Below are 72,089 nucleotides of genomic sequence, written 5' to 3'. Positions count from 1 at the left end.
CAAGTAAGTCCTACACTTCTCAGGGAATTTTAGATCTTGTACACACTGATCTTTGTGGTCCTATGAAAGTTCAAAGTTATTATGGTGATAAGTATTTCATATTATTTGTGGATGATTATTCAAGGATGATGTCAGCAATGTTTTTAAAAGAAAAATCAGAAGCTTTTCAAATGTTTAAGTGGTACAAGGCTAGAGTTGAAAATGAAACAGGAAGACAACTGAAATGTCTTAGATCAGATAGAGGAGGAGAGTTCACATCTGATGAGTTCAACCTATTTTGCAATGATCATGGTATTAAAAGACAAGTCTCTGCATTGAGGACTCCACAGCAGAATGGAATAGCTGAAAGAAGAAACAGATCTATTGTGGATTGTGCTAGAACACTGATGATTGAGAAGAAGGTTCCACAAACATTTTGGAGAGAAGCAATAAGCACAGTTGTTTACACCTTGAACCGAGTTCAATATTAGAAAGGTACTTTGAAGACACCTTATGAAATCTAGTATGGCAAGAAACCTAACGTAAGTTATTTTAAGATCTTTGGAAGCAAATGCTAAGTTCATAAAGATGATAGAAATGGCAAGTTTGATCAGAAAAGTGAAGAAGGAACATTTCTAGGATATTCTTCTAGAAGCAAAGCATTTAAACGTCTGATCAAATCATCTAACAAAATAGTAGAAAGTGCAAATGTGAAAATTGATGAATTTGCAGAAAGAACTGATGGCAGGAATTCCAAAGAACCAGAAGACTATGATGAATTTGTCAATGTGCAACCGAAAAGTCCTACCGAGATAACTGTTGAAGGAAATGAGGAAGATATCCAGTTACCAAGTGATGAAGAGGATCATATAGAGCCTACCGAGCCTGTATTAGCCAAATATGTCAGAAGACATCATGCACCAAGTCAGATTATAGGAGATAAGGATGATCCAGTGATGACAAGGAACAAACTGAGACAGAACACATGTTTGATATCTGAATTTGAACCAAGAATAGTAAAAGACGCATTCAACGGTGAAGATTGGATAAATGCTATGACTGAAGAGATTGATTAAATCAAGAAGAATGACACATGGACACTAATCCCAAGACCTAAGGACAAAAATGTAATCAATACAAAGTGGATCTTCAGAAACAAGCTAAATGAGAAAGGAGAGGTCATTCAGAACAAAGAAAGATTGGTTTGCAAAGGTTATACCCAAGAAGAAGGAATTGATTATGGTGAGACTTTTGCACCTGTTGCCAGACTTGAAGGAGTTAGAACATTGCTGGCATATGCTGCTTTCAAAAACTTCAAGGTATATCAAATGGATGTCAAATCTGCATTTCTAAATGGAATATTAGAAGAAGAAGTTTTCATTGAACAACCTGAAGGATTTGTTGAAGACAATAATAAAGATCAAGTATGTAAATTGAACAAAGCTTTATATGGTCTGAAACAAGCACCTAGAGCATGGTATGAAAGATTGCACTCTTATTTGATTAAGATTGGTTTTATAAGGACAAGTGAAAACAACAACATGTACATGAAGAATGATGAAAATGGAATACTAATCTCAGCCATAGTTGTTGATGATATTATATTTTGTGGAAATGACTCTTTATGCAAGAACTTTGGTAATGAAATGAGCAAAGAATTTGAGATGCCATTAATCGGTGAGATAAAGTATTTTATAGGCTTACAGATACTACAAATAAAAAATGAAATTTTCATTACTCAATCCAAATACATAAAGGAAATCTTGAAGAAATATGGAATGGAGGATTCAAAGCTAGTAAGTACTCCTATGACTACAAACTACAAACTATCAAAGAATGATGAATCTGCATCTGTTGATGAGACACTCTACCGATCCATGATTGGAAAACTACAATATGTTGTTCATAGCAGGCCTAATATAGCACATGCAGTAGGTATTGTTGCAAGATTCTCTGCAGATCCTAAGGAAATACACATGACAACAATCAAAAGAATTTTCAAATACTTGAAAGGCACTGAAGATTATGGCTTAGTATATCAGAAAGTAAATGATTTTGATTTGAAAGTCTATACTGATGCTGATTGGGCAGGCAACATTGATGACAAGAAAAGCACAAGTGGAGGAGCTTTCTTCTTAGGAGAAAGACTAGTGAGTTGGCTTAGCAAGAAACAAGGATGTGTTTCTCAGTCAATAGTCGAAGCTGAATATGTTGTTGTAGTATTGAATTGTACCAACTTTGCATGGATCAAACAATTGCTGGAAGGTATAAATGAGAAAGTTACCGAGCCAGTAACTATATTCTGTGACAGTACTAGTGCCATTAATATTTCAAAGAACCCTGTTATGCACTCTAAGACAAAGCACATATCTATCAAATATCATTATCTTAGAGAAGAAGCTCATGAAAAGAATGTGGCGTTGGAATATGTTAACACAAAGGAACAAATAGCTGATATCTTCACCAAGCCACTACCAAAGGACACTTTTGAATATCTCAGAAGTAAGTGAGGGGTCCTACCCCTATCTTTTACTCACTGACCGAGTTCGGTGAAAGCATCACTTCGATGAATCTATTGAATATCTTTTAGGGAGCTGATGCTGGAGTGATACACTTTAAGAATGTTTTTCTGAAAGTGTACTAGAACAATATTGGGATAATACAGAAAATGATACAAGGAACAGGAATTGTAAACAAATGCTCTGACCGAGACTCAATTGATACACATCAGTAGGAAATAACTTCTTATAGAAACAACTTATGTTTTAGTTCTTTTCTTTTTGACATTGTTGTCAAAGGGGGAGAAGACTACCAAGGGGAGAAGACCTACCCAAGCGGGAGAAGACTAAAGGAGGAGAAGACCTGAGAAGACTGAGAGAAAACTAGAAGAGAAGTCTGATGTATGGGGGAGAGCATTTCAGCATTTTAGAATCACAACAATCCAAATTCCTAATGGTCAAATCAATTGGTTTTGCCATCAATGCCAAAGGGGGAGATTGTTGGCAATATAACAAGGATATTGAGAAGGTTGTTGATGATTATGGACATAACTGATTAAAGATGTTTTACTGTCTTGATATTATTATTTTATCATTGATGTAAAGAAATTGATTTTCTAATTTAGTATGATGTTGCCATATCTTAAGAAATATGATATGAAGATTATAAAGAAGTCAGTAAAGACACAAGAAAGAATATGATGAATAAAGGGATAAGTTATTTAATGGGAAACTCTACCGAGTCAGACAATGATGAGATCTTGATGTTTTAGATTGTTTTAACATCATACATATGTTGTAAAATGTAAAGGTTAATACTACACTATGTTATCAAGCAAAGAACCTAGTCGGTAAACCCTAAGGAACCTAGTCGATAAACCCTAAGGTTATCGCAGTCGATTAATGAAGATAGAATGTCTACCGAGTAAAGTTTAGTATTCACCGAGTTGTAACCGAGCTATAACAGAATGCATTAAATGTTTACATGTGATATTTAATGAAAGAAGCTGATGAGTTTGAGTGGATCAATGATTGGCAAGCCGTGGAAGAATTTTGTTAACAAATCTAAGGCAATGGAAAGTTGGCAAGAAGATATATAGCTCATATTGAACCACATTACCCTAACACAAGTTCCAAGATGATTGTGCAAGTTCTGAGGCAGGGTAAAATGTTTTTCAGATCGTAAGATACAATGAACCTGGACAAGATTGAAGATTTGATGGCTATGATTGATCATGGGAAATGTGATCAAGGAGATTAAGCTGTTAGATGATTGTTTATAAATAAGGAACTGTTGATAAACAGTGAATGCGGGCAAGTGTATGCACAGGGATGCTACATAGTGATCACCGAGCACAGAAGCTTGAAGACCTGTTGGAATAACAGAGTATTGATGCCCAACAGATAGACAAGAATAGTTCTATGTCTAGATTGTGTTGAACAAATAAGAATCTGCTTTAGCATTTTAGATGTGAAGTTGCAGATAGATTGTATTACTGTTAGCTTGTGAAAGTAATAGGAAATCTCTTAACCGAGTGGACTTAATAGTCTTATAAGTAAATCTTCTAACAAGGTGACATTCTAAATAAGTGTTTGAAATCCTTTGACAGGGTCACTTCTAACAAAGTGAAGATCCTAACAGATCTGAGGGAAATTCCTTAACCGGGTCACATCTAGCAATGTGTTTTGTAATCTTTAACAGGATTGGCTTTTAACTGAGCATACTCTAGAAGAGTATATTTCTTAGTGGGTCCGAAATCCCATAGTGGTTTTTCCCTATTTGGGTTTCCATGTTAAATTTGGTGTTATGAGGTTTATATTGTTGATATGCTTTTGAGTTTGCATGTTTGACAGTTTTTATTCGATGACTGATATATGTTACCAAGGTTGAATCTGATGTTTTCATTGATGATTAAGTTTGTATGATTCACCCCCCCCCCCTCTCATCTTGTTGGCTATTGGATCTATACTTATATTAAGTATCAGAACTATCACCTATTTGCAGAAGCAACTGCTATTGAACCTGAAGTCCATTAAATAGGATAATGCTTTAAGGTTCAGGTTCGGACAACTCTTGGTTGACCTATTTTTCTACTTTCAAAGCTATTTTCCAGGAGTAGGAGATATTCAATGGTCTACTGACCAACCGATCTCTAAGGAAATTAGGGAAAGTCTCCATGCAGTGGGAACCAGTTATCCTGAGGTTCTGAATAAATATTTTGATGAATTTAGGTGGAAAATGAGCCAAAGCATAAGGATTTCTAGAGATATTGTAAAGAAATATGAAGATGACATTTGCTTTAGCATAAAGGTAGATGAATGCATAATGGAAGCGGTAGAGCCAAGAAAGGAAGTAGTAGAACCTATGGGGTATGAAGTAATGTATGACATGTTGGATGGGTATGCCTCTACCCTGATTGCCTCACCCCTAGATGCAAATAAAAAGCAAACCGGCACCTACTTAGAGAGGGTAACATTGGTTGAAGATCCTTCAATGAAAAAGGGAAAGGTAGTGCCATTGGTATCAGCACGGGTTACCTCAGCAAGCCCAAAAGTGACCAAGTGGTCACTTGCCAAGAAGAAACCAGAAGACTAAAAACAACTCACCGAAGTCAGAGGATACCAAACCGAAAGTGCAGCCTAAGAAAACCAGGCAATCAAGCAAGAAGGCTAAGTCCATCGGTAATGCACCTGCATCATCAACACTGGTAAATATAGACATCTTTTCTTATAAGCCTCTGACACATTGTCAAAGGACTTTAAAGAATATTAAGAGAAAGGTGCTTGATGACTTAAAAAAATATTTTGATTATTTTTTTGATAATGAGAAGGAAGAAGTAGAGCAGGAAATGATAAAATATATGTGTGTTAATGACTAGTCACCATTTGAAATTAGATCGGTGACACCTAATTCTCTATACAATTTTTTGGACAATAAATGGCGCATTGCCATTGAGAAAAAACATGAAATAAGGGAGAAAATCTTTTCTCGGTACTTTCCTGATGCCTCCAACTCTGAATTGTTTGAGATAATGGACAAGAATGAAGGTCTCTTCTTCATGAGAAGAAGAAGACTTGGGTTGCTAGATGGAAGAACATTTGAAGTGGAAAAGGACACTCATCTACATGCCAAATCTGTTGTCTGGTTACATCAAGTGTCTGAGGCAAACAAGAAGGCCGAACAAGAACCTAACCTATCCTCAGCCAAACCAGATGAGGTATTTGATGGTCAAAGAGAAAGAGCTACAGAACAGGTTGACACTATTGATGATGATGCATTAGATGTTGAAGATGTCACTCCAGATGCAGAGAAGGAAAAGGTTGATAAGGAAAAAGAAGAGGAGAAACTAGACAAGGAAAAGGTTGATAAGGAGAAAGTGGAGAATGAGGAAGAGAAAAAGAAAGAGGAAGAGAAAGAGAAAGAGGAGGAGAAAAAGAAAGTGGAAGACAAGAGGAAACAAGAAGAAGAGAAGAGAAAAGGAGAGGAGAAGAGAAAAGAAGAGGAGAAGAGGAAAGAAGAGGAGAAGAAGAAAGAAGAGGAGAAAAAGGAGGAAGAAGATAAAAAGAAGGAAGAACTGAAGAAGAAGAAGCAAGAAGAGGAACAAAAGAAGAAAGAAGAAGAAAAGAAAAGAGAAACAGAGGAGAAGGAAGTAGAACAAGCCAAACAAGCGGAGACTCCCAAGGCTACCGGTGGTCAAGCCAAACTGGTTGACATCACCAGTCCTATTGATCTCCAATCTGTAGATGAATCAGAGCTGCTCCAAAGCATAAAGCTTTAAGGAGGAAGAAGGAGCAAGATGTTATTCAAACTGCAGTTGACACTCTTACCAGTTTGATTCCTGGTACTAACCTCCCTAGTACTGATTCCTCTCTGTCAAAGCTCAAGCTTCTATGTGTCATTGTAGAGGACCAGGTCTAATGCCTGGAAGAAGTTGTTGAAGCAAATGAAAAAAGAAGCATGAAAAGGCACTCAACACTACCTTAGTCAAGAAATTGAATGAGCTCCAGTCTCAACTTTAGAAACAATAGAAGGATATAAGTGTTGCTATGGATGAGGGCAAACTCCTATTGAGCAAAATCAGCCAACCCCATCTATTTTGTGATGATGTGCTAACACAAAAAGATAAACTCCAATCAGATTTGCAAGCATACATAAGAAACTTCAAGATGCCATATGATTCCTTCACTACATATGGGCAAACAGTTCATCGTTATCAGCTTCATTCTGCCAAGATAGACTTGGAGATCAACAACCAGTCAAGAGATTTGCAGGAGCTTCAATTGGTCTTATTACCCAAACTACTAATTCTTCAGAAGTGCTTTCTCAATCTGGAAGCCCTAACGGTAACTCGAGAGATGAGTACCATTGATGCCATGGAAGAACAGGTATCTCAGATGCAGACTGAGAGTGAGGTTGCTACCTCATTACTTGAGTCATGGTCATTAGACATGACTTTTTTGCAGGATTTTAAATCTTTTTTTGACAAGTTTCATTCTTTATTGTCATAAAAATTTACTCAATTTTCATGATAATAAAATACAGGGGTTCTTTTGCAGTACTTTGTCATTGTTGGAAAAGGGGGAGTAGTATTTAAAATTTTGGTGAATGTTATGTATACTTTCATGTTACCACTTTAAGGGAGTAGTATACATTGTAATTTTTGCAAAAGGGATAGTGTATATGCTTAGGGGGAGTAATTTTGATTATGACATATTGTTGTTGTAAAAACACTTAGATGTAAAAATTTTCCTAAGTGTTGTCGTCAATGCCAAAGGGGGAGATTGTTGGCATTTTGATGATGTTGTGATTGTCATTGATGGACACACACTTGCTTTGTGTACCGGTATTATGTATTATAGTCCTTAGACTATCGGTGTTTTGCAGAAGATGTTTACCGGTCACAAATTGACTGAAGATCTCAAGTGGTATGAAGACCTCAAGTGGTTCGAGGATCTCAAGCGGTACTAAGGAACAAAGCGGTAGTTAACACTTTTCCAGTCTTCATTTTTGACAACCGGTAATCGGTAAATTGTATGAACCAATATTACTCCGTGATGAGTTACCAACCGGCATTTCTGTGATGAGTTATCATCCACTGACACTTTGGTGGTGATTTTGTGTCATGTTACCAAATGTGCCTAGATGCATTGAACCTAGGAACTTGTAATTTAATCCTATTGGACCGACATGAAATCAAACTTCTTTATAAGGACATCATGTCTAGGGTTTTAAAATGATGATGAGGGTTTTGTATGTGCGATCATAGAAGAGAAGATTAGGTCTATGTAAATATTATGAGTGTGGAGATATTGAAGACTGAAGTAATGTTGAAATGCATTAACAATGAGCTATCAAGGATCCAACCAAGCATATTGTGCTAGTATCTAGATCACTCACTTGTTGATTACTGACATCTTCGACAAGTCTGAAACCCTTAATCAGGTAGGCCCAGCAAAGCCTTTGTAAATCCTCTAACAAGGTGGTTCACAACTGTGAATCTGAAATTCTCTCACAAGGTAGTCTTTAACAGGACTTATCTCTTAACAGAGATCTAGATTCCTAACAGGATCTATTCTGGTGAAGAACATTGTATGACCTTAACCAGTCTGGTTTCTATTATGCAGATAGTTACTTGTGAGTTTCTTCTCACCATGGATTTTCCCATTTGGGTTTCCACATCAAAACATCTTGTGTTATGGTGATTGTGCTCCTGTGGGTGAATGCTTTGTTTTCTATTTGGTTTACATTTATCTTAACCGGTTTATTAGTGAATCTGTTATACCGGTTATCTGCTAAACTATTTAGAAGTTTGAGTTTAGTGTTTTTCTGTATACTAATTCACCCCCCCCCTCTTAGTATTCATCAGTTATGTGATGTCGTTCCCATGGATGCATGTCATCTTCTATTAGGAAGACCATGGCAATTTGATAGACAAGCTATCCATGATGGAGCCAAGAATGCATACTCATTCAAGAAAGATGGAGTCACATTCAAGATTCAGTCTACCCTTGAGGAGGGTGAAAAGAGGGCAGTGGGTCCTAATGTTCTTTTGGTAAGTGAAAAGAAATTCTTGAAGACACTTGAGGAAGTTGAAGGTATAAGGTTTGCACCAGTAATGAAGCCCAAAGAGGAAGACAAGAAAGAGCAGCCAGATTTGCCAATAGAGGTGCAAGATTTGCTGAAGAAATTCAAAGCATAGTAAGTGATGGACAACCAGTAACCTTACCTCCTAAAAGAACCATAAGCCATCAAATAGACTTCATTCCCGGAGCATCCTTGCCTAACAAGGCAACTTATAAAATGACTCCCCAACAAAACGTAGAGATTGCCAAGCAAATCTAAGAGCTCTTAGACCAAGGCCTAATTATGAAAAGCATTAGTCCTTGTGTTGTCCCAACCATGTTAACCTCAAAGAAAGGTGGTACTTGGAGATATAGGTTCCCAATTTCTAGAATAGAAGACCTAGTGGATTGTTTGGGAGAAGCCAAGTAATTTACCAAGATTGACCTTAAAAGTAGATACCACCAAATTAGGATTAAGGAGGGTGATGAATGGAAAACTGCATTTAAGACAACAAGGGGTCTTTATGAGTAGCTTGTAATGCCATTTGGCTTATCCAATTCTCCAAGCACCTTCATGAGACTCATGAATGAGGTGATGAAGGACTTCATAGGTAAATTTGTGGTGGTATATCTAGATGATATTCTCATTTTCAGTAAGGATAGAGAAGATCATATTAATCACTTGCAAGATGTATTACAAAGATTGTATGATGAAAAGCTAACCATGAACTTGGATAAGTGTGAGTTTGTTAAGCAAGAGTCGGTTTACCTTGGGTTTGTTTTGTCTGAAGGAAACCTCAAGATGGATCCCATCAAGGTTGAAGCCATTATAAATTGGCCTACTCCTAAGTCAGCAACAGAGGTGAGAAGCTTCCATGGACTAGCTTAGTACTATAGGACGTTCATTAGGCAATTAAGTGCTATATGTGCACAAATGTTAGACACCATTAGAGGTGGAATGAAGGCAAAGTTTCAGTGGGGTGAAGAAGAAAACAAAGGTTCTAAAACCTTGAAGGAGAGGATAGCTACTCAATCGGTGCTAGTGTTGCCTACTTTTGAGAAACTTTTCATAGTGGAATGTGATGCAAGCAATGTTGCAGTAGGTGTTGTCCTAAGACAAGAAGAATGGCTAGTAGCCTTCCATAGTGAGAAGCTAAGCGATGCCAAGAGGAAATACTCCTCCTATGATCTTGAGTTATATACTTTAGTGCAGGCTTTGAGGAAGTGGAGACATTATCTCCGTCCTAAGGAATTTGTAGTTTATATGGACAACCAAGCATTGATTTTCCTAAACTCACAAGACAAACTCAGTCATAAACATATGAAATGGGTGGAGTACATGCAGTCCTATACATTCACCATTAAGCACAAGAAAGGGCAATTAAACTGGGTAGCTGATGCATTAAGTAGGAGACTTTTGACAATCCATAAAATCCAATTGAGAAGCATAGGAGTTGACAATTTTAAAGGCTTGTACTTGGAGGATGAAGACTTCTCAAATGCCTACAAGGTGTGTAAGGAGTATCAAAATCACTTCCATAGTGAGTATTCTGATTTTACATTGCAAAATGGGCTATTGTTTAAAGGTGGGCAACTTTGTGTGCTTAGAGGCTCAATGAGAGAAAACCTCATACAAGAAAAGCATAATGGCAGCCTTAGTGAACATTTTCAAGTCAATAAGACTCAAGATTTGGTTCAAAGGTATTACTATTGGCCAAGGATGAATCAAGATGTAAAGAAGTATGTGGAGACTTGCATAGTTTGCCAAAAGGCAAAAGGTACTTCTACAAATGTCGGTTTATACCAACCTCTTCCCATACCAAATAGACCTTAGGAATGCATTAGTATGGACTTTGTAGTAGGTTTACCAAGGACAAAGCAAGGATATGACATCATTTATATCATTGTGGACAGATTTAGCAAAATGGCTCACTTTGTGCCTTGCAAGACTACTCATGATGCATGCCAAATACCTCAATTATTCTTCAAAGAGGTAGTGAGGATACATGGTTTACCCATGAGCATTGTTTCAGATAGGGACTCAAAGTTCATGAGTAATTTTTGGAAGACACTTTGGCAAAAGCTTGGCACCAACCTCTCTTTTGGATCAGCTTACCATTCTCAAACAGATGGGCAAACCGAAGTGGTGAATAGAAGCTTGGGAAACTTATTAAGGTGCCTTACTAAGGAATATGGTCAGACATGGGATCAAGTACTCTCACAAGATGAATATGCATATAATGACAACATGAATAGGACTACCGGCAAGAGCCCTTTGGAAGTGGTCTATGGTGTGCACCCAAGAGGTATTTTGGAGTTGAGAGACTTAGGAAGTACAATAGAAAGAAGTGGATATGCAAAAGATTTTTCTCAATCAATGAAGGAGGTATATGAATCAGTCAAGCAAGCATTGATGGAGAATACAAGCAAACTCAAACAAAAAGTTGATGAAAGAAGGAAGAACCTACAATTTCAAGTAGGAGATCTTGTCATGGTTCACCTAAACAAAGAAAGGCTACAGCAAGGAGTGCCTAATAATTTGCAAATGAGAAGGATAGGTCCATGTGCCATTCTAGCCAAGTATGGAGAAAATGCATACAAGGTGGATCTACCTAGTCACATAGGATTGTCACCAGTTTTCAACATAGCAGACTTAGTTGCCTACAAGGGACCAATTCAAGTTTCAGATTGCAGTCACTCAGAGGTATCAGATGATGTGAACAACCTTTAGTTACCAGCCAAACCAAATCCAAAGGCGGAGAAGGTGTTGATTTCAAGGATCGCCAAGAAGACAAGGCATCAAGCCTATTGGGAGCACTTAATCAAATGGCAGGGTATGGATGATGTTAAAGCTATGTGGGTGCTTGAGATAGAGTTTAAGAAGCTTGGAATTGATCAAAATCTGATTCCCAAGGTGGTGACATGATTTTCTTTTGTTTGGGAGAATGGTGTAGAAGCACCTAGGACTTAGACTATTTAGTTTTCTCAATTTTGGATTGTACTGACCCTAGCCAAGTCAGTAGTGAATAAGGACTCTAGGAGGGTCCAAGAGTTAGTGTTTTGAGTCAATGTAGGCCAAGGTTGAGTTCATTCTTCTTAGGTTTGCATTTTTGTGTAAATAGTGGGATTGAGTAGGTAGTTGACCTTCTTGATGGTCAAAAGTGTCAAAAATTGGTATAGGCATTAAGGAGGGTTACATTAGTCTTACAAATGTTTTAAAATTCATGTGTGATGACTTAGAATAGGTCTCATAGGTTGGGAAGACCAAAAAGTGAAAAAGTGCAAAATTGCAAAAAGTTGTCATGACAACTTTTGTCCTGAAATGGTTAGCAATGGAGTTAGGGATTGTCCAATGCCCTAGGATGACTCCAAATGTGGTAAAATATATAAGTACCCTCTCTTTTATGGTTACCAATATTGGATGTTTTGTAAGTTCAACAATCTGAAACTACTCATTTTTCAGACTAGTTGGTAGCATTTTGGCTTGATTTTACTCATTTTGTAATTGAAAATGGATTGAATCCATTGATCCAGAAATGGATTGAGTTTCTCTAGTGTGTTACATTATTTTTGGCTCCATTTCAATCTTTGTAGCTAGTTTACTTTGGTGTTTTCTTGCTTTGGTTTGTAAACAACCAGTTTTGGCTTGTATATAGCAGTTTATGTAAAAATGGTTGCCCCATGAATTTCACACATGTTGCCATCACGGCTTGTTGGTACATGAAGGGAAACCACCTATATAGTGTACATATGTAGGGACAATTTTTGGAGATGAGTTTCAATGTGACTGTCACCTTATTCTAAGCGAGTCTAAGAGCAACCCGGCTAGAGGAAATAAGGTGAAATTGAAGTGCTAAGTGTAGGGGTGAATTCCAAACCACCATCTAAGATTTTGGAGGGGTCCATGAAGTTGGGACAGAGTTTCCAATGTAAGGATAATCCTTGACAAAGTCATTTGATGCCCAAACCCCAACTTGACCAGTCACTGTCGGCTAGAAGGCCTAGAAACCCTTCAAAACCCTCATTTTTGGGGTTAGCATATTGTACGGTGAAACAAGAAAGCAAAACCACAAAAAATATCTTGAGGTTAGGTGAATAATTGAATAAAAACCAAACTTTCTAGGGGGTCTTTTGGACTATTTTTCTTCAAGCCCTAGAAAACCAGTTTTAGGAGGCCTAATAGGGCTAATTCCTTGTAGCCTTTTTCTAGGCAAAATATTGAAATCGGTAAGAAAGCTAATGGTTGCAAACCTCAAATGGACCCTAAATGCATTAAAAACATGTTAGAAGACACCTGCACTCCTCTGCATCAATTCATGATAGTAGGAGGTCAATTTGACTAGTTGAAGCCAAGAAGCCACAATTGAGCACATGGAAGCACTAAGAATTGGTAGGGTTCCTAAACTAAGAAGGAATTGGAGGTTTAGAAAGACACTAGGACTAGTGAGTTGGTGGAACTGAGCAACACCAACTAGGTGAAGTGTTAAGAAACCCCCAACATTATATCAGGTCTTGTTTGTGTCAAATACAATAAACCTCCAATCATAGATTTGTATCTTGTTGGATTAACAGGGGATGAATCATCTTTCAATGATAGTTTATCAGTTGTAGTCATAGGAGTACTTACCGGTTTAGAGTTTTCCATCCCAAATTTCTTCAGTAATTCCTTCAAATATTTTGATTGACATAGGAATATATCTTTATCAGTCTGAGAAATCTGCAATCCTAAAAAGAATTTTATCTCCCCAATCATAGACATTTCAAATTCTTCCTACATCTTGTTAGAAAAATCTTTACACAATCCATCTTCTCCTCCAAAAATGATGTCATCAACAAAAACTTCGATAGCCAAAATGTCTTCATTAATCACTTTAAAATATAAGTTGTTGTCAGCATTACCTTTAGTGTAACCAAGTTTCATATGATATTTGTCCAATCTAGCATACCAAACTCTAGGAGCTTGCTTCAATCCATATAAAGCTTTCCTTAACTGCAAACCATATCCTTATCATTTGTCAATGAAAATCCATCAGGTTGTTCAATGTAAACTTCCTCTTCAAGATCACCATTCAGAAATGCACATTTAACATCCATTTGATATACTTTATAGTTTTTGTGTGCTGCAAATGCAAGAATTAATCTGATTGCCTCAATTCTATCACCGGTTCAAAGGTTTCATTTTAATCAATTCCCTCTTTCTGTGAATATCCCTTACACACTAGTCTTGCTTTGTTTCTGATTACCTTACCATCTTCATTAAGTTTATTTCTCAATACCCATTTAGTTCCAATTACATTTTTATTTTTAGGTTGAAGAACCAATGTCCATGTATTGTTCTTTTCAATTTGCTCCAATTCATCTTCCATAGCTTTAATCCAATGTTTATCTTCACATGCCTCAATGACAGATGCTGGTTCAATTTGAGAAATTAAACATACCTCTTCATTTTCCAGTCTTCCTCTTGTCATAACTCCTTGATACTTATTCCCAATTATCTGACTTTCAGAGTGATTCAATCTTACTTACTTGGGTGTGTTCACTTGTTGTTGTTCTTCAGTCACTATGGAATTCTCTAATGATGCCGGTATGACTGGATCAACATTCTGATGAATACTAAGGGGGGGGCAGGTGAATTAGTATACCAAAAAATACTATAATCAATCTTTTAAATAGTTTAGCGAATAACCGATGCAATAGATTCACTAATAAATGGTTAAGATAAGTGCAAACCAAATAGCAAACAAAGCAATCACCATAACAAAAGATATTTGATGTGGAAACCCAAATAGTAAAAACCACGGTGAGCAGAAACACACAAGTAACTATCTGCAGAATAGTAACCAGACCGGTTAAGGTCATACAATGTTCTTCACCAGAACAGATCCTATTAGGAATCTAGATCTTTGTTAGGAGATAAGTCCTGTTAAAGACTACCTTGTTAAAGGATTTCAGATCCACAGTTGTGAACTACCTTGTTAGAGGATTTACAAAGGCTTTGCTAGGCCTACCCGGTTAAGGGTTTCAGACTTGTCGAAGATGTGAGTAGTCAACAAGTGAATGATCTAGATGCTAGCACAACATGCTTAATTAGATCCTTGACAGCTCATTGTTAATGCATTTCAGCATTACTTCAGTCTTCAATAACTCCACACTCTATCTCTTCACACAGACTTAATCTTCTCTTTAAATATCACACATAACCTTTTCTATTATGTCTCTCATACATGCAAACCCTAGACATGATGTCCTTATAAAAGAATATGATTTCATGTCGGTCCAATAGAATTAGACTACAAGTTCCTAGGTACTGTGCATCTAGACACATTTTGTAACATGACACAAACACACCGCCAAAGTGTTGGTGGATGATAACTCATCACACATTATAGTAATACCAGTTGGTAACTCATCACAGATACATATCGGTTAATACAATATATCAATTACCGATTGTCAAAAATGAGGACTGGAAGATCGTAGAGTTTCGATCAAAATTTATTACCACTTGGGTCCTTCATACTGCTTGAGATCTTCGAACCACTTCGGGTCTTCATACCGATTGGGATCTTCAGTTAATATGTGACTGGTAAACCATCTTCTGCAAAATACCGATAGTCTAAAGACTATACATTCAATAATACACAATACCGGTTGGAACAATTGCCGGTTAAGCATAACTCATACATCAAGAAAGTGTGTGTCCATCAATGACAATCAAAACATCATCAAAATGCCAACATATTCTATATCGGTGCACTTGGTATATGTTCATTTGTGATTATCTCAACTATCGGTTCAAAATCCATAGACCTTGAATTTCTTCTAAAATGTTCATCAATCTTCACATTTGCACTCTCAATGATTTTCTGCAATCTCTTATTAAAACATCTATATGCTTTGCTTTTAGATGAATACCCAAGAAATATTCCTTCATCACTTCTAGGATCAAATTTACCAATATACTCATCTCTCCTAATGTAACATTTGCTTCCAAATATTCTGAAGTACTTAAGAGTAGGAATATTACCAAACCATAGTTCATAGGGTGTCTTACCAGTTTCACCTTTGATGTGAACTTTGTTGAAACTGTAAACTGATGTATTCATTGCTTCTCTCCAATACACATGAGGTATATTTGCTTCTGATATCATGCTTCTAGTTGCATCCAAAATAGTTCTATTCTTCCTTTCCACAACTCCATTTTGTTAAGGTGTTTGAGGTGTTGATAGTTGTCTTCTTATTCCATTCACTTCACAAAATGTATTGAACTCCTTAGATGTAAATTCACCTCCTTGATCTGATCTTAAACATTTGATTTTCTTGTCAGTTTCATTCTCTACAAATGCCTTGAATAATTTGAATTTCCCAAAAGCTTTTGATTTCTCTCTGAGAAAAGTAACCCAACACATTCTAGAATAATCATCAATGATTAGCATAAAGTATCTATCTCCCTATAGACTTCTTGTTCTTACCGGACCACATAAGTCAGTATGAATTAAATCAAGAACATCATTGGTTTTCTTAGAAATAATCTTAAAAGTTGTTCTAACTTTCTTTCCCATTTGACATTCCTTACATACCAGATTATGAGGTTTAACAATCTTAGGTAAATCCCTTACAGCCTTAGATGAACTAATCTTGACAATGTAATCAAAATTTACATGACAGAGTCTTTTGTGCCATAACCAACTTTCATCAACGTGTGCAATCAAGCATGTCTTTTCAATGTTGTTCAAATGAAAGATATTACCTCTAGTCTGATTACTGGTTGCAATTTCCAAACCAGTTCTATTCATGATTTTGCATTTACCATTTTTGAATTGTAACTGAAATCCTTTTTCAATTAATTGATCAACACTCAAAAGATTGTGCTTCAAACCTTCAACATAATAAACATTGTCAGTATTGTGCTTACCATCAAAGGATATAGTGCCTTTTCCTATGATCAAACAAGCTTTGTCATCTCCAAATCTTACTAGACCTCCATTGTATTCCTAAAAAGATAAGAATTTACTTTTATCACCAATCATATGATGTGAACATCCGGAATCTATAATCCATTCATCCTTTTCTTCTATTTTAGCTGTCAGGTTTTGCTCTATAGGTGGAACAATAGGTGTCAGTTGATCTTCTTTTATTGCAAAAAAATCCCATCCATTGTCTCTCAATTCTTCATCAGAATCAGTAACTCCTTCATCAGCATAGTAACAAGATTTGTCTCTATTTTTCTTGAATCTGTATCTTTGATATTTAGGGTTAGGCTTGTATGTTCTTTTAGCTTCTTCTCTTAATCTTGCATGTCTATCTAGACATCTAGATGCCATATGACCAATTTTATTAAAGTTAAAACATTTAAAAGGTGCTTTACCTTCATACTTACTTCCAATATGACATTTAGGCATTTTCCTTGCAAATAGAGCTTCAAGCTCTTCAAGTTCTCTTGCATAAAGTGCTTTCCAATCAGATTTATCAGCTGATGATGAAGATGTTGTAGATGATGATGCTTTGAAAGCTAAATATGTATTAATTGTAGCAACAGGACCAAATTCCTCAAGCTCAAATACTGAAAGTTTTCCAACCAAGGAATCTCTAGACACTAATGTATTAGGCATAGTTCTTAACTCATTAATAGCAATTACTTTCATTTTGTATGTTGATGGCAATGCTCTTAAAACTTTAGAAACAATTTCATCTTCACTTAAGGAACCTTCGCAACATTGTATTCCCAAAACAATTTCATTAACTCTTTCCATAAAAGCAAAAATTCTTTCATCTTCTTCCATTTTCAAATTTTCATACCTGACCCGGAAGCATTCCAGTTTTGCAATTTTGATAGTGGTATCTCCTTCATTCAATGTTTCCAATTTGTCCCAAATAGCTTTAGCAGTAGATCAGTTTGATAATCCCATGATTTGTTGATCTGACAAGGCACTCAAAAGTGCTTCTCTTGCTTTGCAATCATTCTCTTGATCCTTACCCAATGTAGGTGGATTAGGTTGATTCGGTGTAGGACCAACATAACCATTCTATGTAACATCCCATATGTCCATTCCAATGCAATTCAGACAAGTCTCCATTCTGATCTTCCATATACCATAGTTAGTTCCATCAAGTTTCAGATTGTCCTTCCTGAAATAGTTAGTTGTCATAGAATCTCCTCAAGTTGTTAAACCTTTGCAAAAAGAGGACTAGGCCCTGATACCAATTGTTAGGACTCAGAGGAAACTAAGAGGGGGGGTGAATCAGTTGTCTATTAATTTCAACCCAAACATACTTTAACCAAACTTGATACTTAATACCGGTAAACCAAACTTAATGTTGTAAATAGATTAACAGTTAATAATAGTACCGGTGAAACTTAATGCATGAAACAAAAAGAGAAACAATGTCCACAACAAATAACATAGAGATTTGTACGTGGAAACCTTGTAAGAGGAAAAACTACGGTGGGAAACCCTACCCACAATCAAATGATACTACTGCAAATAGTATGTGTATACAAATGGGGTCTGCACATGCAGATAGGCCAGATGCCTAGAGCTCACTGCTCAATCACAAAATGAGAGTCACACTGACTACAATTGAATGATTAAATCCAATGATAATGTATTGCTCAAAGTAGCATCTGCAATGTTGGATTCAGTACCGATTAAGCTTTGATTGTCTCCTTCAAACCTTCCTTGAATCTTCAAATGATGTCTATGTGAGTAGCTCTACTTATATCGTATATACTGAATATCACAACCTTATAATACCTTATTTCATCTCCTATATTAATCTCACAATTAAGATCTTACACATATACCAATACCTAAGACCAAATGTGTAGGTTGGCTTACTAAGAATAATATAATAAAATCTATTACAAGTAAGTCAAGATGTGATGCATCATGTCAACTCAACAACAATATTAATTGATTAAACCATCTCCATAACGTGTCGTACTGATCTGGAATAGATAATGCTTGCTGGTCCATAACCTAGACCAATTTGTTGGTAACAACAAATATGTCAACCCGATTAGACCAATAACCAAATCTCCAAAACCAAGTGTCCAAACCATGTCTTCGACATAACCAAGTGATCTCCAGATGATAACAACTCATCCTCAGTTCCGGTGAACAATATAACCTATCAGTGAACCAGATATCGGTGACTATGCATAAGTCACTGAACTTGACGACGAACATAACCAAAGATCTCTAGAAGGATAAGTGTTGATAAGTGTTGACATCAATGACAAAACCAATGCAACATATCCATAATACCAATAGTATTCCCTTGAACTTATTTAAACTTCTAATTAATTAATCACATAACATAATTCAATGCAATAAACAAAATGGAGACATAACACATAACACCAAATTTTGTGCATGGAAAACCAGATATGGGAAAACCCACATAGAGATGATTCTTATAGGAATAGTGTAATATGTAATCGGTTACACAATATAAAGGGTGGCTCGATGTCAGTTTGGCTCACTGCTAGTTTGGACTCACTATTCGATATATAAAAGAGGGCTTACAATCGGATTACAAAGTATACAAAATTGAACTGTTGTAGTTTCATCTCACATATGCATGAAATACAGTTCCCTTGAAGTACATAAGTTGTCTCATAAATTTTCTATACTTGATTTGCATATAATACACAACCACAGTCTTTTCACATATAGTACACAAAACAGTTATTTTTCAATAGCCATGCCATCAACATATAATATTCTTGGCAATATATATCCACATCATATTGACTGAAAAATTTTCTCAACCAGAAGGGATGAGACCGGACTTATCCACATGGTACAACAACCTAGGTGTTTTTATGCAGTGTCAGCTTCTAGCAACAAGTAGACTGGTGGATCATGCTTTTCAGCATATCCAGATAGGACCGGATCTTAACACATCCTAAGACATGTGATACCATCATATCTGGATAAGACCAAACCCAAAAACATCTTCCAGTAGCGCTAAATGTTGGACCTCTGCATACATAATAAGACAATATTGCATATATGAAGCAAACTTTCTGGATTGGATCACATACATACATACTGGATAACATACGATATTGATGACAACAATGACAAATAGGCCAACAATCTCCCCTTTTGTCATTGATGACAATATAAGTTATACAGAGTAAGTTTGCTAAAATAATAATAGATATGTCAACAATCTTTTTGCATAAAAAGAGAATAATTAACTACTATGCCAACTACTTCTACTATTACTACTCCCCCTTTGACAATAATGACAAAGGGTATGGAGAGTAAAAAAATGGAAACTCCCCCTAATGGGAACAATTACTGCTTTTTGGAGGACTTCTTAAGATTCTAGGCATGAGCAGTCCAAGAGTCCTTTTGCAAGTCCCAGTGAGAAATAGCTTCTGTCAGAAACTCGATCTGCACCAACAGTGATGTGTGCAACTACTCTGCCTCATGAATGGAACTGGGATCAGTGTATGACAATTGGAAGCCACGAGAGAGAGCTATGTTCATAAATGAAATACTTTCATTGCTCAAATCTCTTAGCTTGCCTAAGGGAATGATGATATTATCTCTTTATTTCTGCAGCTCATATTACCTATCTTGAAGTTCCTTAATCTTCAACCTTTCAAAGCCAGATAAATCCTTAGATAGCTTGAAATTTGCTTGAGCCTGTCAAATCTTGTCTTCAATGATATTCATCTCATCTTTGATACTTTGAGTGGCATCTGCCCATTGAAGACTAAAAGAAAACAATTATATCAATATTTTCTAAATAAGACTGGCATTTAGAGATAAGCTGGGAAAGGTGGAGATGTGCTGATTCACATTTAGTCTTGAATTTCTGTCATCAATTAAATCCTTTTCATATTTCTCTCTTATTTTCTCAGCATGACTTCCCAAAGAACGTCTTATCAAGGTTTTGCATTTTTCTACACTGGGAGTGCCCGGATCTAATTGACACTCAAGAACAATGATGTGCAGTGCTGCCAAAATATCTTCAACAATCTTGTCATTCTTCCGAATATCTTGCCTAGAAGAGGAAATGAACGCTTCTCCAATCTCAAGTTTTTGCATCAGGTCAACATTAGAGAAGTCAAATGATTGCATAGAAGATGTAATTGGTGGGAGAATTAAAGGAGAAAATAATATTTTCTTCCAGACATCTTTAGATGAACCGAGATCGGTACCAATTATGGATACTTGCACGTTGGACTCTTTTGTTAGGATATTTGCCTTCACTTCTGATGGGGTATTTATTTTAGGATTGGGTGTGTTCCTTTCATCTTTTTTAGATACCTAGTTACCAGTAGAACCTTCAATTTCTTTTCCCTTGTCAGACCCAGAGTTGACTGAAGGGACTTCAGAAGTTCTAGGAATATCCATACTACCACTCATAACATTGTCCATAGAACTCTATAGTAGACACATCATTCAAACTTACTGTATCATTAACATGACTATTAGAGGGATAGTCTCTATCTTCGGGAACGGTAATATGCACATCCTCATATATGTTGGTTGTGATGCTAGAATAAGAGGGGAAAAGACAATGATTTCTTGCAATTGTCATAATTGTATCCATGATCTCTTTTTGAAGTTTTTCTTTGGCATTGGGCACGCCAAGCATGAGATCATCTAAATTTTTCTTGGTTTTTAACTCAAGTTTTGCATACTTCCATTAAGGTGGCCTTATTATCTAGAGAGAGGGTTGAACCGACAACCAATAACACATGATCTTTAATGTCTTGTTCCTCTTCTCTAGAAATTTGTCTAACTCTTATTAAATCCTCATATAATTCATTTGGAACGGTGTTCCTATATTCTAGTATTTTGATCTTCAATATTAGCCTCAGTAAAAAGATTACCTACCTGTCTTAGACTTGTTCCTTGAGCAAGGGATTCACACAAACTTTCAACATTGAGTGGCTTCTTGACCTTCTTCCTTTTGGATCTTCAGACATGTATCTGGTACTGCTCAGCTTCTTCCTCTTCCTCAGATTCCAAGACAATGGTTTTCCTTTTGATTTCAATCTTCTTCTTCAAAGAGCTTGATGAGGTAAGCTTTGTCTGAGAAACCTTGGTTGTTCTGGATACTCCAAGGCTTTTGAATCACCTAACTTTAGATATCTCTTCTTCAAATCAGATTATCTTTATCCAAGGATTCTTTAATAGCCTTTTTCACTCTCTTTTCTTGGTCTTTCTTGGCGAGCTCCATACAAAACTGCAAAATACATTTATTTGCAGTCCCAAAATGTTCTTGAGTCTCAACCACTGGACTATCTAGAGGAACTTTGGTTGCACCTTCAAGCATGTCAGAACGTACTTCATACCCAAATGGAAGAACCCACACTTTTCTGGGCACCACAACTTCCATGTAGCATTTATTAGTCGTAGTCACAAATGTAATGTCATTTTTTATACTTGGCTACAATTTCCTTTGGGATTTTATCTCTGTTCTACATATTCATTCGAAAGATGGTAAAGAAAGCCGCAAAATATTCTTCTCTTGTCTTTTCATTGATAAACCCTCAAAGCTTGATTGCGATCTAATGGGATATCACTGTGTCTATTGACCATAAAACCCTACCGCGATCGGGTAAATATTGCATGAAATAGAACAGGATGCACAAGGCTAGGGTTCTAAACTTGAATGAGTGTTTCTTCTCTCTGCATTGAACAAAAAATTCCAAGAACTGTTGACGCAAGATTTCAAAGAGGTCTAAATCCTTATTTAGTTTCATAATCTCATATGCCATGTGTACTATAGTAGCTGAAATGGAATTTTCTCTGTTTGTGGAATGGATTTTGTTTTTGACCATCATGGATAGGTACTTAACCATTGGATTCTTGACATTGTCAATTGCCAGGGAACTCTTATTGAATGTCACACCAATCAAGTCCATAACTATCTTATTCTTGGCATATTTTGGTCCAGGAATTTCACTAGAGTCACTCAGACCTATGATGGCCTTCATCACATCCTTGGTTATCATGTGAGTTTGGTCTAACCAAAGAAACCCATCATGAAACCTTCTCATTTCTAACTTGACCCACTTGTCATCATAACAAAAATTAGGAAAATTATTCCATGTATTCAATTTTTTCTAAACTAGGTTAACAAATTCTAGTTTTACTTGGTCGCGCTCAAAATTTACCTACTTGTGCTCATCAGCCAGTTGCTCAGTCCAAAGATCTAGCATCCTTCCATGATGAACAAATTCTTCCAGCTTGACATGGATGTAAGACCTAGCATCTTCTGCTAGAACAACCCCAATCAGTATATTTGAAAATGCTCCACTGGGATCAGTCTAAATTGCTATGTATGGTGTCTTCGTGAATATGGGTCGGGGCTTGGAAGCAACATCAATAACCATGGAACATCCATGATTACCAATTTTGTAGACTGCTAACCCTAATCAAAACTTTCCAGAGAAACCCTAAGTTCACTTGGTCGCCTTAATCACCTTCACAAATCTTAAGTGATTTTAATTCAAATTAAAGAACAATTAAGCGTGGCATTATCGTTATATTCTTCCATAAAGAGATTTGCATTAAATGCACATGAGCTATCTTTCATATTCTCAACTTTTGCAACAACTTGTCAGATCTTGTGATGAGTTATGACATTGACTACCAGATCTCTTCTTTTGTCGTTATTATGGCCTCACACAACTTTGGTTGGGGATAAGAATATGCTTTTTGGATTACTCCCCCTTGGCCAAAGCCACAAACTATCTAATTTTCGGATGAAATGCTTGCACCGGAGCTGGATGCTGGTGTTTTTGCGGTTTCCTTCTTTCTCTAAATTTTCTTCATTTCAGCTTTGACATCTTCCACATTGACTTTCTTAACTAGTTTGGTTTGTTCAGCTTTATTGCTTCTACACTGTCTTGCCATATGTCTAGGTTTATTGCAATTGTAACACTTGATGTTCACCAGAACTTGTCTTGACCTGCATTGGTTAGCTTTATGTCCAAAAATATTGCATGTGTAGCATCTTCCTATAAAGTTATTATGTCTATTTTGATTTACAACTAGATTCCTACATTGATTAGCTTTATGACCATACTTATTGCATGTGTAACATCTACCAAGGAATGGATTAAGGGTTTAATTTAGACTACTTGTACATTCTACTACCTTATGTCCTATTCCATTACATTTCTAGAAAAAGCCATTAAATGAGGTGGTTTTCATACTTACCCGTTGTTTGACCGAAGACTTACCTTTTTCCTCCTTGGCAATAGCTTCTTTTACTAGAGATGATTCTTCTCCACCAGATTTTGCTTCCTTCTTGATTTCCGAAGCTTCCTTAGTATTTGTTGTTGTGTCAGGTTTACTGGATTGAGTATTGCTATTTTGGTTCTTTGTTTTCTCGAGATCTACTTTGATAAATGTTACTTCTTTCTTTAGTCTCTCTCATTCTTATGTTTTGCCCATTTCGTTAAGGTATTCTTTATTTTTCTTATTGCCTTCATCTTTGATCCTCAAATCTACAATAGTGTTGTTTACTTGCTCGAGCTCCTCATTGACTTCTTTGTGTTTCATCTTGAATTTTTGGATTTGCTCTCTTAGCTTCTTAATGCATTCATTAGCTAGCTAAGCATTCTCCTTCAGACCTTTGTTTTCAAATTCTATTGCCTCAAGTTCATCAAGAGATTTTCTTAACTCATTGTTCAAATCCATAAGTTCAATTTTATGGATCTCTTTTGAGTGGTTAGACTCTTCTAAAGGACTTGGCTCTTATACCAATTGTTGAATAATGATAATACAAAGAGGGGAGGGGTGAATCAGTATTCCCTTGAACTTATTTAAACTTATAATTAACCAATCACATAACATAATTCAAATGCAATAAATAAAATGGAGCCATAACACATAACATCAAATTTTGTACGTGGAAAACCCAATATGGGAAAAACCATGAAGAGATGGTTCTCTCAGGAATAATGCAATATGTAATCAGTTACACAGTACAGAGGGTGGCTCACTGTCAGTTTAGCTCACTGTCGATTTGGACTCATTGTTTGATATATAAAAGAGGGTTTACAAATGGATTACAAAGTATACAAAATTGAACTGTTGTAGTTTCATCTCACATATGCGTGAAATATAGTTCCCTTGAAGTATATAAGTTGTCTTATAAATTTTATATACCTAATTTGTATATAATACATAACCACAGTCTTTTCACATATAGTACACAAAACAGTTATTTTTCAACAACCATGCTATCAACATGTAATATTCTTGGCAATATATATCTGTATCATATTGACTAACAAGTCAGCTCAATCAGAAGGGATGATAGCGAACTTATCCACACGCTACAACAACATGGGTGTCTTTATGTGGTATCAGCTTCCAACAACAAGTAGACTGACCTAGATCATGCTTTTCAACACATCTAGATAGGACCGAATCTTAATGCATCTCATGACATGTGTTACCTTTATATCTAGATAAGACCGAACCCAAAAACAACTTTTGATAGCGTTGAATGTTAGACCTATGTATACATAATAAGACAATATTACATATATGAAGCAAACTTATAGATCACATGCATACATGCTAGATAACATACGATATTCATGACATCAATGACAACAATGACAAATAGGCCAACAAAAGTGTCATGAAATGATCTAGTGGGATCATTTACAAAAGGAATGAACTAGGAAAGGAAAATATAAGATCAAGACCTGGAAAAAGATGGAGAAGAAGTTGAGAGAAAAAAATTTGCCAATAGATTATGCACAAACCCTTTTTGTAGCTTTCAAATTTTAAAACATAATTTATCTATTGTACAAGAATATACAGATGAGTTTTACAAGTTGTATATTTGTGTGGAGCATCAAGAAACTGATGAGCAAATAGCTACTAGGTATGTAAATGGCCTTAAATTTTTTATTCAAGGTAAACTAAGAATGGATCAAGTTACTAGTATGGAAGAGTCCTACCAATTGGCTCCAAAGGCAAAGGAAAAAAAAAGCAAGCAATATTCTCAAAGGAATAAAGGAGAAAAAAGAGGTATTGGATATCCATTGCAGGGTGATTTAAATTGCAATCAAGGAGAATTGTCTCAAGGAGGAGAAAATATAATTGATAGCCAACACAGAATGCAAACAACAATGAGGAAGAGGGTTTCAAAGAGCCAGAGGTTATAATGGTGGTAGAGGATGGGAAAATACAAATGAGCCTTTTGTTTGATTTGATTGTAGAGAAGAAGGGCATAAAGAATTTGAATTTTCAAATTATAGCATGGAAGAAAGAACTCAAGGAGGATCACCCAGGTTAGGAGAAAACCTCATGATTAGAAGAACCATGGTAATTCCAAAGAGAGAGAAAGTAAAAATTAAAAGTTATGATGACTCATGGATTTGAACCAATAACTTTTGAACTAGATGTAATTCAAGAGGAAAGGTATGTCAAGTAATTGTTGATGAAGGTAGTTGTGATAATATGGTTTCTAGATAAATGGTACACAAATTAAACTTGTAGTGTGAAAAACATCCACATCCCTATCGTATTGCATGGTGCAAAAAATTAAATGAAGTCATTGTTGATAAGAGATGTCTAATTAAATTTTCCATAGAAAAGATCTATAAGGATTAAGTATGGTGTGATGTCATTCCCATAGATGCTTGTCATATATTGTTGGAAAGGTCATGTCCATATGATAGGAAAGTTATCATGATTGTGAGAAAAACACATATACCTTTTGGAAGGATGAACCTAAAGTAATTTTGTTGTCGCTTAAGAATGAAGGACAAGGTGAGACGGTGTTGTCTAAAAGAGAACTTGTCATAGAAATGAAGGTAACAGGTTTTTGTTATGAATTGATGATGCAAAGAGAAGAAGGTGAAGAAATACTAGAAACAGTTCCTTTGGAAGATGTTCAAGATTTGAAATATCACAATGCAACTAGAAATGAATATCATGTTGCAGTAGCAATGAAGAGAATGAGGTAAAAAATAATTTTCCAATTTTGTCAAAAATGAAATGCATGTGGAAGAAGAGCCAAAATAAAAAATAGTGGATAAGAAGACACTTTATATTCTACAAGGTCAACATAATAGATATTTAGTACAATGGGAAGGATTATCACCAACAAATAGCACCTTGATTATAGAGTGGGAGTTGAAGAAGTTGGATCAAGGAGAGTGGCAGTAGTTTGAGGACAACAACTTGCAAGAGTTGCGTTCTTTTCAACTAGAGGACAATGATGTCGGGGATTCGAAAAGAGGATTTTCTATTTTTTCCTAGATTTTAGAAAGTTGATTTTTTAATTATTTTCGAACTCGTGTTTGTTATTAGTTTAGAAAGCTAGCAATTTGTCCTGAGTGAAAATAAAAATTTCAATCCATAAGTCTAAAAACCAAAGGAAGAATATAGAGTTTGAAGGTTCCTAATTTGAGGATATGTGACAACACAACCTAAACTATAGTTAACTAATCAAATAAATTAACTAGCAATTAAGATAGCTACATCAAGTCATCTTTAAAATATCCATGGCCAAGAGCTCTAAAAGTCATGTGAATTATTATGATAAATAAATGAATGAGAAATATTCTAAAATAAATGCCTAGGGTACCCATAAGAAAAATTAACTCCAATTGTTTGGTGACCACACCCAAGAATGGCAAGTATTGTTAGTACACCAATGACCATGTCCAAGAAGTGCAGGTGATGTTGTGTTTACTTGACTGGTTTGTCTGGAAATGCCTCCACAAAGACATTCATTATTTTGTTCAAATCATAAAGGTTTGGTCCTATGATATACTTCATTCAAATAACCTAAGAATAAATGGACCTCTCCAACTTCTTTTGTATCTCCTTGAAGCTAGTTAATTCCCATTTCATTTCCTTTAATTATATCTTATAATGCACCATTCCATCACTTGATTCTTTAGAGACAAGATGGTGGAGACCATTTGAGAACTCCTGAGATATATTTATTGGCATTCTCAAATGATCAAAATGTCTTAACTACCAATACTATTCTTCGAATGCTATTGTAAGAGCACAAGCGATCCTATAGAAAGAGGAAGAGCATACACCAATTAGTGAGATAAGAAACCATGATCCAATAATTAATGAGGTATGTTATTCTATGGGTTCATGGGAAACCATGAATTCTTATGGCCAACAAGGTGTGTTATGTTGGGTGATGTTAGGATTCCCAAAGATACTGAGAGGGGGGGGTGAATCAGTATCTAGCCGGTTTAAGAATTTACTTGACTTAAAACATGAAAAACATATTAAAACTGTGTACCGATAAACCAAAAATAATGTAGTAAACAAGAATAACAACAACCACATGAGAATCACACCATAATACAATATTTTAATGAGGAAACCCGGTGTGGGAAAAACCTCAGTGGGATTTGTGACCCACAATATTCGCTTACTGGCCAATAAGGGAATATTACTCTTACAATAGGGGCCTGCACATGCAGGAAGGCCAAGTGCCTAGAGCTCACTGCTTAATGACAAAAGAAGTCACACTGACTTACAAAAATGGATTATATTAATCCAATGTCTTATACTACTTCAGAATAGTATCTGCTATGCCAGATCCAGTACCAGTTTAAGCTCTGCTACATACATAAACCCTTAACCTATAATTCGCATATTAGGTCTGCTTATCTCGCATCCTATCACATTCTCTTTTTCCTATTACAAAATGATCTCATACATATATGATTCATATACAACTCACCATGTCGGCTTACAATGATTTTACAATTAATTACAAAATACATTTCAAACAAAATTGATGTCGGCCATGGTGTTGATGTTCTTCCTTTCACTGTCGGTGTTTTGTGTGTCGGTGTAGAGTTTGTGTGTCGGTGCTGGTATCCTGTCTTGCCGATATCATATGATTGCAAGGTTGCCATCAATAACAAAACCTTCAATCACCTACAATTTCTCATTGGAGTGTGCATTTGCCAAAAATCTCCCCCTTTGGCATTGATGGCAACACTTATGAGAAAAATCAAAAAGTGTCCAAAGTGATATCCAAAAATAGTCTGCCAAAATTATCTTACCAAAACTGTATGCTCCCCCTGAGTAGATGAAGTCCCTTCCTTGTGACCACTTTTCTCATCCCACTACTCCCCCTTTGACATCAATGACAAAGGTTGTCATTCGCTGTTAGTGAAGTCCTGCCTGGATTCTTGTAACTGATGGGTTACAATCTAAAAGATATTTGTCAATACTAAATTTATGCCTTTGCTGAATGTTTTGCAGTCTTTTATTGCCTCTTGTGTTCTCTGCACTGTACTAGTGAGTATGTGCATTTTCTCTTTTGGTGTCTTCAGTCTGGGAACCAGAGCCTCAGATATTTCTTTTCTCAAAGGAATAAGATACTCTAGTCTTGGACTAAGTCTATATTTTAAGTCCTTTGCCTTATCCTTTATTCCCTATTTGTCTTTCTCCAATTCCTTGATTGTCTCTTCCTATTCTGCAATTTTTTTTTCTAATTCCAAAAATGAATCTGATGTTCCAATCAAATTGTTGACAATATTATTTATCTTCTCTTGAGATTTGCTGATCTCTTTGTCAAGATCCTCTGTTAAGACATTTGTTTTGCAAGTGTCCCTGTATAGTTTCTTAAAGTCATAGATTATTTCTCCAAGTTCTGGTAAAAGGGTGTCCATTTCTTCCTTGTTTTTCTTTACAATATCCTCAAAGAATTTCTCTTTTTCTTTTATCATTCTCTGCTTAAATGTATCCTCATTTATTTGATCAACAGTTAGTAGGTTGTCGGTGATAAACTTAGACAATGTGTCTAATTGACCTAAAGAATCTTTATTCACAACACTGCACTTTGGTGCTATCAATTTAAGAATTGGTATAGTATCATCAATAGCCTTATAGGCTTGTGCATTGTATTTCGTGATCTTCTTTATTGAATCTAATAAGACCTCAGTTACATTAGTAGGTCTGAATTCTGTCATAGATGTACCGGATGTTTGTCCAATAGTTTTTACAATAGCCATGCTACCGGTTGTGGTTATTTCCTTGCTTTGTTCGACCTTTGGTAGGTCTGTCTATGTTTGCATTCCACAAACAAAGGTTTAGGCTTTTCAGTTTGGTCGGGTGGCACTATCTCTATCTGTACCTGTTCTTCAACCTGTACCTGTTTGGGTTTCTCCAATTGTGTCTCAGACGGTTTCTCTGAGTTTTCAGTTGTCGGTTCCTCAGTTTGTACCTCTGAACTTTGCTTAGCCGGTTCTTCAGATGGTTTATCTGTTGTATCTACCAGTTTCTCAGTGGTATCCTTTGCCGGTTGCTCTACCTATGTAGGTTTTTTTGTGTTTAACTCAACTTCTGTAGCTGATGACTCAGTAGTCACATCTTTCTCCTTATCCTCAGTGGTCTCTCTATCAACCACGACATTAACTTCCTAAGTATCTACATTTACTGTATACAGAGTTTCTAATTCAGGGTTTGTATCTTCTACCGGAGTCTCCATACTCTCAGTGGCCAGTTGATTTGTAGTAGTGTCTACCAGTGCAGTATCTGAAGGAGGTGGGGGCATATTGTCAGTTATTTTTAAACTTGGTGGTCCACCTACCTTGTCTTTACCCTTGTCTCTATCCTTTTGATATACTTTGATAGTTTTAGGTCTGAGTAATTCTTCCTCTTTTTCTTTCTCCACAAAGAAGATATCCCATCCATCACCAGTTTCCTCAGAAACTTCCTTTACTCTGCTTGCCATTAATGCTACATGTCGGTGAGCAGTAGAAAACACTATCCGGTTGGCCTCACTGATTAATTTGTCTATTTTCATCAGGTGAGTTAACTGGATGCACTGCCAGTAATTTTTCAATCTTAATCTTTTTATCTAGTTCAACAATAGATAATCTTCTAGCTTCTAATCTCCTATACAAGTCATTTGGAATTTCATCAACAATTTGCATCAAAAATTTCTTGTATATATCTAAGTGCAAAATTACATTGTTCTCTATACTTTCCTTATCATCAGCTGATAGTGTATTGTATATTTTATTGATATTCTTCAGCTTACCATCCTCTATAATTTTGCTAAGAAGTTTGTCAATGGGGGCAATAGTTTGCTTCACCTTCTTCTTAGCAGTCATCTTCTTTGTCGGAGGCCTTACTACCTATTGCTTCTGTCTTGTCCTTTTAGATGTAGGAAAGGGTACCGGTGAAGGTTTTCTTCTCCTCTCAACTCTCTTGAATATAGTAGGTATGTCACTTTCTAAAGAAGTTCCAACCGGCGAAAGGTGAGTTTCTGGTTGAAGTGCTTCCAACTCACTTTCAGTTATACCAATTTGTTTTAGCACATCTTCCTTGATTGCCTTTTCCTATCGGGTTCCTTTTCTAATAGTTGCTTCTACCTTCTTAACTCTTTTCCTTGATTGTATAGTGCTCTCAATTGTTTCTACATTACCAAATACTTTCTCTTCCGGTTCCTTAGGAGCTTCAAGGAGGGCTTTTGCATAAGTTTCTATGATGTTATCATCTGTCTCATAGCCATTTCAGTTACCTAGATGGTTCTAGGGATAACTGCCTCCATCCAAATTTCATCTTTCTTGATCACAAAATATATTTCCTTTTGATATGTATCCACAATAGCTTGTGATAGTCTTACTTTGGTCTTCATTCAAGCCTTCAATGCTTGAAAATGCTCATTTATGTTTTTCTCCCTGTTCTCTCCCATATTGTTCAATAGATCTGATAGTTGTTTTCCTATTAGTATATCAAATCCAAAATCTCTAGCACCAATACCGGGTACTTGTTTGGTTATGTATAGCATCAGACAAACAAGTAAGTTTCCAAATCTGAATGTCCCCTTTTTATCTCTTTTGATCTTTCCCAAATTGTCTATCAACTCATTTTTAAGCCATTCACATATGTCTATCCTTGCATTATCATTGACCATATCATAGGCACTCTTAATACATAGGCTAGAAGCTAAGTTTAACCTATTTGTGTGTGTAGCCTTATAACCTAAGATCATACTGATAAATCTGATATTTGTATCCTTCACATCATTTACCCTTAGAGATCTCTTATCAAATGTTGCACCAATTAGGTTTGTCACTAAGTCATTTGAGACCTTCTTAGTTTTGTTCGGTCTGTTACCAGTGGAGGGTAACCCTGTTACAACTTTTACTGCTTCTTTTATGATTTTATGAATAGAGTCTAACCAGAAAAATTCACCATGTACTATGCTTAACACAATCCTTATGATATCCTTGGGGAAATCCGAGATACTAAGAATTTCAGTGAAACTTAGGGTTTCTATTATCTTATGTTCAAGTTTGACATTTCTGAATTCATCATAAATTACAATCTTATACATATTTTTAATTTCATCATCACCTAGTTCATCAATATGACAATGTATATACATTCTAGGGTCTTCAGCATATACTACTCCTTTAGGGATTTGAGAGAATGCACCTATGCTATCATCTTTCTTAGCAATTTTGGGAACTAGTTGAAAAATGGGTCTAGGTCGCTTAACAACTTCAACACCAGTATGGTTTGCAATAAATTCAGGAGTGGATGAAGATGCCATAGCTATAAATACCTCAATTTGCCTTAGAGATGAATGCTTTGATGGATTGCTTCACTCCTTTTCTTGGAGTACCTTCGCTCGGGAATTTTCGCGCTCTCAAAGATTTGAATGCTCAGTGAATGAAAAAGGAGCCAAAACACTTGCTTTATAATGTTAATTTTTGCCAACTACCACATTTAATGCTTGTCGGTTAATTCACAACTTAAGTCATTTGTCGATATATAAGTAATTTTAACTTCTCACCATCAACCGAGGGAATAATAACATGTTTTCCATTTTGTTGCTAAACCCCCAAAAGAATTTTCTTCAGTTAGATGAAGAGTCTCCTATCGGTGGAGTGTTACTTTGTTCTGCTGGTGGAGGAGTAATCACATCAACATTCTGATATGACTTTCTGATCCATTGTTTTGAGAATTCTTGCTTTACCTCTTCAACTTTTTCTTTACCTTTCAAACTAGGAACTTTGTTATTTTCCGGTGAGGACTTACTTCTACAAAATTTAGCAATATGTCCAATCTTGTTACAGGCATAACAAGTCACATTGTTCTTTTGAATAGCTTTCCCATATCCTATGATGGTATGTGTTCTGCATTGATTAGATAAGTGTCCAAATCTTCCACAAACATAACATCTCACATTCATTCTGTAATTTTCTAAATTATGACCAACTTTGTTGCATTTAGAACATTGACCGGTGGGTGTATTAGTGTTATGATAATTTCTAGATCTACACTGATTTTCTCTATGACCATACTTGTTACAGTTAAAGCATTTGTCATTAAATTTGTAAGCAGTAGGTTGTCTTACCAGTTTGTTATGATCATGATTGTTTGCAGTATCGGAGCTTTCACCAACTTCAAAGCCAAGACCATTTGTATCACCATTAGGTTTCTGATTCTTCATCATGTCACCAAGTTCTTCTGAAGTTTTCTTGAATTTCTCCTTGTGATGATTTGCAGCAGTTAGTTCACTTTCCAAGATTCCTTTCTGTCTTATGAGTTTAGTTCTGTCATTTTGTGTGTGCATTAGATCTATCTTCAACATATCATTTTCATGACTGAGTCTTGTGTTTTCATTTCCAGCATCATTTAGTCTTCTAACCAAGTCTTCTTCATTCTCCTTTCTATCTTTAATTTCTTAACAAAATCTCATAGTCATATCCTACATCTCATTCTATGTTGTACTGATCTCTTATCTTAGCTTGTTTACCGGATCATTAAGAGTTTCCTTTTCATCATTCTCATTCTGCATCTTTTCACAAAGTTCTCTTCTCTTATTCCTTACAATAGTAAAATTCTCTTGAAGTTCTTGAATAATATCCTGAGCAGCTTTTAGATCATCTTCAAGTTTGATATTCTTCACCTTTTCTGCATCATAGTCTGAAAGAGTTGTTTCCAATTGTTTTCTCAAGTTTTCCATCTCTACCGGTGACAAGATCTTCCTCAAGTTGTTAGGCTTCCGAAAATAGAGGACCAGGCTCTGATACCAATTGTTAGGATTCCCAAAGATACTGAGAGGGGGGGGTGAATTAGTATCTAACCGGTTTAAGAATTTACTTGACTTAAAACATGAAAAACATATTAAAACTGTGCACCGGTAAACCAGAAATATTGTAGTAAACAAGAATAACAACAACCACATGAGAAGCACACCATAACAGAGTATTTTAAGGAGGAAACCCGGTGTGGGAAAAACCTCAGTGGGATTTGTGACCCACAATATTCGCTTACTGGCCAATAAGGGAATATTACTCTTACAATAGGGGCCTGCACATGCAGGAAGGCCAAGTGCCTAGAGCTCACTACTCAATTAAAAAAGAAGTCACACTGACTTACAAAAATGGATTATATTAATCCAATGTCTTGTACTGCTTCAGATTAGCATCTGCTCTGCCAGATCCAGTACCAGTTTAAGCTCTGCTACATACATAAACCCTTAACCTATAATTCGCATATTAGGTCTGCTTATCTCACATCCTATCACATTCATTTTTTCCTATTACAAAATGATCTCATACATATATGAGTCATATTACAACTCGCCATGTCGGCTTACAATGATTTTACAATTAATTACAAAATACATTTCAAACAAAATTGATGTCAGGCAAGGTGTCAGTGTTCTTCCTTTCACTGGCGGTGTTCTGTGTGCCGGTCTAGAGTTTGTATGTCGGTGTCAGTATCCTATCTTGCCAGTATCATATGATTGCAAGGTTGCCATCAATGAAAAAACCTTCAATCACCTACAATTTCTCATTGGAGTGTGCATTTGCCAACAAGTGATTCATGTTAGAGGCATGGATTCTACTAGCTAGCTAGTTGTGTTATGCTAGGTGATCCATAAAAAAGAGAGGGAGAAGCACGAATTCCATTGGACAACAAGGTGCGTTATATTGTTTGATCTATGTGGAAACTAGGAGAGTCAAATAGGTCTAGTAAGGTGTGTTATGCTAGTTGAATCACACTAAGGAAGATTTCAAATAAAAACCTCTTGTTTGCTAAATAATTTAAAAATCAATTACAAAATGGGTGTTGTAACATAAAATTAACATAAAGATTACCAAAAAAACCCTTTATTTGCAAGGAAATCCAAAAAGTCAACTGCAAAATGGGTGTTGCAACGTGCACCAAACTCACAAATTACCAAACAAAACCCTTTATTTACAAGACAATCTAAAAACTTGACTTAAAAAATGGTTACGTAGTGTGCACCAAGCACAAATGATAGGGAGGCCTCATATGTCCACCCTTAAGATATCAACATACCTCTATGTTGATATCATAAGGAAGATAGAGATCATATCAAGGAAAACAACTTCAAAACTAAGAAGATATCCATAACCAAAATGCATGTGTTCCAAGATAGAAAGATGATACAATTTTTTAAAAAAGGAAGAGATAGTTGTAAAAGAGATATGTTTCAAAAAGTGTAAAGGAATCATTATCAAGGATACATGACTATTAAAGGGGTAGGAAGAGATCTTTTCATAAGGATGCCAACCTCCACATAATAGAGGAGATCTTTAATAAAAATGAAATCTTCAACACCAATAGAGGGGAAGGAGGTCAATAATACACACCTTCCCCATTAGTAGGAGATGGGATTATTGGTGAATGATTTTACACTTTCCATTCCACAAAGAGATCATTTACAAAAGGCATGTACTTTCAAGAAAGGAAGAGGTCCTAATCAAGGATACACACCTCCAAGAAAGGATAAAATCTTCATGAAAGACAAATAATTCTATGCAAGAAAGGACATAAATTTATAAAAGATACAATTCAATAAGGAGAAAGTGGATCCTAAGGAATGAGAAAAAATATTAAAAACTTATTCTTGCCCTCTAGTGTGGAGACAAGAATAACTAGGCTATTGTTTTGCTAGCCAATACCACCATCAATGATAGAGATCCCCCATAAATGGAAAGCTATAAATTTTATATAGTGAGGAGCAACATAATAGGAAAAAGTAGTTCTAAGGAACTACATACATGTTTGGATTTAAAAAATGAGAGATATCAAATGTAATATGAATAAGATCTCTATGATACAAATCTTAAACTAATTCTTTAAATACTATATAATCAGAAAGAGAGTGAGTAGGATGCACATGATGAAAGAGACAAAGAGTATTAGCATTTCTTGATTTAGAGTTACACCTATGTATCATGAAAGGAAATGTAACATTTCTATCATATTTAAGTCTTTGAAAGATTCTCTTTGCTAGATTCAAATAAGTGTCAAAATGAATGAATAGGCCTTATCTCTTATGGGATGGGAAGGTTAGGCTTTGGTAAGGAAGAAGGATGGAATCCTACACCTTCTCTAGTGTATTGGGAAAAAGGTTCTATATTAACTTTAATTCCTTGTTCCATCTTTCCAAGACCTTGTCCTTGTTTAGAAATCATGTCAGATCCATCATTATAATTTGTTTGCAAATGTGAACAGGAAGGACTTTCATCATAGACCTCATTCAAGTTTGTTGTGTAAATATATACATGGAAGGACAAAAGGGATGAATACATTAAGGGAGATGGATCCTTATAGGGTTATGCACAACTTTATTATCATCATTCATGTCCACTTTATTGGGTTGATAAGAAGTGTCGTAATCATTTTATGTTTCATCTCTACTCAATGTAATGTTAGGTGATATATCATTAAATAAATGCATAACATCATCTTCTCTTAAAACACGTTGATGGTTAAGATAATCTCTTGGAGAAGGAGGATCTAAGGTGCTAGAAGTGTTGAGAGCTTGAGTGTCAATGTGTTTAGCATGTGCCTCTTGCACCAAAGTAACCTAAAGAGGATTCATCATTACTCTTCAATGCTACATCCCCATTGGAGAGATCATTGATAGGAGGATCAATTATTTCCTCATGATTAAAGGATACCCCAAGAGAAGCGCAAACATTATTCATCTCAACATCACTCCTAGAAGGGTTATCAAAGGTACCACTTGAAACATCCACTATATGTTTAATGAGATCTAAGTATTCAATAAGTATGTATGAAAGATTTGATAAATGGAGTAAATGTAGGAATAATATTTGAAATGATTATTATGAAATACATTAAAATAGAATGGATCAATGTAGGAAACATGAAGTTAAGAAGCCACCATTCAACACATGATTTTTATAAATATAGCTAAAAAATAATGTATCCACGCGTGAAAGTGTAATTTAATTAGATTTTATGAAATCCATTATGAAAATCAAATCTTAAAACTCCCAATCAAAATTGCATGTAATTGATGTTAGTTTCACCAAAATGTAGATGTGGTGGAATGGCGTTCACTAGTCTAATCATGAAAACTAGGAATCAAACCCCTTCATATCAATATAAATTAAATAAATAATAAATAGGCCCAATTACTAACCATTGAGAGATAGGCACAGTGGTTGATTATTCCTTTTGTGTGATTTGATTTCATTGGATAAGATAGAATGATGAAATGAAAGAACTAGGCATAAATATGCAAAATTGATAGTGAATAGTATAAATAGTAAGCTACATAATAGATATGAAATCTTTTCTTTAGAAACAAGAATACAAAAGGAACTCATGTCTAAAATTTGAGCCTAAAAGTGTTGGATTATGTATCTAGGCATCTTAGTGTTGAAGGTGTCTAATGACATATCATGAATAGATTCCAGATTAGGATGTTTCATGGATTAACTCTCTAAAATTTTGTCAAAAAAGTGTTAGAAACTTTAGACTTTTGAATAGTGACTAGGGTTTTCTACTTCTTCAAAATCTAGATCTCTTCATCTCAATTTTTACTTTGTGTGAATTTGTAATCCTTATCTATCAAAGTTTTATCCTAAACACAATAAAGAGAGAAAATTATTGTTGGGTTGTATAGGAGTTTTTCTAAGTCAAACCCTGAGTTGAAAATTAACCTTAATCGCAATGATAATTAAGAAAAGAGAATGTTGCTAAATCTAAACTAAAATGTTGAATTAACAAGATTATACCTCAAGATTGATGGTGTTAATAATGATGCAATGATATTTTTATAGGACCCTCAAGGGATGACACAATAACATGAAATGAAAGACCAATCATAAAATCCTTCTTGCATGAAGATTGATGCAACTTGCTACTCTATAATGCTCAAATCTAAAGGAATAGTTGCTCTAGGAAGTGATCTCAATAATCCTTAGGTGATAGATGAAAATAGACTAGGAGAGATGCTCTTATATGGGGTTCCCAAGTTATTTCATAAATTAGGTCGACCTCCAATGATCATATTAAAATTTTGAGATCAAATAACAATTTGCAAGAATAGAGACACCAACAAGTTCAAATTTAGGCCTAATTTGGGGGAATATGGCACCTAGTGCCCTATTCCACTAGGACTGTGACACCTAGCCCCATAGTCCACCCAAAAAGGTGTGGAACAAAGGCAAATTTAGTATGCATAGGCTCACAGTGATGAATAAATGATGAACAATTAATACCAAACCGGTACTGAGAGGGGGGGGGTGAATCAATACAGGCAAAAATCACTTTTCCTTCAACCGGTTTGACTAAAAACTCTGCACTTGACTAGCAAGCAATAACACCGGTCTAAACTAGATTGTTGCCAATTAAACACAATAAGAATGTGAAAGACATAAACCAGTAACTCTTAACTTTCCACACAATCTAACATCATATTTCCACTTCACCCATATGCATACACTAGTGATACATCAACAGAAATGTAAAGACTTACTGGTTCAACATGCTTTACCGCTTGACAAAAAATAACAAAGCATCACATGAAAAAGAATCACACATAACACACATATTTTTTCACATGGAAACCCAAATGGGAAAAACCACAGTGGGGATGAATACCCACAAGCTATTCTTTGAACCCTTTTGAAGTCCACTCTGTTAGCAGCCTATTCTAGTTAGAGACTTTTACGATAGGTTCTGTTAGGAACCGATCCTGCTAGGGATCACCCAGTTAAGGGTTAAACCCTGTTAAAGGTTACCTTGTTAGAGGATTTTAAGAACTCAAAGATTTTGAGTCACCCTGTTAAAGGATTTACAGCAAGCCAGTTAAAGCTACCCTGTTAAGGGATTTTCCAATTGTTGAAGTGGTTAGAGGTCAATAGGTATTACAATGATCTAGTAGCAGCACTTCAATGCCAATGCAGATCCGCTTTAGTTCCTTCCTTCTGCAATCACACTCTGCAGGTATCTATTCTCTTATCTGGTTTGGAAAGAATCATGTATCTCTACACTTAGATACACACACAACATTTTCCAACAACCTCAACATGAAAAACAACATCGACCTTATAGGAAATAGATAAGTCGATAGCATAAACCCTAAACCCTAAACATTTAGGTTAAGTAATTCAGTCGGTTCAATCCTAATCGTTGAACATATTGCATTGATTACAACAGTCTTGAACAGATCTCAAGACGTTCTCCAACGTTCGTTCTTCATCGCTTCTTGGAGGCCGATAACCTATCACGTGTTCTCCACCATTTACAGAGACTTTGCTCATTCCTGAGGTAGATAGGATCAATCTCCTTCATGCAAGATCCTTCACGCACACAAGGCTGACGTGGCAACACTATCGGTTCTTCATTACAATGCTAACTCATCACACGATGTCATCGGTTGAATCACACAAGCTTGGAACACTTCAACCGGAAACCCTAAAGCTAAGACTACCAACCAGTAGTCATACCATATGAAACCTTGATACAAAACATTCCATATACCGGTTCACATTCCAACATACCAGTTCACATTCCAACATACCGGTTCACTTAGACAGACATACCACTTCACTTTTTCACATATACCGGTTCACTACATCATATTGACATCAATGACAACATACAATATCATCATGTCATCATACTCTGCACATATGCCAACACACAACACAGGTTTTGATTACCAAATCAGCAAATGATAATAGTTTGATAGTAAAGGGGCTAGAAATAGGCTTGAATAGAGCTATGAGGAAGCACACTAAGGCAAGGCCCCAAAAAGGAGTGTAAAATTTTAAGGGTTTATAATTTATGACACTACATAAACATTATAATCAATTAGTCTCAAACCATTCATATATTCATAATATAGTCATACAAATACTTAGATATTGTATACAATTCTAAAAACTTTTGAGAGGTAAAATAATAGTTCACATACAAGACACTAGAATGTCCATTATAGTCTTCTTAGGATTATAAATATAGTTAATCATGATACAAAATATATCATATGAATAAATAGAATAACTAATAATACTTGGTTTTGGTATTATCAATACAAATAAACAATCACTAAATCATTGATATCTCATTATGTAAAAATTGGGCACAACCAATTTTTCTTGAAGATTTAAATAACATATTTTCACATCTTATCTAACTAATTCAAAGAAACTTAGTAGATAAATTTAAATTTATAAGAGACATAAAAGACTAATTTTTCTTCATATAGTTTAACCAATTTTGTGAAAAAAAGTTTTCGATGAAATAAGAATAACTTTTTCAAAATGAAAAATGAAAAGTATTTATGACATCCCCATTTCCCTAGTTACCATTAGCCACAAAGTTCTGAAAAATAGAGATGACAACATGAACACCATGGTGGATAGACTGGAAAAAACGCATTAGAGCAGAAACTAGGTAGTTGATTTGGAGGTTAGGGACAAAGGTGAACTGTTGGAGGAGAAGGACAAAGGGTCATGCAAGCGCACAAGGGCCAATCTAAAACATGTTGTGGATCAATCCACTGAGGAAATTTAGGAGTTTAAGAAGATTGCCTTGAGTATGTCTTAGCTTGAAGTTGAAGTTGCAAAAGCACTTAAGAATCTTAAATAGTTTTTTTGATCTCTCATGTTGTTTCTTGTTGTCTTTTGTTCTTGTCTAGTTTTTTGTTGATGGTGGGCTACCTGTTTTTTAGTTTTAAGCTTTTGGCAGCATGATGTAAATAGGGTTTTGGGTCCCTTCAAAACCTATTTGATCCTTAATCAAAAACTTTTTCAAAATTTGTATTTTTTTAAAATATTCTAGAAACATAACACATGGATCTAAACAAATGAGATTCTTTTTTAAATAAATGTTATTTTGTATAGATTTACGTTAGTGTAAGTTTTTATTTTCTTTATGTTAGAAAATATTTATTTTCCCTAAACATATTATTAATCTTCTTTAGGTTATATTAGAATAGTTAATATGAGGACACATGGCAAAATCCATCAGTTACATGTATCACTCTCACCCATTTTTGGGTAGTTAATTCTCACACCCTCTTTTGGATTTATTTGTCACCTCTCATAACCATTTATTTATCTTTACTTGAGTAGATATAACCATGTAATTTGGAATTTACCAAGTAGGTAAAACAACATGCACCTCTCCCCTTGGCTAGTTCACTTGTTCATGAGTGCTTGTTCAATACAAGGGCATGTTGATTTATTTCAGCTTTGAATTTTTGTTCTTTCTTTCATTTAGTCATTGTGATCTTGGTTGGCTTCATAGCTTAATATGAAATTGTATAATATCAACTTTTTTCACTATTAAACTCTATTTTAAAATAAAATAGAAGAAATAAAGTAAGTATGTCGAAATAAAATTAAGACTTATAAACCTTAGCTATGCTCCTATCATAAAAAATATATTTATGAAATACATAACAAATTATTAAAATTTCTCTTGTAGTAACTTTCTAATTATAATTTTCTCAAAGCTCATTTCTAATTTTTATACTATTTTTTAAAAATTCTAACAATCCCAATTCAACCAAAATGTTTTCTAGGTCATATAAATAATAAATTGATAATTTTTTATAAATTCTTTTATATAAGAACACACAAATCATAAATTATTTACAAATACTATTGAAATTCAATTATTAACCAAATTAAATATGTGCTAAGGCCATTCATGAAAGATTCACACCTCAATCTCTGTAGATATTTAGGTAAAATGAATGGCGATGAATGTATTGATACACAACCCACCGCAATATCTCAATTCTTAAGAAAAGAAGAAAAAAAAAAGGCACTTCAAAATCTTTTAGCTTCCATAACCTATTATTTTATCTCTCCCAATTGCATAGCAAAATTTGTTAAAGAAGAAAAATGCAAAAGTAAACTTATTTCTATTTGATTTTCATAAATTTTTATTTTTCTTCTCGACACCTAAATCAAAATTTTGAAAAAATATAATATATTATATTCTTAATAAAAGAAGATAATTTTTTTTTTTTAATAAAAGTGGAATATCCATTAAACTTATATATTAATGATAAAGAGTTTTTTTTTTTTGATTGGTAATGGGCCGAAGTCAATAAGGTGTACAATAAAAGAAGATAATATTAAAAAGATAGTATTTTTTTCTTTTTTATGTGCATTATTTTGGTAAATCAGTAAAACTAAAATAGTATTTTATTTTTCAAATCTTCATCATTAAAAATTTGATTTTTAGAATAATATTAAAAAATCATCTTTTCTAATTTACCAATAAGATAAATATAATAATTTGCGTCCAACATTATTAAAATAAACTTTCATATTTACTAAATAAATAAATTTATAACTTCAATATGCAAATTTATCTCTTTTTTGAAAGAAAATAATCATCAAAATAAATTAAGAATAATGTATGTATTCATAATTATTTATTTATTTTTAAATTTAATATTAATTACTTTATATCTTCCCACACTCCTGGATTATTTCAAGATACCTTAACAGTAAGACCTAGTTCGCCTTTCCCTTTACCTATGCTTATTACATAATACATATTGCCACATATATCTTAGTAGAATTTTCAAGAAAAATAATCATATATTCAACTTTAATCAATTAATCATAGCAATATAATTTCACATTATATGAAAATATGCTCTTCAATACTTTACATCTAGCATACATCATTAGAGCGCTTTCAATTTTATTATAGAATTGGAAGGCCACATAATCATAAAGAGAAAGGAAGTGAGAAATGTTGCATTTAGCACCTAATGATCCAAATTTCTTGATTTAACTATTAAAAATAATTTAACCAATTTTCAAACATGTCTTATCACTAATTGCATGTTTCTTTCTCTAGTCCATTTCTACATCTACAAAACTAATCATGTTTAATTTTTTTTCTCATGAATTTTACTATAAAAAAATTTAATTTAAGTTCAATTATAGACCTAATATATTCCCCTTTATTATAACAAGATAATTTATGTGGACTCTTCTTTAAAAATTTTAACTTGTGTTAAGAAAAGAATAAGAAGACATCATCCCTAAGTCATTCGAGGATATTCTAATTGTGTCATCATTGAAATATAGAATAAACAACACAATGTTAATAATAAATAAAAAAAAATAAAATTAATTTAGTTATGATTCGACTAAGACAATAAACTTATATCAACGAAATAATGAAGGAATAATACAATAAATTAGTATACACTCATAAGTGCATATCATTATTTCAAATATACATTAAGTATTCATTAGGAAAAAAGTTCCACCCTAAGGGACCTGAACTTGTATTATTTCAAAAGATAAAGTATAATAATACAATCCACTTACCCCTTTTACAATAGACTAATGACATAATAATACCTAAAAATCATTAGTATCCACTATTTTATACCTCTACTACGTAAAAATAATAAAAATGAAAATGAAAATGAAAAACCAAAAACTATCAAATAATATCTAAAACTATAACACTTGAATTTTATTTTATGCCTCTAATTTTATTAGGGGAAGAGCATTAGTAGCCGTCATAGCTAACTTTGTGCACCCACAGATCCTAAACAGTACATCGGATTTTGATTTTTTTTTTTTAAGTTGTCTTCGTATGCGACTTAACTGCTTATAACTATTGATCTGGCTTCTAGGTAGTAACGATGCACGTTGTGGAATCAGTTATGTGCACAAAGGTCAAAAAGTACACATTTCAAAGTGTCACCTGATACCTAACTAAAGATGTTCCAATAACCGTCAACTCAAAATCGCTAGTACTTGTTAACAAATGTCCTAATAGTGGTGCACAAATGGGCCAATTATGAACAAAAAATTACAAAAAATGATCAGCTATTGGTATAAAAAAAATTATTAATTGTGTTTTCACTATGACAACTATTGGGGGGTCAACATGACAATAAGGTGACAATTATTGGAACTATGTTATCTATTGGTGCTCTTCCCCTATACTTGTTTCGAAATCCACCCAAATTTGCATAATCTACCCCAACTCTTACATCTAAACAAAGTTACTTTATTTGTTGATTCTTTAATTGATTGCACAATTTAAATTTAATTATTAACCTAATCTAATCCCCTTCATAACTAGTCATTTTATGTGAACTCTTGTTGTAATTTTTTTAAATTTGTATTAATTCAAGAAGGTGTTGCCCTTAGTCCATTTGAGGATATTCTCACTCCATTAATATTCAAATATGAGATAAACAACACAATGTAAATAATAAACATTATATAGTTAATTTAGTTATGATTTGATTGAGACAATAAACTTATATCAATGAAATAATGAAGAAATAATACAATAAATTAGTATGCTCATAAATGCAAATCATTATCCCAAATATACATTAAGAAATCATTATAAAAAAAGTTCTATCCTAAGGGACCCGAACTTGTATTACTTTCAAAAAAATAAAGTATAATAATACAATCCACTTATCCCTTTTACAATAGACTAACAACATAATAATACCTAAAAATCATGAACACGCACTATTTTATACCTCTAATATATAAGAAAAAAAAAACTACCAAATAATATCTAAAACTAGAACACTTATGCCTCCAATTTTTTCTAACTTATATTGAAATCCACACCATATTTGCATAATCTACTTGATTATTTAATTCATTAGACTATTTATATACAAAGAAGTGTATTTTCCTTTTCCAAATATAAAGAAAAAAACCCATTTTTTCAAATAAAAGCATTGAAAAAATAGTTGTTGAAGACAACCAAGCACAAATAGTGTAGTAATAATGTGAATACATACACTTTTTACATGAGCCTTACAACTTTACTTAGTTGACACGAGTAGAAGATATTGAGATCTTTGAATGACAAGTAAAGAATTAGTGGGCATCTTTGCAGTCTTCTTCTCCCTAGTACATTCAATAAACATGTCACCACCATTACTTTGACCTATACAAATGATTAGGTCAATAACCTTTTACATGTAATCTTTTGGGGGATGATTTGGAAGGGAATATGTCATTTTTTTTAATAGTTGGGTGATGATGAAAGAATACTAGTTATACTTAGATTTAGCATGACTTCATGATCACTTAAGTTGGTTATATTATCTCCTAACTTCCTTCACAAGAAAGGGCAAAAAAAGAGAAAAACCCACATTGATAAATTGATGATTGTCCTTTGTTTGATTATCTAGATTATATCTTCTTTGGTATATGAGATGTACGGACCAATTGATTGGCAATCTCCAATGAATCATTTTGAAGAGAGATGATGTGAGCTTTACAAGCCATTTTGCCTTAGTGATTTTGAATGTAGATGATTTGAGGTGTAAGAAGAGGCAAGCCCCACATTATCTTTTCCCAAAGGGGCATGGCCTACAAGGAGACTCCAAATTTATCATTATTATTTGCCCATATTAGTTGGTACACAATAAAATTTTAGAGTCCACCCCTAAAAGCATTATTGCTCTTTCTTTCTTAAGTGTGAGGAATTCAATTAAGATAGAACTCTAAAATCAAGAAAGAATAGCCTTTTGAGAGTCTTTTCGGGCTTCAAATTTTTGCCACCCTAAAAGTTTCAACGAGTAAAACGAGGAAAGGACTAGGCCAACATGGGTTCCACTCTTAGTTGTGATGATTGATCTAAAGAATAAAACACCTTTGTTCTCACATGGCATCCATCTTATTAAGGTTGAAGCAAATCATTAAAAATATGTTCCCCACTTTATTAGGTCCCAAAGAAATGGCCCACAATGATACACAAACCTCATTCCACACCCACAAACAACACTTATAATGCCCCACATGGATTGGGCCACTTCAAAGCTCATGTGATTTTTTCACCTCAATCATACAGTTTGCATGGTAAATTGCAAGAATAATAAAGTTTTCACCTTTGCTTTTGTACCATATTTGCCATGCAGCCAATGGTGAAGATGCACTTTATTACCTCTATAATAATCCCATGATCAAAAGTATTTTCATTGGTAGGAGAGCTTACTTATATGACATAATTTTGAATAATTTTTATAAGTTACATTTAAAAATAAATAAAAATTAAGGTCAGTTCATAATTTCAAGTGTTTTTTAATTTATAAAGAATCATATTTTGATTTAATCTTTCAATTTCAAATTTAAGATTGTTCATATTTTATGAACATGGTTATTATCTGTTAGCTTGAATATCAAATGTCTTGAGTTGTGTATAGAATTTGTATTTAAGAACACCATTTGATATCATGTTAATAATTAGTAATATTCGCTCCGAGAACAAAAATCTCTATATGCGTCTGTAATAATATTAGATCACTCTCACTTTATATAGTCTCAATTGCATCAACATTCACATTCTCTTTTTGGTGTGTATTTGATATTGTTACATCACAAGGCTTGTCTATTATTAAGGAAATCCATGGCCTTCTCTCATTCTATAGGAAAGCATTGAATAAGATTTTAAGCACCATCATTTTTCCAAATGTAATTACAAGAATAGGTAAACAAATTCTACAATATAGAAGGTGAAAACTCTTGTATTGGACTAATTCACATGATAACCAAGTGCCTTAAGACTACAAACATTGTCTTATCCCAAGCCCTGGAAAATTTAAATTATGGTTGTCACAAATTCCTAATAATTGATCTTGTTCTAGTTTCTAATATTCAATTTATATTGACGCATCTTAGCCAATCAAACCGAATAAATGTGAAAACATGCTGTAGAGCTCTCTAGTCATTCTTTGACTTCTATTTATTAGTCTTGATTACTCAAATATTTTCTTATATTAATTAATCTCATCTATTAGTTTAAGGCTCTAATCTAATTAGGTTTTGGACCTTAGATGTTAATTGTATGGTTTAATTTATTTCCTTGCACTTTGGTGGGCTCCAGACTTTCGTACTCATCCTTTCTAGTAGAATTTGATGATAATTAGTCAACCTTCCATTTAGAGTGCATTTATTACATATTGATACATTATGTTTACCTTTGCATGCCTTAGTTAAATCATGTTTCTTCCAACATGCTTACCACTATTTATTTTGTCTCTAATGTTGATCACATGATGTGTTTTTATTAGGAAGAAGAATAATCTGAACATGATTTATGGTTTTAATTTTAAATTTTAAAAAACTATTTGTAATTTGAAATATCATTTCAAATCAATTAGCTAACATAGATGACAATACATCCCCTTTCCTTGTCATTTATGAGATTGCTAAGATACTTCTCAATAAATAATATGGCATGGAAACAATTAAGGCTATAGGTGAAAAATGGTCATGATATTAAATATTCTCATATGGTGACCATATTTCCCCAATCCCTAGGTTCTATCCATCATATCATTTTTTTCCTATGAGTGTGTCACCACTATCTCAATCCCTAGATTTTATACACCACTCATCCGAACCCATAACTTTTCTTTTGAACTTCACGTATCCTTCATTCATACTTCTATTCCTACCATTATTGTGGCACATGCACATTGCTCTCATATCCCACATGTTGCTCAACCCTTATGGCTAAATAATATATTATTGCACCTTTATCTAGTCATACCACCCTTAAATATCAACCTATTTACACTTCACCTTTGAATATGCATACCCCCCTTTGTTTCTTCCACTCATATGTCTTGTGTTTATACCTCCACTTAGATGTACACTTAAATAGTGTCTTGTGTTTATACCTCCACTTAGATGTACACTTAAATAGCATTTATCTTTTACACTAATACTTTTTCCACACATATGCCTATAGTTTGTTCTAGACTATCAAACATTTTGCCACCATTATGAGTAAGTTACAAAATGCAAACCCCATTTAATAATTTACAAAAATATTCTCGAAAGCATTTAATGAGTGAATCGCTATATAATCTATTGGCATGTGACATATTAACTTATCCTTCACCAAAAAGGTTTGTGCCATGTCGTTTTACAATGAATAGGGGTAGAAAACATCTATTGACTTGATTCAATGTTTTAAATAAAGATGCTTAGATTAATTTTTAATGAGTATTTGTTAAATTATTTCTATGAAGCTCGAGAATGGATTCCTTTATTTTATTTTATTATTTATATCATCATTATGCCAATCTATTATATACATATCTAATGATGTTATTGATCACCTTTGAATGATATTAGGGTTAAAGTGACTTTTACAAAATTAACACAATATGGTCAAGGAACAAATGAGACAATCAATAATTATTAGCAAGGAACAAATGAGACAGACAATAATTATTGACAAATTAATTATGTTAATCAATATATAATTTGTCAACCAACACTAAGCTTCAATATTTATTTATCAATAGTCACCTTGTAATCATCAAAGTTAAAGTAGTATTCAATTATTAAAGTTCATTTTTACAGTTCTGTAGTAGTGTATGTCATTATGAGATTAAGTTGGTCAAAAATAATCTTCTACACCATGACATCATTATCACTTATTATTCTCATAAGTTTCAATAAAATCCAAAATTATTAATGATTTCCATGTAATTTTATCATTCACCTAAAACCAAAGTAGTATAGAACTACATGTAGTTCTACAACAACTTTTGTAGTATCGATATATCATATTACCTTCTATCAAACTAGTTGATACATCTAAAGGGGCCCCACATTAATTTAGTTCTATTTTTTGTAATTATCACCTATCATATGGGCATTATACAAATAGGCACATAAAACTCAAGCATAAGATGTAAGGTATTGCTAACAATAATATGCTCCAAGTTGAAGGTATTGATGATAATGGAAATAAATGTGTACCATCTCCACATGGTAAATATAGTCAAGTAGAATTCAATGATAGGGATCATCTCAATGCTAGTTCTAAGAATCCTATTGGTTTCAATAAAATCTTGTCTACAAATTCATATTACTTTTATAAATGAAGATATCAAACATGATGCAAGATTTAATTATATCCCTCCACTTGAAGGTAAGCTTAAGTTAAAATTTGATGGGGCCGCTAAGAGAAAACCAAGTATATTTGGTGGAGGCTATGCAATAAGGTACAATACAGGAAAAATAATAGAAGCTACATCTTTGAGATTCCCAAATGGAACAAACAATTTAGTTGAAGCTCATGTTTTTGTTGGACGGTTCAAATAACTGGAAGACAACTGAGAGGGGGGTGAATCAATTGTCACTAGATTACCAGAACCTTAAGCAATTAAAACTTTAATACCAGAACAAATAAGATCAATACCAAAATACATAAACCAATTACCGAAATAGCAGATATACCAATTAAGCACAAGCAACAATTAGAGAATAGATACCATCCACATGACACCAAGATTTATATGTGGAAAACCCGGTAAGGGGAAAAACCATGGTGGGAAGCCTACCCACAATCATATAATACTTCTAAAGTAAGTATGTTATTACAAATTGAGGGGCCTGCACTTGCAGGAAGGCCAACATCCTAGAGCACATTGCTCATTACAAAAGGAGTCTCACTGACTATATAAAAAATCTAGACTACAATCTGGGAGGAAGAATGAACTGCAATGATAGTATCTCCTATGCCTGAGTACAGTTCTGGTTAAGCTCAATACCAGAGGACTTAATCCTCTTGCATAAACCCAACTTGATCACCAATGATCGAACAAATCCTCTGCATGAATGATTATTACATTATTCGCTCCTATACCATTCCTTACATGATCTACAATGAGATCTTACATCATATATATACAAACCCTCGACCATAAACAATAAGGTCGGCCACCAGACAATAAATCCTATTACATAATTACAAAACATGTTGGCCTAAGACCAAACAAATAATATCCAACCCATAAGACATCTCGAAAACACGTCGAGAAGAAATAAACAACATGTTACATTAAGCCGATCCATAACCTAGATAGTATCGGACCCAATTTAGGTCCACACATGCTAAAGCAATTATCCCAATCAGCCAAGTCTCGAACACGATCACCATCAGAATCTTGAATCTCTACTAGAAGTCGTACCAATACCACTTATGCATAATATCAAAAGATCTTCAACAAATCTCTGTCAGTGAAACCCTCACCAGATCAACAAACCAAGCTTACCAACATATAAGATAGCATCCGATCACCAAATCAAAACCAACTGACTAAACAGTATTTGAGTAGCATGAATAGCAGGTCTAAGCCAATTCCATAAGCCAAAGAATATTGGAGTATACCGGATTGTCATGATCTTACCAACCATAAACCAATCAACCTACCAGGACCAAAAAGATACCAGTAAACAACCAAAACAGTTAGTGTTGACATCAATGACAAAACATCAATGCAACACATAATCAATTCCTCCAAATGGCCAACAATCTCCCCCTTTGGCATTGATGGCAACACTAGATGTGAAAAACATCCAAGTCCCAAGAAATGCCAAACAAATCCCCCACACAAGAATATAGCAATGAAGTTATGATCCATACTCTCCCTGTAGATGATATCTCATTTAAGTTCTGCAAATTTCTCCCCCTAATGTATATATCTCCTTAAGTTTTTCACATGAATATCTCTCCCCCTTTGACATCAATGTCAGAGATCTGACATAAATATCAAAGCAAAATCATAAACCATTGAATCACAAGACTAACTACTCCCCCTAAGTAGTAGCATCACCACATCAATCTAGTATGAATAATATCTCTAATAATGCATACCGGACTGATGCCAAATAACATCAATCAGTTATCTACCAGAGGAGCAAAAACCCCTATTTTGACTGTGAGGTACTCAAATGATTCTTTAGGCAAAGGTTAAGTGAATATGTCTACAATTTTCTCTTTAGTGTTCACATAAACCAATCTAACTTCATTTTCTTCCACCTTCTCCTTTAAAAAGTTATACTTGATAGATATGTGCTTTGTCTTAGAGTGAAATACCAGATTCTTTGATATGTCAATAGCAATAGAGTTATCACGGTGAATAACTACCGGTCCATTACAATGCACTTTTATGTCCTTCAACATTTGCTTCATCCATAGAACTTGTGTACAATTATTAGCAGCAGCAACATACTCAGCTTCAATAGTAGATAGAGAAGTACATGATTGTTTCTTGCTGATCCATGAAATAAGTTTCTTTCTAAGAAAGAAAGCTCCACCAGAAGTACTTTTCCGGTCATCAACATCACCTTCCCATTCTGCATCTATATATGCACATAAAGTTAATTCATCATCTTTAGGGTACCATAAACCATATTCAGATGTTCCTTGTAAGTATCTAAAAATCCTTTTCACCGCACTCTCATGATTTTCTCTAGGATCACTTTGATATCTTGATGCAATGTAAACAACATTCATTATGTCTAGTCTAGTCTGAGTCAAATATAGCAGACCTCCAATCATAGACTTGTATCTTGTAGGATTTACTAGTGTTGATTCATCTTTCCTTGTCAATTTCTCACTTGTAACCATAGGAGTAGTGTTGATTCATCTTTCCTTGTCAATTTCTCACTTGTAACCATAGGAGTACTAACCGGTTTAGAATTTTCCATACCAAATTTTTTCAACATCTCCCTAGCATACTTAGTTTGATAGATGAAAATACCTTTATCAGTTTGAGTAATCTGCAAAACTAAGAAAAATTTCATTTCCCTAGTCATAGACATGTCAAATTCATTCTCCATATTGTTAGAAAAATCCATGCACAACTTATCTTCACCTCCAAAAATGATGTCATCAACAAGGACCTCAATAATTAGTATATCATCATCAGTGACTTTATAATATAGATTACTGTCAACATTACCTTTAGTGAAACCAAGGTTTTAAATATATTTGTCCAACCTTGCATACCAAGCTCTAGGTACGTGTTTCAATCCATATAAGGATTTATTTAACCTGCAAACCATGTTTTTATCATCTGAAAGTGAAAAACCATTAGGTTTCTCAATATAAACTTCCTCGTCAAGGTCCCCATTCAGAAAAGAACACATAACATCCATCTGATAAACGTTGTAATTTTTATGTGCAACATAGGCAAGAAATAATCTTAAAACTTCAATCCTAGCTACAGGTGCAAAAGTTTCACCATAATCAATTCCTTCCGTCTGAGAATATCCTTTACAAACCAATCTATCTTTATTACTCACAACTTGTACATCTTCATTTAATTTATTCCTAAATACCCATTTAGTTCCAATAGCATTCTTATTTTTAGGCCGGGGAACTAAAGTCCATGTGTTATTCTTTTCTATTTGATCTAACTCTTCTTCCATAGCTTTCATCCAACATTCATCTTTACATGCTTCAATTACTGATACCAGTTCAACTTGAGTAATTAAACATACCTTATTAGATGCCAATCTTCTTCTTGTCATCACTCCGTTGTTCTTATCCCCAATGATTTGATCTTCTAAATGATTCAACCTTACATACCTAGGAGTCTTCTGACTCTCTATTCCTCTTCCATGTTCTTTAGTTACTATTGAATTTTCTGATACTACCGGAGGAACTATTTCAATATTTTGTTCCAGTAAAGGTGCTACCGGTTCAGTTATGATCATTTCCACTGTCGGTTCTTGCTCATAAATTATGATTTGACTTCTATTTTTCTCATCCACCTTGGCATTAGCACTCTCTACAATTCTCTGCAATCTTTTGTTATAACATCTATATGTTTTTCTTTCATTAGAATAACCAAGAAATATTCCTTCATCACATCTAGGATCAAATTTTCCAATGAAATCATCTCTCTTGATATAACATTTGCTACCAAAGATTTTGAAGTACTTAACTATAGGTGTATTGCCAAACCATAATTAATAAGGTGTCTTACCAGTTTCTCCTTTGATATGAACTCTATTGAATGTATAAATTGTTGTTCTCACTTCTTCTCTCCAGTAGATATGAGGTAGATTAGCTTCCATCATCATGGTTCTAGCAGCATCCAAGATAGTTATGTTCTTTCTTTCCACAACTCCATTCTGATGAGGTGTCTAGGGAGCAGAAAATTGTCTCCTTATGCCATGCTTCTCACAAAAGTTACTAAACTCACTGGATGTGAATTCTCCACCATGATCTGACCTTAAGCACTTAATCTTCAATCCTGTCTTAGTTTCAACCTTATCTTTAAAGATTTTAAAGTTTTTAAAATCATCAGATTTTTCCCTTAGAAAAGTAACCCACGTCATTCTACAATAATCATCAATGATTAGCATAAAATATCTATCACCTTGAAAACTTTTGATTCTAGCAGGACCACACAAATCAGTATGAATAAGATCAAGAACATCATTAGATTTTTCTTGTATACTCTTAAAATAGGTTCTGACTTGTTTTCCCATTTGACATTCTTTACATACAGGGTTATAGGGCTTCATAATCTTAGGTATATCTCTAATTGCCTTAGTTGAACTAATCTTTACCATGCAATCAAAATTCACATGACATATCCTTTTATGCCAAAGCCAACTCTCATCAATTTGTGCAATTAAACATGTCTTCTCACCGGAATTCAAATGAAATATATTACCTTTTGTCTGAGTACCAGTTGCAATCTCCAGTCTAGATCTATTAATGATTTTGCATTTTCCATCCTTGAATTGTAATTGAAATCCCTTATCCACCAATTGTCCTACATTCAAAATATTATGCCTCAAACCTTCAACATAATAAACATTATCAGTATTGTGCTTACCATCTAATGATATAGTTCCTCTTCCTTTGATCATGCATGCTTTGTCATCTCCAAATCTAACTAGACCACCATCAAATTCTTGCAAAGATAGAAACTTCCTTTTATCTCTAGTCATATGATGTGAACATCCACTGTCAATTACCCATTCATCCTTATCTTCAATTTTAGCAGCAAGGGCCTTTTCTTCAGATATATTCTCTTCTAGTGTTGGATCATCTTCCTTGATAGCCAGGAACACCCATTCCTTTCCATTGTTGGAACCACTAGCAAAGTCTTGTGTCGGTTCATCATTAGAATCAGTCACACCTTCCTCATCCACAAAGTAACATTATTTATCTCTATTTTTCATGTACTTATACTTGTTCTGATATCCAAGGCTAGGCTTAAAAGATCTTCTAGCTCGTTCTTCAAATCTTGAATTCCATTCAAGACATCTAGATGCAAAATGACCTATCTTATTACATGCAAAACATTTAAAAGGTGATTTTCCTCCATACTTACTTCATATCGGTCCTTTAGGTACTCTTCTAGCAAATAGGGCTTCAAGTTGCTCAAATTCTTCATCTTCTCTCTTCATATCATCCAATTCCTTTGCATACAAATCTTTCCAATCTTGCTTGTCGAATGATGATGTAAATGAATGAAAAGCAGGTTCAGACTTCACAGCTCAAGAAGGTCCAAATTCTTCAAGCTCAAAAGCAAATAATTTCCCAACCAAGGTATCCCTATTGATAGAGGTATTAGCCATTTTTCTCAATTGATTAATCGTAGTAGCCTTCATCTTATAAACCAGTGGTAAAGCTCTTAGAAATTTAGAAACTATTTCATCTTCACTCAGAGATCCACCACAACATTGAATTCCCATGACGATTTCATTTACCCCTTCAATGAATGCAGTAATCCTTCCATCTTCAAATTTTCATATCTCACCCAGTAACCATCAAGTTTAGCAATCTTAATAGTAGGGTCACCTTCATTTAGAGTCTCCAACTTGTCCCATATAGATTTTATTGTTGATTTGTCAATCAATCCCATTATTTGCTGATCAGAAAGTGCACACAAGAGGGCTTCTCTATCTCTACAATCATTCTCAAGCTCCTTATCCAAGTTTGTCGAAGGAGGATTGCCAGATGCCCGATTGAAAGGTGTAACACCATTCTCCGTGATTTCCCAAATTTCCTTACCAAGACATCTCAGATGAGTGTCCATCTAAATCTTCCATACTCTGTAATTTATTCCATCAAACCTAGGAATTTCTCTTTGAAAGGCAGTTGCAGCTGAACTAGATGAACTTGAACTGTTAGACACCATAGGATCTTCCTCAAGTGGTTAAGCTTCTACATAGAGAACCAGAGTTCTGATACCAATTGTTAGACAGTTCAAATAACTGGAAGACAACTGAGAGGGGGGAGCTCAATCAGTTGTCACCAGATTACCGAAACCTTAAGTAATTAAAACTTTAATATCAGAACACGTAAGATCAATATCAGAATGCATAAACCAATTATTGAAATAGCAAATATACCAATTAAGCACAATCAACAATTAGAGAATAGATACCATCCACATGATACCAAGATTTGTACATGGAAAACTCAATAAGGGGAAAACCATGGTGGGAAGCCTACCCACGGTTAGATAATACTTCTGCAGTAAGTATGTGATTACAAATTGAGGGGCCTGCACTTGCAAGAAGGCCAACAACATAGAGCACACTGCTTATTACAAAAGGAATCTCACTGACTACATAAAAATCTAGACTACAATCCGGGAGGAAGAATGAACAGCAATGATAGCATCTCCTATGCCTGAGTATAGTTCTGGTTAATCTCAATAGCGAAGGACTTAATCCTCTTGCATAAACCCAACTCGGTCACCAATGATCGACCAAATCCTCTGCATGAATTATTATTACATTATTCACTCCTATACCAGTTCTTACATGATCTACAATGAGATCTTACATCATATATATACAAACCCTTGACCATAAACAATAAGGTCGACCACCAGACAATAAACCTGATTACATAATTACAAAACATGTCATCCTGAGACCAAACAAATAATATCCAACCCATAATACATCTCAGAAACACATCGAGAAGACTAAACAACACATTACATTAAGTCGGTCCGTAACCTAGATAGTACTGGACCCAATTTAGGTCCACACACACTAAAGCAATGATCCCAATCACCCAAGTCTCGAACACGATCACCATCAACATCCTGAATCTCTACTAGAAGCCGCACCAACACCACTTATGCATAATATCAAAAGATCTTCAACAAAGATTTGTCGATGAAACCCTCACTGGATCAACAAACCAAGCTTACAACATATAAGATAGCATCTAACCACCAAATCAAAACCAACTAACCGAACATGTATCTGAGTAGCATGAATAACAGGTCTAAGCCAATTCCATAAGCCAAAGCATACCAGAGTATACCAGATCATCATGATCTTACCAACTAGAAACCAATCAACCTACCGGGACCAAAAAGATACTGGTAAATAGCCAAAATAGCTAGTGTTGACATCAATGACAAAACATTGTTAGGATTCCCAAAGATATTGAGAGGGGGGGCTGAATCAGTATCTAACCGGTTTATGGATTTTCTAAACTTATTAAATGAATTGCATGCCAAAACAGTGTACCAGTAAACCAGAAATAATGCAGTAAATAAGATCAGTAAACAAAACATAGAAAGCACACCATAACACAATATTTTTAATGAGGAAACCCGGTGTGGGAAAAACCTCAGTGGGATTTGTGACCCATAATATTCGCTCACTAGCCAATAAGTGAATATTACTGATACAATAGGGGCCAACACATGCAGGAAGGCCAACTGCCTAAAGCTCATTGTTTACATACAAAAAGGAAGTCTCACTGACTTACAAAAATGGATTATGCAAATCCAATATCATGTACTGCTTTAGTTCAGCATCTGCTATGCCAGGTTCAGTACCGGTTTAAGCTCATACAACTTCAAAACCCTAATCCAAAATCTGCCTTAATATTCACATCTTCCTATTACATTCCTTCCATGCATTTTTCGCTTCTTACAAATGATTTACAAGATCTCATACTTATATGAGTCATAATACAATTCACCTTGTCGGCTTACAAAAAGATTTTACAATTAAATACAAAATACAATAAACAAAATCATGTCGGTCAGGGTGTCGGTAAACATCTTTACTACTGCCACTACTGGTGTCTGTCGGTGCCATAGGATTGTAAGGTTGCCATCAATGATAATGCCTTCAATCACCTACAATTTCTCATTGGAGTGTGAATTTGCCAACAATATTCCCCTTTGGCATTGATGGCAACACTCATGAGAAAAAGCCAAAAAGTATATCCAAAAGTGTTGTCCAAAACTGTCTTACCAAAACTGTCAATGTGTGCTCCCCCTGAGCAGATGATCTCTTCTATCATACCTTTTTCATCCTTATTCCTTTTTCTCATCCTCTACTACTCCCCCTTTGTCATCAATGACAAAGGTTGTCATTCAATGTCAATTGAGTGTAGTTCCTGTTATGATCCCTGTAACCGGTGGGTTACAAAAGCAACATTCAGGTGTTGTAGAATCTTTCACTGTCCTTTAGTGTTGCTTCAGTCCTCTGGTGAGTAAGTGCATTTTCTCTTCCGATGTCTTAAGTCCTGGAACAAGAGCCTCAAAAATCTCTTTTCTCAAAGAGATGAGGATATCTAGTTTAGGACCTAGTCTGCACTTCAGTTCCTTTGCCTTAAACCTTAATCTCTCTTTATCTTTTTCAAATTTTTCAATTTTCTCTTCAAAGCTGGTAACTTCCTGTTCTACTACTGATAATGAATCTGATGAACCTATTAAATTATCAGCAATGTCATTGATTTCCTTTTGAGCTCTACTGATCTCTTTATCTATATCCTCTGTCAAAATGTTTGTTTTACATGTATCTCTGTACAATTTCTTGAAGTCCAAAATTGTCTTTCCTAGTACTGGTAATAATGTATCCATATGTTCCTTATTCTTATTGACTATCTCCTCAAAGAATTTTTCCTTCTCTTTATTCATTTTATCTCTGAAAGTCTCCTCATTGATTTGATCAATTGTTAGAAGATTGTCGGTTATGTATTTAGACAATGTGTCTAATTGGCCTAAAGAATCTTTATTCTCTATGTTGCACTTGGGTGCAATAATCTTCAAAATTGGTATGGTCTCATCAATAGCCTTATATGCTAGTGCATTACAATCTGTTATTTTCTTGATTGAATCTAATAATACCTCTGTCACATTAGTTGGTCTAAATTTAGTCATGGAGGTTCCAGATGACTGTCCAACTACCTTCAAAATCTATAATATGTCGGTGGTAGTAATAGCTTTGCTTTCCTCTTTCTCTGGAGGGTCAGTTTGTGTATGCATTTCAACTACCAAAGGTTTAGGTTTTTCAGTTGTAGTCGGTGGCACTGTCTTTGTATGTACCTGTGAATGAACCTGTTGCTCTACCTATTTCTCTATGCTCTCTACTAATGGTTTCTCTGATGGTGCCTCTAATGATTTTACAATGGTATCCACTGCCGGTGACTCAGTAGATACATCAGTATGTATACTAGTGGTATATGCCTTTCATGTATCCGGGGAATCAGTTGCCTATTTAGTTTGTTATTCAGTCCCAATTTCAATGTTTCCAACTCTATTCTCAATATTTATCTCAATTGTAGTGTCTTCTATCGGTGGCTCAGTTGCCACATCTCTCTTCTCACTTGTTTTCTTATCAACCACAATGTTGACTTCTTGTGTGTCGATATTCATTGTGTACAACACCTTTGAGTTAGGATTTGTGTCCTCATGTGGTATTTCCATACTCTCTGTTACTGATGGTGTGTCAACAGTTTGTGTTGGTGGAGTATTAGAAGGAGGTGGGGGCAAGTTATCTGTTATCTTTATGCTCAGAGGACCACCTACTTTGCCTTTCCCCTTATCCTTATCCTTTTGGTAGACTTTAAAAGTCTTTGGTCTCTTAAGCTCTTCTTGTTTCTCTTTCTCAACAAAGAATATATCCCGCTTGTCTGCAATATCTTCTGATATCTCATTAACTCTGCTAGCCATTAGTGCTACATGTCGGTGACCGGTTGAAAATACTATCTGGTTAGCCTCACTTATTAGTTCATCTATCTCTTACGTTGAGTTCACAGGGTGAACTGCAAGTAGTTTTTCTATCTTGATCTTTTTATCCAATTCAACAATTGCTACCCTTCTTGCTTCTAACCTTCTATACAAGTCATTGGGTATATCATCTACAACTTCCATCAAAAATTTCTTATAGATATCAAGATGTAAGATAACACTATTTTCTATACTTTCTTTTTCATCATTTGAAAGTGTGTTATACAACTTGCTGATATTTGACAATTTGCCATCTTCAGTTATCTCATTCAAAAGTTTGTCCAAAGGAGGGACAACTTGTTTTACTTTCCTTTTCTTTGGTGTCAACTTCTTTGCTGGAGGCCTAACTGCCTATTGTTTCTGTCTTGTTCTCTTTGGTGCAGGAGAGGGTACCGGTGAGGGTTTTCTTTTCCTTACTACCCTTTTAAATTCTGCTGGTATTTCACTGTCAGAGGAAGTAGCAACCAGTAAAAGATGTGTTTCCAGTTGTAATCCTTCCAAGTTACTCTCCTTAATACCAGTTTTATTCAATACATCTTCCTTGATTGCTTTAGCCTGCCTTGTTCCTTTTCTAACTATCTGTTCAGTTTTCTTTATTCTTTTCTGAGACTGAATATTGCTTTCAATTGTTTCCGCATTTCCAAATACCTTTTCTGTTGGTTCTTTAGGAGCTTCTAGGAGGGCTTTTGCATAAGTTTCAATTATGTTCTCATCTGCCTCATATCCCATTTCCGTAACCCAAATAGTCCTTGGGACTGCTGCCTCCATCCAAATCTCATCCTTCTTTATTACAAAGCATATCTCCTTTTGATATTTGTCAACAATAGCTTGAGATATCCCATGTTGTTTAGAATGTCCAGTAGTTGTTTTCCTACGGGGATGTCAAAACCAAAATCCTTTCTACCAATACCAGGTACTTCCTTGGTAATATACAACATTAAACACACAAGTAAGTTGCCAAATCTGAAAGTCCCTTTCTTGTCCCCTTTGATTTTCTTTAGATTGTCTATCAGTTCATCCTTCAACCATTCGCATATGTCAATCTTTGCATTGTTGTTTACCATGCCATAAGCACTCTTGATACATAAGCTAGAAACAGAGTTTAGTCTGTTGGCATGTGTAACTTTGTATCCAAGAATCATGCTGATGAACCTTACATTGATGTCCTTTACATCATTTACTCTTAGGGATCTTTTGTCAAAGGTTGCGTCGGTTAGGGTCATTACAGTGTCATTTGGAACCTTTTTAGTCTTGTCAGGCCTGCTACCGGTGGAAGGTAAGTCCATCACTGTCCTAACTGCCTCTTTGGTTATCTTGTGAATTGAATCCAACCAAAAGAACTCCCCATGAACTCTTCTTAACACAATCCTTATAACATCCTTTGGAAAATCAGGGATACTAAGAATCTCCACAAAACCTAGGGTTTCAACTATCTTCTGTTCCGGTTTAACATTTCCATTTACATCACATATAACAGTCCTGTACATGTTCTTAATTTCATCATCTCCTAGTTCTTCTATATGACAATGTATGTAGATTCTGGGATCCTTAGCATGTACAACTCCTTTGGGTATTTTTGAGAATGCTCCTAGGGTATCATCTTTCTTTGCAATTTCAGGAATAATCTTAAATACGGGTCTAGGATGCTTAACAACTTCAATTACAGTAGGGTTTGCAATGAATTCAGGCGCAAAGAAGGAAGCCATTGTTATAAATACCTTCATATGCCTTTAGGTATGAGTTCTTGAATGATTTGCTTCACTTCTCGCTATGGATGCCTTCGCTCAGGATTTTTGCACTCTCAGGAAATTTGAATGCTCTGTGAATGAAGAAGAGCCAAAGATACTTACTTTATAATGTCATTTCCTTCAACAACCACATTTAATGCCTGTCGGTTAATTCAAACTTAACACATCTGCCAGTAAAGAAGTATTTCAACTTCTCACCATCAACCGAGGGTAAATTAGCATGTTTTAATTTGTTGCCATACCCCCAAAAGGTTTCTTTTCAGTTAGATGAAGAATCTCCTGTTGATGGAGTGATACTTCGTTCTACCGGTGAAGGAATAGATTCATTAACATTCATATCCGACTTTCTGATCCATTGTTTTGAAAATTCTTGCTTTACTTATTCAACCTTTTCTTTACCTTTCAAACTAGGTCCTTTGTTATTTGCCAGTGATGCCTTACTTCTAGAAAATTTTGCAATATGTCCAATCTTGTTACAATCATAACAAGTCACATTGTTTTTCGAATAACTTTTCCATATCCTATGTCAGTATGTGTTCTGTATTGATTAGATAGGTGTCCAAATCTTCCACAAACATAACATCTTACATTCATTCTACAATTTTCTGAGTTATGACCAATTTTATTGCATTTAGAACATTGACCGGTGGGTGCATTGGTGTTTTGATAGTTTCTAGATCTACACTGATTTTCTCTATGACCATACTTGTTACAGTTAAAGCATTTTCCATTAAATTTGTAGGCATTAGGTTGTCTTACTAGTTTACTGTGATCATGATTGTTTGCAGTACCAGAGCTTTCACCAACTTCAAAGCCAAGGCCATTTGTATCTCCATTAGGTTTCTGATTTTTCAACATGTCATCAAGTTCCTCTGAACTTTTCTTGAATTTTTCCTTGTGTTGATTTGCAGTAGCCAACTCATTTTCTAAGAAATCTTTTTGTCTCATGAGTTCAGTTTTATCATTCTCCAAGTGAATTATATCTGTCTTCAACATATCATTTTCATGATTGAGTCTTAGATTTTCATTTCCAGCATCATTGATTCTCATAGCCAATTCATCTTCATTCTTCTTTCGGTCTTCAATGTCTTTACAAAACCTCATAGTCATATCTTGCATTTCATTCCTCAAGGCCATGTTTTCCTGCTTCATTTTGCTTACAAGATCATTAAGAGCTTCTTTTTCATCATCATCACTCTGTATCTTCTCATGAAGTTCCCTTCTTTTGTTCCTAGCAATAGTGAGATTTTCCTGAAGTCCTTGAATGATTTCTTGTGCAGCCTTCAGATCATCTTCAATTTTCATATTTTTCAACTTTTCTGCATCATAGTCTGAAAGAGTTGTTTCTAATTGCTTTCTCAAGTTTTTCATCTCTACCAGTGTCAGAATCTTCCTCAAGTTGTTAGGCTTTTGAAAATAGAGGACTAGGCTCTGATACCAATTGTTAGGATTCCCAAAGATACTGAGACGAGGGGTTTGAATTAGTATCTAACTGGTTTATGGATTTTCTAAACTAATTAAATGAATTGCATGCCAAAACAATGTACCGGTAAATCAGAAATAATGCAGTAAATAAGATCAATAAACACAACATAGAAAACACACCATAACACAATATTTTTAACGAGGAAACCTGGTGTGGAAAAAACCTCGGTGGGATTTGTGACCCACAATATTTGCTCATTGGCCAATAAGTAAATATTACTAATACAATAGGGGCCTGCACATGCAGGAAGGCCAACTGCCTAAAGCTCACTGCTTACATACAAAAAGGAAGTCTCACTGACTTACAAAAATGGATTATGCAAATCCAATATCATGTACTGCTTCAGTTCAACATCTGCTATGCCAAGTTCAGTACCAGTTTAAGCTCATACAACTTCAAAACATTAATCCAAAATATGCCTTAATATTCACATCTGCCTATTACATTCCTTCCATGCATTTTTTTGCTTCTTACAAATGATTTACAAGATCTCATACTTATATGAGTCCTAATACAATTCGCCTTGTCGGCTTACAAAAAGATTTTACAATTAAATACAAAATACAATAAACAAAATCATGTCAGCCAGGGTGCCGGTAAACATCTTTTCCAGTGTCGGTGTCGGTGTTTGTGCCTGTGCCGATGTCTGTCGATGTCATAGGATTGTAAGGTTGCCATCAATGACAATACCTTCAATCACCTACACTTTCTCATTGGAGTGTGCATTTGCCAACAAACATCAATGCAACACATAATCAATTCCTCCAAATGGCCAACAACTTTATTACAAGGTTTATTATTGACTTAAAAAATCTTGAACAAATAATATTATCATAGAATGAGATTCATTGATTAATTAATGCTTTTAGAATGACAAGAATTCAAAACTAGAGTATTCATTATGTTCTTAGCCAAACATATAGTCTCTTGGATAGCATGGATGGCTATGAATTAAATCACTATTATAGAGAAGGAAATCAATTAGCAAACTAGTTGGCCAATAATGGTTGCAAACAATCAATTTTTTATATTTTCCTTCTCTCATGAACCATTGTTCAATTCCAATGACATTGCCAACATTGTTCAAAAGGAGATCATATTTTTCTATCAGTTTTCTTTTATGCAGAGTACATCCATTAGTATGCATCATTTATTTTTTATGGCAATCAAAATTTGAACTCAAAAGAAGAAATATCGAGTTCTTTCTAGATTTTGATAACCACGAATTTTCCCAAAAAAGGGCTTTCACAAAGAGAAAGCTAGGCTTTTCCTTTTAAAATTTTAAAGGGTAGGAATTGGTAGAAAATTAAAAGAATATTTATCATTCAAATTATTAGATGCAAGTGGTTTAATTTTAATATTTTTTATGGTAACTCAAAGTATCCTCGTGACCTAATCCCAACGTCTAACCTGACTTACCTTGTGATTGCATATTGCCAAGTTGGGGTTCAAGAAAGGGGTGAGCATGGGGTGATACTAGTCCCCAGGGATGGACTAAGGCGCTCGTAAGCCTAATCCATTGGGTGATTACAGGCCTTAGAGTTGAACCCAAGACCAATGGGGACCAAACCCAAGGTCCAAGCCAACTCTGCTACTCATTTGGGCTGATTTAAGTTTAATCTTTCATATATTGTCATACAAATCTATCAAATAAGTAAAAATATTCAAGTAAATACTAAAATTTGGAAAGAGTAGGGCGTCCCTCAAGAAACATGGATTATAAACCTTCATCATATAGTTGATGCTTCATTTTACCATATAAATATTGAAAGTAAATAACATAGTTATTGATAGTCTCATCATGTCCTTATTAAAATTAGTTACATTCATTTTCAAGCTCATATATGTCATGGAGGTGTAATAATAAATTTGATCTTATCTCATCAAAATAATGAATAGAACCATAAGTTAAGGAATAAAACCAATGAATGGCATAGTCCCTTAAGGTTCATGTCATTGACTTTATATTCATATGCTAAATCTAGGCATGTAGCCTTACAATCTTGTAATTGAATATTGGAACCTCCTTTTCCATAATATAATTCAAATGTAGGTTCCACAAAGCTAGTAGGAATCATTCATATGTACAAATTTGAATGCAATGTAGGTGTGTGATGTGGAGGATTTGTATGTAATAGAGTCATGTCTAATAGGTATAATATCCACTTTTCTTAAGTTTATCATATTCTTTCAATAGTGTATCCAAGATAAAGGTAGAAATAGTAGTAGTGGTAGTAGCATGGGCACAATACAAGATGTATAGAGAGGACGAGAGATAAGTTGTAATAACATGAAAATGGAAGGAGAATCCAGATTTTAACATAGGGTAGTCATAAGATGAGAAGGAATTGTATGAGGAAATTAAGTGTACGGATAGTGCTAGTAGTCATATAGTAATGAGTAGATATGGAAGAGTAAGAAGAAAGTAGAACTTTGGTGGAGATAAAGGTGATGGTGGTACTAGTGGTAAGAATGGAAAAAGGACGGGGTCAAACTAGGAGGGAAAACATGTGAGGTGGAAGTCATGGAAGTAATAATTGTAGGATTAGAGAGGGGTGGATTAGAATAGGATGAAGAATGGTTGAGTGGCTGAGAGGATACACCACTAATAGAAGCTAGGAGTGTGCCAATACTATGAAGAGTATATGTGTAATAAGAGTACCTACTAGTGTACTATATAAAAGAGAAACCAACCATTGAGGAGACCTAGCATGAAGTACATCATTAATTATTTTTCTTACAAGAGAATGATCTTTCTTCATAACATATGTGACATGATCATAGTCTTTTTTCTTCATGTTCTTCAACATGATTCTAATATAAATATTATTAGTTATTAAATTAGAAAATAAGTCACGATCATTTGTTTTTTAGTCATATGAGCAATTCCTTCATAAGGTAAAGTTTCTTGAATAGACCTTTGAATAAATAAACCCTGAAGTGATATATAAATAGAGATGAATCTCAACAAAATAAAACACTCTTAGATTTGAATATCAAAAATTGAAAGATAAAATCCTAATGGGGTGTGATAGTGGAGGGGTTCACAAAGATGAAAGAGAGATTAAAAAGCCCTATACATAAATCTAGGGTCAATAAATAAATAATCTAAGAATTAATAATCTAAACTAGATTAGAGATGTTGATGATATAAACAATCTATTGAAATAAAATGCTTTTAATTATTAAGTAATGATGCTTATCTAAAAATATTATTACAAATGATATAAAGTGATTTAGAAACAATGCAAAAATGTTAATGAAAGTTAGACAGATGACTTAGAATCAATGAATATTATGTATGTTTTGAGTCACTTCTACAACTATAGAATTAATCCCATGCTTGTGGATGTAACTCATGACTTATGGATAGATACAAATCTGGTCTTTGTAAACTTTCATAATGTCGATTTCAATTTTTCTACATCCTTAGATTGATCGTATGTTAAAATTAGTTTTTGTTGTTTGTTGGTTTGTAATTGGTAGGGATGATTACTTTCCTTGTGTAGCAATGTAAGGCCACCAATCTAGCAACTAGATAAAATATTAAGGACAACTCTTCATTAAACATGAAAGATGCCCTAGATGCGTGTACATAATGTAGTTTCATTAATAATATAAATAAATAAAATTTAATTTTTTTTCTAAAAAGGATATCTAGCTTGTAACAATCAAGTCTAGGTGATGATAATAAGATACCTAAAAAGAAGTAAGGTTATCCCTTTATATGTGAGACAAGGTTCAAGAAAACACTCTTGCACCTTGGATCAAGAAATAATAATCACTAGGGGAGGTAAAATTAATTCTATAGTTATAGAATATTATATGAACAACCACAAAATATATTTGTATAACAAAATTTATCATCTTGACACATAAGTAAATAAATTAATCAAGGTTTTGGGTAATAATTTATGTATTATTCCATTGTAAAAAGGGCCACGATAACAATCACTATGTGACAATATCTTTAGTTAGTTATTATTGGCTATAAATTCTAATATATTATACTAATAAAAAAATCACTACACAACACTTATACATAGAAACTTAACCAGCCTATATAAATCTAAAATCTATTTTGTGAAAAGTGTAAGATAGTCAATGGGCCTTTGTTCTACTAGTGAAGTGAATCGTTTTAAATGAGTCCACTAGGAATCAAATTTTGTTGAGTGTGAGGTTGTTTTTAATTATAAAGTAGTGAGAACTAGGGCACTGACCCTTTATAATGGATATATTAAAACTAAACCACCCAAAATAAATTTGAAAGGTGCAAGATAGTTAAAGGGTCCTTGATCTACTAATGAAGTGAATGGTTTGGAAGGAGCCCGTCAATAGTCAAGTTTCAGTGAGCGTGAGGCCCTTAATACTATAAAGTATGCAGCAAAGCTTAACCAACCAAAATAAATCTAAAAGAAATGAGAAAAGTGTAAGATAGTTGACAAAGATCTATTAGTAAAGTGAATGGTTTTGAATGAGCCCACTAGAAAACATTTTTTGTTGAATGTGAGGCCTTGGACACTATAAAAGATGTATCAAACCTTACCAGCCAAAATAACACTAAAATAAACTGTGAAGTTTGCAAGATAGTGAAAGAGCCTTTGATCCATTGGTGAATTGAATAGTTTTGAACAAGTCCACCATGAATCAAATTTTGTTGAGAGTGAGGCCCTCAACCCTTTAAACGATGTATCAAAACTTAACAAACCTATATAAATCTATATTAAATATAAAAAATGTAAGACAATCAAAAGGACCTTATCTACTAATGAAACAAATGGTTTTGAATGAATCCACCAAGAATCAAACTTTGTTGAGTGTAAGTTCCTCAACACCATAGAAAATGTATCTCCTAATCATACGAAACCAATTTAAAAATCGAAAGGACCTTATCTACTAATGAAATAAATATGTTTTGAACAAGTCCACCACGAATCAGACCTTGTTGAGTGTAAGTTCCTCAACACCATAGAAAATGTATCTCGTAATCATATGAAACCAATTTAAAAATCGAAAGGACCTTATCTACTAATGAAACAAATGGTTTTGAACAAATCCACCACGAATTAGACCTTATTGAGTGTAAGTTCCTCGACACCATAGAAAATGTATCCCTAATCATACGAACCCAATTTAAAAACAATTTAAAATTAACATAAATCCTCTATCAAATTGAAAGTCTATCCGATTACACTGATTAACAAATTTGATTTACGAACGATAACTGAACCCTTCCCCTAAAATAGTTTCCATTTTGCACCAATATTCCCTTTAGACCATGCAAGTCGTTACCATCCCTTAGGAAAGGGGGAAATGATGGAAGTTGAGTTCAAGTGGTACTAGTGGACCCCATTAACAAATTAGATTATGAATTCCTAAGCTTTGACCCCAAGGTAGCGCCGAAATTCTTTAACGTGGGAAACAGAACATTAGAAATACTGTTTTAATCAATTTGCTTCACTTAGGAATTTTCTTTCTTTAATTAAAGTTTTTTTCAACTCCAATATATATATTTATGCCACCAAGAAATTAGATATTTTTATAAAGTCAGCCTCTCTACATGATTTAAATACTCCCAACATAAAAAAATCCCATCTGATTATGGAACCAAATCTATATCAACGGTTTAAAATGAATCCCACAAACGAGGAAATTTCCTAAGCCCCGCAATTTCCATGCAACTGCCACATAAAAGAATATCACATGCAATTCTTATTTTTTAGATGTGCAAATTATTTATTGGGGGAGAAATGTATGTTGGACGGTTAGGAATAATGTTTTTTTTGGTTGTCCAAAAAGAAAAAAATTCTCTTGCCTACGTTGACGTAAAACGAAATTAAAGAGCTTGAATATTACTTATTTATTTAAATTGTTGCTCACTTTACACTTTACAATAATTAATCCAATTAAATAAAATGAAAATTGTATTTATGTTGAAGGTGTTTGTATAGATAATGGTTATAAATTAATTTGATGAGATAACTGTTAGGGAAGGTATGCCAAACTTGGGGGCTCTACCAAGCTTATCTATTTAATTAAATTGTATTGTATGTTGTTATGGTTTTGGATAAATTATATTATGTATTTGGTATATAAATTTGGAAATTGAAATGATTTTAGTAGTTATCGTATTATTATAATTGGTAGATTTTTGTTTTAGACATTCATGTTTTTAGGTCAATTGAGACTTTAAAATTGAGAGCTAAGAGAAAAGTAAGGAATCATCACCTTAGTGATCACATTTTCATATTGACCTTTAAATTTAGGAGGTTGAAGGCAAAAAGGTTAAAAGTGCATTGTTGCTTTGTAGACTTTAACAAGTCCTTTGACATTATTCCTCGGTATTTGTTCATCAAAGGTCTTTAGCTCTTCCCCATTTGGAGATATCAATTATCATGACACTCTACAAGTCTATTGTTGGTAAAGTTCGCATGCGTCAGTGAGATAGAGGAGCTTCAAAATGCATTTAGGGTTAAGTAGGGTTGCCTGCCCTCTCCTACTATTTTGGGTTTATATGTATGGATAAGCTCATGGAAACTACTTCAAATTGCTTGATCACAAATGAGTGTTTTACTCTATAGTTATTATTCCTCGGTATTTGTTATTATTCTTCTACTTGTTGATGACATCATTTGATGTCCTAGAATTAGAGGAAGGTCTCTAAAGGCAACCATATATCTTAGCATTTTTGTGTGGCATATGTGGCCTTCAAGTAAATCTGAAGAAAACAAAAGGTCGTATGACTTTTAACACTTCAAAGCATACTTCCAAACAAGTTTCCCAATATATAAAAGTCAAAGGATTGAGATTGTCTCTTAGTATGCATATCTAAGAGTCCATTTTCCTAGCCATGCTTTAGTTTATCACTAACTGCCTAGTATGGATCAAGAAAAATGTATATTTCCCTCACAACTCTCGAGAAACAATGATTCCCACTTTAGTTTTAGGATACTTGAATACTAATTTTTTCCTCTTTCACTCACTCGTTAGCTACTCTTTTAAATATGAGTTTGAAACTTGAAGACCTTACTTTATGAAAAATATTTGAAATGAAATTGAAAGAGTGTAATTAAATATTATGCAAGCATCTTCATAATTAATAGTGATATAAGGTGTGACATATTTTTTAATTCAAACCATGTAGTATTTTTGGATACGCCATTACATCTAAAAGGTTGTGAAAATCTTAAAATTAAATTAAATTTTATTTTCACTTGATTTGGAAATTAAGAAGGTGGTCCATAATAGTGGGTTTGATCTTTGTATTTCTATGAAAAACTATACTTTTAGGGACTTCTAGGTGATTTTCACAACACCATTGTGTTTGTAAGGCATCAAGATCTATAGATCACCTATCAAATTATCAAAATTAGAGTATTTATATCGAGGAAAATAATTAGCCTTAGGCTAAAACCTAAGATGGTATTGATGAATTTGCATCTATGAACACATATATTTTTATTTTACAAACTTTTTCAAAAAGCTAAATTTAAAAAAAATATATATATATGGCCTTTTTAAGATCAACAACCTATTTGATCCATTCAAAGGATGCAACCTTTTTAGTAGGCATATCCTATTTTAAGGTTTGCCAACTTTTTCTTGCAAGCACAAATGACATTTGATTTAACCACCTCCCCACATTTACCTATTATAAGATCCACAACACATTTAAAGGTTAAAAAGTTTTTCTATATCCATAACCATTATTAAGATTTGTCACCTTTTACTTGTAGGCAACGTATCCTTGATTTAGTTACCTCCCCACATTTATCAATATTGTTCTAAACATGACAATTATTTGTGTTGGGTAGTTTTAGTCAACTTTGATAGTGTTCCCTAGAGTTGGCAACTTAACTGAATTTGGGGTTCTTTTAAAGCTATGTGGCAATCCAATATTTTTTATTGCATTTATGGTAGAGTGCTCTATTTCTAGTAGCTCCTCCAAAGTTAACTAGTGGTTTGGAGAAATTCTATTTTCGGTGAACTATATTGAGAGAGACCTTGCACCATTGACATTTTAGTTTTGCAATCAAACCTTATGAGGTGATATCCTAACCAAAATGTTAGAGTTGGTCCATAGTGATTTATTCTATTTTTGGATCATTCATTTAGTAGGGCTAAATACATATTGATCTTCATTGATTACTTTCTACTTATACATGGTTGTATATTTTCTTTGACAAATGTCTAAGTTCTTTAAGAACTTTGAAGATCTGAAATCAATTATGGAGAAATAGTTACGGAAACCTATTAAGGTTCTTTACATTGATATTGATGGTGAGTATGTTAACTATCATTTTGAATAGTTTTATACTTTGTAAGGGATTTATTTACAAAATGTAATTTTGGTCCAAGGGGTTGAGCTTAGTTGGTTAAAGCATTGAGTTCTCAATGTGGAGACCCAAGTTCAACTCCCATGAGGAACACCTTTGTGTAGAATTCTAAGTTGTGACTCTTGGTCTTCCATTGTTGTTTAAAGTGGATTTCTAAGTTGTGACCCTTGGTCTTCCAATTATTGTTTCTAGTTTGGTGCTCGAAAGAAGCTAGTATTTGTAATTCTATGATACTTCATACAAAATGTAATTTTGTATAATCCATAATAAAAATAATGTGGTAAAGTTTAAGAACATATCGTTGAAGCAAATGACTAATTATATGATCAACTCAAGATAATTTACACTACAATGTTGGGTGGAGGCTATTAACTATGTGAGTTATATATATAAGCATTTTCCTCATAAATCAAAGTGAATCACTCCTTTCAAATCTTGGAGTTGTAAAAAGCCATACTTATGCACTTCAAAAAATTTGGGTCTCCAATATGGGTGCATAGTGTAATAGATAAATATAAGGCCACAGACCCTAAAACTTGGCCTTTTATCTCTATAGGCATCTAAATCGTATTAAGGGATGTATATAGTAATTTTTTGGATTAAATTGTGTGCAATTTTTTTGGATTAAGTATTAAGGGATATCAACTTCTCCATCTATATTAAAATTGGATTCTACTTGGTATTGATGATAGTACAAGTGTAAGGATTCAGATCCACTGAGACTATTTTTAATAATGAATACTCTTCTTCCTCCATTTTAGCCAATGAATTTGATGATAATGATCCACCTCCTTCCTATTAAAATCATTATTCTAAGGTTGAACACTCTCCTTCTAGTTCCATATAAATTTTTATCCACTTTGGGCTAGACAAACTATATAGTTTGTAGGCGCTTGAGTTGAGGATCCTTCATATACTAAGCATATAAGATCCTAGTTCCAATGCAATCCTTACATTTTCATTACTTAAACTTTTGATACATAGAATTTTTAGGAGGCATCTAACATTCTTGAGTGGGATGAAACTATGTAGGAGTATTTTTCCTTGGTTATGAATGATTCTAAGGATTTAGTCCCCCTTCCTAAGGGAAGGAATCTTGTTCAATGTAAGTGGATATATAGATATTATTTTGTAATAATGGTTAATTAACAAGTTTAAGGTATCATTAGTCACCAAGGAATTTTAATAAGTTATTGATATTAATTACTCTAAGAATTTTGCACTATTTCTAAAGATGGACTCTATCTTACTCACATTTGGTATTGATTTATTGTCATGTAACACAAGATTGGTAGGTTCGCTAGATGGATGTAAATAGTGCTTTATTCATGCATAATTTACTTGGATTTGTTGCATTGTTTACTTGGGTTTAATATATCTTAGTTTACTTTTGGGATTCATATTATGAAATTTAATTATGCTTTTAATTTAGTTCCATGCTTCTACATGGTTGATGACAAATTTTCTCCAACTCCCTAAGTTTTTTTGGAGTCAAATTGAAGAATAATGTCATTCGCCATTGGTGTATGTTACTTTATATCAACAAATTATTGATGGATTTGGCTTTATGATATCATAAAGTTTGTGATGGTGTTGGAATGTATTGGGAGCAACTACTTGGGTATGACTTTAGGTTCCTCATGCAAGGAATAATATGTGTTTGAAATCCCCTCTTTTGAGAATGATTTTTTTGAATGTCCTTAGCCTCATTATATGTTGAAATCTAAGAACACTGAGAGGGGGGGGGGGGGGGTGAATCAGTGTTACATTCATTCATCAATCGATAAACATAAATACAAGTAAATGAAACAAATAATGCAATCACATAAATGAACACCATAACACAAAGAGTTTATACGTGGAAAACATCAATGAGGAAAAACCACGG

Source organism: Cryptomeria japonica, chromosome 3 (assembly GCF_030272615.1).
Source record: "Cryptomeria japonica chromosome 3, Sugi_1.0, whole genome shotgun sequence".
NCBI classification, from domain to species: domain Eukaryota; kingdom Viridiplantae; phylum Streptophyta; class Pinopsida; order Cupressales; family Cupressaceae; genus Cryptomeria; species Cryptomeria japonica.
The sequence above is the reverse complement of the archived record's forward strand: the minus strand, read 5'-3'. Positions refer to the sequence as shown.